The sequence below is a fragment of the Diospyros lotus genome, chromosome 3 (genome assembly GCF_014633365.1).
Source record: "Diospyros lotus cultivar Yz01 chromosome 3, ASM1463336v1, whole genome shotgun sequence".
NCBI classification, from domain to species: domain Eukaryota; kingdom Viridiplantae; phylum Streptophyta; class Magnoliopsida; order Ericales; family Ebenaceae; genus Diospyros; species Diospyros lotus.
In genome coordinates, this window is record NC_068340.1 from 18,963,178 (window position 1) to 19,035,266 (window position 72,089).

Sequence of the window (72,089 nt, forward strand, 5' to 3'; positions counted from 1 at the left end):
CTGTCTTCTACAATTAATTAGGGGCATAAATCGAAGACGTTGGATTACCCATTATTGTTGCTCAAAATCATGGGCCAACTATGGAGTCTAAAGGATGTTTCAAGTGCACTTGGCTCAACAATCAAATAGAATCCAACATAAGAAAGGCCCAAGCCCAAGCTCAAGCCCAACACAAGGAAGGCCCAAGCCCAAGCTCAAGCCCAAAATAAAGAAGGCCCATACCCAAAAATATGAAAAGCCCAAGTCCCACAAATAGGATGACATCATCGCTTACATCATAGTTGAGATGACATCATCGCTTACATCATGGTTGAGATGACATCATCGCTTACATCATGGGTTAGGATGACATCATCGCTTACATCATGGGTTGGAATGACATCATTGCTTACATCATCAATTAGATATTTTGTATTATTAAATTATATAATTAAGTGGTTTCCATTACATCTTTTAGCCTATAAATAGAGCACTTAGGTGCACTTGTAAGGGATGATTATTCTTAAATGAAATTTTAGTTGTTTTAATTGCTCTTGTTCTCTCTTATTTTCTCTTGCAAATCTTACTTCTTCTCTTTCTTATTTAAATTCTTATGTCATTTATTGTTACTTTATTATCCACCGCCTAAATGGTCGGTTAATTTCTGCCTTTAAATTCTTGCAATTTCAATTATTATCTTTCAATTATATACCGCCTATATGGTCGGTCAAAATAGTCTTTCAATTATTGTCTTTAAATTATATACCGCCTATATGGTCGGTTAAAAAAAAGTGTCTTTTAAATACTGTCTTTTAATTCTCGTCATTTAAATTCCTGCCAATTAACTTTTAAATGGAAATGAGTAGCTAAACCTAATATTGGGTTAAGGCGAGGACAGTGGCCAATGTTCTTGAATCTCAAAGATAAGCCAAACCTCAATGAATGCAAGATTTATCTGAGTTAAACTCGAGTTGAGTGTGTAAATGATTTTGTGAGTTTGGATTGGGTCATCATCCTAACTTAGAACTCTCATGCCATGTATGAGAGTTGCTAGAATTGGAGATGAGATATACCCAAGCTCAGACGATCAAATCATAGTCTGTAGTATAATACAATTTACAGTGACATCTTAACCTAGAACCATCATATCATGTATGAGGGTTGCTTAGCTAAGAATCATTCGTATCTTGAATTATAACTCCCAAACGATCCTCTGTTTATTTCAGATTAATGTTGCTGTTTAAATTACTATAAGAGATTTATTAGGCAATGGTTCTGAACTCGCCTCAACCCAAGACCTTTTTAATATTCCAAAAGACCTTTTCACAATCAAGAAAACTTAGCTCTCTTTGGATAAATCAACCCGAATGACCCATTCTTTTGTTAAATAAACCTCCCAGTGAATCGACCCGGACTTGTCCGGAATTTATATTTGTGCTACAACTACACTCACACACTGGTGAGTTTAAACCTCCTCACCATTTCAACACTGAACATCCAAACTGATTAAGGCTATTTAAATTGTAGGGTGAAGAGTGCAGCCACTTATTCATTCATATATTCCTTATTAAATACATACATATGAAACACTCATAAGTTAAATAGCTTACTTGCTACTTAATTAATTGAGACAAAACGTATAGAATATTGCAAATACGTTGAGCACAATATATGTTACTTCAACAATAATACACAACATATAACACAAAGATGCATTGAAGATCGTCAGGTATGCCTATCTTCTATCATTTTATTGCCGATTGAGGACAATGCGCAATTCAAGTTGGGGGATAAGGTGTACTTAGGAATTTATTGGTGTTTGAATTTGATCTATTGTGCAAATAATTTTGTTTGACTCGATAATAATGCTTTGTGTGGTATATATGATTTTATTAAGCACCTAAAAAAAAATTTAAAAATTAAAAAAATAATAAAAACTAAATAAATAAATAAATAAAACTAAAAAAAAACAAAATATATATATATAAAAAAAAATTGAATTGAGAGAGACAGAATTGGCGCTGGTGGTGGCCATTTTTCTCGGGCAGTGCAATCACACTGTCCTATAAAGGAAGAGGCACACTGCCAAATGTTGAAAAGGAGGCACCAAGCATTGAAAAAAGAGACGCGCCTGACCCTACAATTATGGCGTGCCTCGAGCCAAGTATAGAATAGTGACACCCATTGCTCTATAAGAGACTCTATATTTGTATGAGCTAAACCACACTTCTGCAAGCAAGCTCAGTCTTCTCTCCTTCGTGTTGTTCTTCGATCAGGTATTCTCGTTCATTTTGTAAGATTTATAGTTTCTACTTTTCTCTTATTATAGTTGTCTTTTAATTTAAAAAAAAATGGATCTTCAACTATCAAAAATTCACAAGTACTATCCATCTCTCCCAATGAATGATTTAAAAAAATTTATGCTGGTAGGTGTGAAAGACTTAGGCTTTTGATGCGTAATAACATCCCTAAAGATATTCGTTGGCTGATTGAAGCAAAAGTTCGATTAGCTGGCGAAACTTCACCTAGTTTTAAGCACTTCCCGGGCTTAGGGAAGAGTAGTTTTGCGAAGAAACGAAGAGCTAAAAGAGTGAATGGTTGTCACAAGTGTGCTCGTTGGACCTGTAACACTCGATGCAAATCTGTGGGGTTTACGTCCATAAATCGAGAAGATAAAATTAGTTTCATAAAGGATGGACTGAGTAAGGAGTCATTGGATGATATCCGATTGACTCTTGAGACGCATCCATGTGGAATAGTGCAAAGAGAACTTCTTGCTTTATGGACCCAGTTCATAAGTGACCACCAACGCTATAGTCTTGGGAATCTGACTAAAAACGACCCTGTTTGCCAATCTATAAGAAAATTGGATGGGAAGCTTATCCTCGCTTCATAGAAAGTGTTTAATCCGTTTCTGGACGTAAAACCAGAGGAAGATGTGAGCTACAATCACAACTACTTGTACATACGCATGATTTTTGTTTGTATTTATTTCTTGTCGAATTGTTGTATAGCTACTTTTGATTGCCAAACCTCTTTCCAGGGCATACAAAAGAAACAAACATGGAAGGCCAGTTAGTTCGTCGAATCAAAACCATATGTGTACTTTGTGGCTCTTGACTGCTACGCTACCCTGCACATTTATTTATCAAAACAACAACCAAATTCATCAAACATTAATCCTTTTGTTAAAGCAGGTATAGGGCGATTATACTCGCCAGTGTGCGAGTGTGCGTGTAGTACAATTTTAAATTTATAATTCGGTGAGTCCGAGTCGGTTCACAGGGAGATTATTTTGGATGAAAACAGAAATCACTGAATATTTGATTTTAAGAGGTGATTAAGATAATCTAAAGGAAATGATTAAAACTAAATTAACAACGAGTTTAAGTAGCTTGGGTCAAGACAATTTCAGTGTCAAAACCAATTAATTCCCAACTTAATAGAAAAGATCAATAATATTCATCTGAATTAAGTTTTGCAGATCTATGAGTAATTTTAGTTCAAGATAATGATAATTCTTGTTTAAGCAATCTCCATACATGGCATGGAAATTCTAAGTCAAGCAATTATCATAAATTGAATTATATCCCACAGATAGAATTTATAGGTACAGATTAATCATTTGGGCTTGGGTATGAAAACATTTCCAGGTCTAGCAATCTCCATACGTGGCATGGAAACTCTAAGTTAGGCTTATGCTCCAATCCAAACTCAAAGATACACTATACGCACACTGCTCAAATTAAATCAGATTAATATTACACAATTGAAGCGCAGCTTTCTTTGGGAATCATTGGCGTTGGACACTGTCCTTGCCTTAACCCAAGATCGGATTTAGCTACTCATCTTCATTTTTAAAATAAATTGGCAGGAATTTAAATGACGGGAATTAAAAGACAGTATTTAAAAGACTATTTTTTAACCGACCATATAGGCGGTTTATAATGAAAAGACAAGAATTGAAAGACTATTTTTTTAACCGACCATATAGGCGGTATATAATGAAAAGACAAGAATTGAAAGACTATTTTTTAACCGACCATATAGGCGGTTTATAATGAAAAGACAAGAATTGAAAGACTATTTTTTTAACCGACCATATAGGCGGTTTATAATGAAAAGACAAGAATTGAAAGACTATTTTTTTAACCGACCATATAGGCGGTTTATAATGAAAAGACAAGAATTGAAAGACTATTTTTTAACCGACCATATAGGCGGTATATAATGAAAAGACAAGAATTGAAAGACTATTTTTTTCACCGACCATATAGGCGGTTTATAATGAAAAGACAATATTTAAAGACAATATTCAACCGACCATATAGGCCGTATATAATAAAAAGATAATATGAATAACATAATACAACTATATGGAAACAAAGGTTGAAGATTTAAGAGAGAAATTCTAAGAACGAAATCATATTGAAACTAAAGTGAAAATTTTGAGAGAGAAATCTCAAGAACATAACTATACTTTCATTATAGGAAAATTGAATGGTTACAAATGCACCCCAAGTGCTCTATTTATAGGGTAAAAGATGTAATAGAGACCACTCAATTATATAATTTAATAATACAAAATATCTAAAGAAAAATAAAATAACTAATTTAAAAATACAAAGATAAATAAAATATCTAACACATGATGTAAGCGATGATGTCATTCCAACTCATGATGTAAGCAATGATGTCACTCCAACCCATGATGTAAGCGATGATGTCATCAATTTGTGGGACTTGGGCTTTTCATATTTTGGGCTTGGGCCTTCCTTGTGTTGGGCTTGGGCCTTCCTTGTTTTGGGCTTGGGCTTGGGCCTTCCTTGTGTTGGGCTTGGGCTTGGGCCTTCCTTGTGTTGGGCTTGGGCTTGGGCCTGGGCTTTCCATGTGTTGGGCTTGGGCTTGGGCCTGGGCTTTCCATATTTATATTATTATATATATTATATTTAATTTTTTTATATTTTATATATTTTTATATTAATATTTTTAAACATGCACAAAATTACAAAATGCATAATAATATTCAATTTAAACCATTTTAAGATCAAAATAAGGGTGAAATTATAATAAAATTTTTACAAAATTGATCACTAATCAGCTCTCAACTTGGGAGTGATATTTGTTACGCACTTGCAGCAAGCGAACTAGGCCAAATATTAGGAGAGAAAAAGATTAATTTGGTATATGGAGGGGGGAGTCGTGGGTTGAATGGTTATGTTTCACAAGCTGCACTTTTTGAAAAATCATATGTGGTAGGTGTAATGCCAATCCCTTTGGCTGAACCACGTATTTTTGGGATTACACGCGGTCAACTTGTAGAAACGACTTCTATGTCTGAGCACATGGCTTGTAAGATTTATCAGTCAGACGCTTTCATCGCTTTACCAGGAGGTTTTGGTACACTTGAAGAAATCTTCTGTATAATCTCTTGGGCCAAGAGCAATCTGCATACCAAACCCATTGGACTTTTAAATGTTAACCATTTTTTCGATAGGTTGCTCTCTTTTATTGATCAGGCTGTGGACCAACAGTTCATTTCTCCTTCAGCAAGAAAGATTCTTATTTCTGCATCCACCATCGAGGAGCTGCTAGAGAAATTACATACTTATGTTCCACAGCACGATCCTTATGAGCCTCGGATAGATTGGTCTAAGGCAATCAAAAACAAGCGGCAAAAAGGTTCGATTAATTTAGAATTATCCCTGTAAGGCAAGTCTATGATAAGATGGCTGAGTAAGGAGTACTTTTTGTACTCTTGAGACGCATCTCCTATGACTTGTACAAAATTTCTTTTCTTGTGTTCTTAAAAAAAAATATATATATATATATAAACTGTGGAATGTTGTTAAGCGAGTCTATGATAAGATGGCTGAGTAAGGAGTACTTTGTACTCTTGAGACGCATTTTGTTTATCTTATGACTTGCATGAAATTTTTATTTTGGTGTGAAAATATAAAAATATATATATATGGTATGCTCATTTGTTTGTTTGAGTTTTAGCAATTCACAGTAAATCTATGGACTTATGGAGTTACAGGTATTCCTAATAACCCTATTTTATTACTGCAATTCAAGTTGGGGGGAGTAAGGTATGTTTATGAATTATCTGGTCTATGTTTAACTATGAATTTGCAATTGCATGCTTGTAGTTTTGTGTGAATTAAAAAAAAAAAAGAAAAAAGAAAAAAAAAGAATGTTTGTGCTTTAAATAATGCTATCCCTAAAACTTTGGAATTATACACTGATAGCCAGTTGAATTTGCAATATGAATCATGAATACATTAATTTCTTATTTGAAAACGTATATGTATGGAATTAGAATAGATGATGTGCATGCATCGGGTGTTCAATAATTAGAAATTGGTTTATCGGTCATAAAGTCAAAGGCAATGGTAATTAGCTGATTAGCACACTGCATGATCCCTCAACAGAAGTAGAGACTATTACCCAAGTGAGTGTTTGAGCCTAATAATCGTTACTTCTGAGTGAAATAACACTTACTCTAAATATGCTTTATTGTTTATCTCATCTTTTCAATAGCTTCAAAACATCAATTTGCTTTGAATGTCTAGTATGATAGCGGATGAATTTGGCTGGTTTCAAACTCTGAATTAGTTGACTGAGTAACATTGTTTTGTAGAAGTATGATAGGGGGATCAATTACTTTCAATTTGGGCCTATTAACATTTTTTTCTTTCTTTACATTAGCCTAACTTGCTAGCCCATTTGAATTGTTCATAGCACAATTTCTTTCCTTACCTTCGTCTAAACCTGTAACCATATAAAGTTTATCCAACCTGGTGTGTTTCTAGGAATTAGTCTATCTCAGTATTTTCATATTAAAAAAAAAAAAGAGAGAGAAAAAAAAAGAAAAGAAAAGGGGAAGTTCTCTTAGTTATTCAGCATAAGTGTTTCAAAACAAATGCTGAAGAAAACATTATATCCAGTTTGAGATTAAAAAAAAAAAAAAACCTAACACACCATTTGCACACTTACCATTTTCTTTGACAACCCGTATTAACCTCATAGCCCCATTACAACCCAGTTTGGTCCCTCTTGATGCTATAAATCACGTGATCTCAGGATTCGAGTTCGGAGCAAGGAATTCTGTTTAAATTCAAAAGTTATTTATCTATGGCATTATTCCAGTCATGAAGCTATGTTAATTTCCCTGTTCTTTCATGAAAATACGTTCTTTGTATTTGGGATGACACCGAGTTTGAACTTGTTATACATTTACTCTTATAACGGTGCACCCCCTTGTGTGTACACCTGAGGAATCGTTTTATTAGAGGGAAAATCCACAGTAAGGCTTAAAGTCAAAACTTCGAGGGAGTAAATTTGTGTATTGATCATCTTGATTGCCATTCCTAAGATTGTATGACCTTTAACCATAAATCTAATTTTGAATGTTCGACTTATTTTGAATGTTCTACTCTACGCATTTTGGTTTCGAATTTGAAATTTTTATATTCATGCAAGTATTGCGATTAGATCATGGCTGGTGTATAATCTAATTGCTAAGGGACTAGCAATATTCAAGTTGGGGGTGTGATAAGGGTCAATATTTCCTATATCCTAATGAATTATATCCCTATTTTGGCTTTATAATTATGCTTAAAATAAATAATTGTTTGCATTATATATTATTACAGGATGAAGCAAGGAAGCTGTCTTCTACAATTAATTAGGGGCATAAATCGAAGACGTTGGATTACCCATTATTGTTGCTCAAAATCATGGGCCAACTATGGAGTCTAAAGGATGTTTCAAGTGCACTTGGCTCAACAATCAAATAGAATCCAACATAAGAAAGGGCCAAGCCCAAGCTCAAGCCCAACACAAGGAAGGCCTAAGCCCAAGCTCAAGCCCAACATAAAGAAGGCCCATACCCAAAAATATGAAAAGCCCAAGTCCCACAAATAGGATGACATCATCGCTTACATCATAGTTGAGATGACATCATCGCTTACATCATAGGATAGGATGACATCATCGCTTACATCATGGTTGAGATGACATCATCTCTTACATCATGGGTTAGGATGACATCATCGCTTACATCATGGGTTGGAATGACATCATTGCTTACATCATCAATTAGATATTTTGTATTATTAAATTATATAATTAAGTGGTTTCCATTACATCTTTTAGCCTATAAATAGAGCACTTAGGTGCACTTGTAAGGGATGATTATTCTTAAATGAAATTTTAGTTGTTTTAATTGCTCTTGTTCTCTCTTATTTTCTCTTGCAAATCTTACTTCTTCTCTTTCTTATTTAAATTCTTATGTCATTTATTGTTACTTTATTATCCACCGCCTAAATGGTCGGTTAATTTCTGCCTTTAAATTCTTGCAATTTCAATTATTATCTTTCAATTATATACTGTCTATATGGTCGGTCAAAATAGTCTTTCAATTATTGTCTTTAAATTATATACCGCCTATATGGTCGGTTAAAAAAAAGTGTCTTTTAAATACTGTCTTTTAATTCCCGTTATTTAAATTCCTGCCAATTAACTTTTAAATGGAAATGAGTAGCTAAACCTAATATTGGGTTAAGGCGAGGACAGTGGCCAATGTTCTTGAATCTCAAAGATAAGCCAAACCTCAATGAATGCAAGATTTATCTGAGTTAAACTCGAGTTGAGTGTGTAAATGATTTTGTGAGTTTGGATTGGGTCATCATCCTAACTTAGAACTCTCATGCCATGTATGAGAGTTGCTAGAATTGGAGATGAGATATATCCAAGCTCAGACGATCAAATCATAGTCTGTAGTATAATACAATTTACAGTGACATCTTAACCTAGAACCATCATATCATGTATGAGGGTTGCTTAGCTAAGAATCATTCGTATCTTGAATTATAACTCCCAAACGATCCTCTGTTTATTTCAAATTAATGTTGCTGTTTAAATTACTATAAGAGATTTATTAGGCAATGGTTCTGAACTCGCCTCAACCCAAGACCTTTTTAATATTCCAAAAGACCTTTTCACAATCAAGAAAACTTAGCTCTCTTTGGATAAATCAACCCGAATGACCCATTCTTTTGTTAAATAAACCTCCCAGTGAATCGACCCGGACTTGTCCGGAATTTATATTTGTGCTACAACTGCACTCACACACTGGTGAGTTTAAACTTCCTCACCATTTCAACACTGAACATCCAAACTGATTAAGACTATTTAAATTATAGGGTGAGGAGTGCAGCCACTTATTCATTCATATATTCCTTATTAAATACATACATATGAAACACTCATAAGTTAAATAGCTTACTTGCTACTTAATTAATTGAGACAAAACGTATAGAATATTGCAAATACGTTGAGCACAATATATGTTACTTCAACAATAATACACAACATATAACACAAAGATGCATTAGCTTGAACATCATGATATCTCATTTATATTTTACAAGAACACATATAAGTTGAACAAAACATTTATGATTTCTATTCTATAAGCTCTAAACCATCATACACAAATACTACTAATGCATATTTTAAGTAATTCATGGAAGATAGATTAGACTAGGCACATAAGACAACAACTTGAATATATTGCTTATCGAGCATCAAATATTCAACTTTATAAATTCTTTAATAGTTCCTTCTTAAATTTTAGGACTTGAGAACTTTAAGAATTTGATACTTAAATATCAAATAGCCAGTTTTAAACTCTATGAATCAAAACTTAGGATCACTACCTAAGAATATAAACATTTACTCAATAGCTTTAATGTTTGAAACTTAAACATCAAATAAAACACATTACTCTTAGAATATTGCAAATGATACAAATGATTTATAAACCCTTTTGAGATAAAATATGAAAGCACAAAAATGTGAATACAAATGTAAGCTCGAGATAATTTTCCTTGTAGTTCTATTAGCCTTCTCAAGAGCTTCATTTGGCTATATTTATAGGCATTCCAAACCATCAAAAGAAATTAACTATTATAGAGCCGTTGGAGCCTGCAAAACTAGCAGTTAGAGAGACCTGCGACAAAAAATGGTTGACAAGTTCTAAGAAACGGTTGACTGGTTATATTAAAAACTAAGGAGATGGTCAATAAAAAGCACAAAACAGTCGACAAGTTTTGATGTAGAGGCGGTTGACAGCAAACTCTCGAGAGCAAGCATTAAACCGATCAATTGGCTTGAAAATCCAATCGACAGTAGGCTAAAATCGGTCAACCAATCCTCATGGGCAGTCAATAGATTAGCCTCTACCATTGAAAAAAATTCTCCAAAAATACAAGGGTTCAAAACCATTTTTGATTCAAAATTTTTTAAACAAATTCTTTTAACACATGAACTTTGATTTTCCAAATGCCATAAAGGAATTCGATAACAAGATTTTTGACATTGGATTGCATGATGAAATTGATTTTCATTTTGGTGCTAATAGAACATATAAGAGGATTTAGGAGCACCCATATAAGAACCATTTACAAAATATTTTCATTATCAAAACCATAACAAAGGCAAAACATCAAATTTAACATATTCTAAAGGAGGATAAAATATTTTCCACAAATATAAAAGATTTAACAGATAAACATATCAAGATTTCTTGAGTTCATTCTCATAGTATACTTAACATAAAACATGCTCTACGTTAAAATTTTGTATAAAATGATCAGCATTAAAACATTCAAGAACAAACTCAAGACCTGGTAAATATAACTAAATAGCTTTATGGTGTGCTTCACTCCATGTTGGTGGTAGAAGATAATGAAGGCAACTAGGTAGGCTCATCCATTGGGATGAAGTTAAACTCGGATTAAGGTGCTCTCCCTCAAAAAGTTTATCCCAAAATCTAGGAGAAGAAATAGAAAACTAAAGACAAAGGAAGCCTTGTGAACTCCTATGCATTCATTATTAACACGGGTACTGCAGGTGTTCCTTTCCCCAGGGAGCCCCCCTTCATAATTTTTGGGAAAAGGAAATACAGAACAAATTATCACAAGATTAACCCTTGAAAAGTGAGATAGGGTACCTAAAATCACTTGTGCTTCCTGTCAAGAGACACATCTATGAGTCTATTATACCCTCATCAATGTGGGTGTTCCTCTCCCCAAGGATGACCCCTTCATAATTTTTGGGAAAAGGAAATAAATAACAAATTCTCACAAGATTAGCCTTTAGAAAGTGAGATATGGTACCTAATATCACTTGTGCTTCTTGTCAAGAGACACATCTACGAGTCTTTTTACCTCAGATAAAATATAATAAACTCACTAAAACAAAGGTTGTGAAACTACAAAGAAGAAGTTTGGCAGAGTAAACCAAGATTGAGCTAGTGGAAGAGGAGTTCGATAGAGTCTCAAGAGGGAATGAAGTCTACAAGAAATTCTAAGAGAGTCTCCCAAGGGAAAGAAGTCTATAAGTGAGTTTAAAAAAGTTGCAAAAGAGTCTTCTAAGAAGCTAGGTAAATCTACAATTCGTCTTGGAGAAAAAGCAAAAGAAAATAACTATGGTGCTCTCTTTTTATAAGGACACCCAAGGAGACGAAGTGGTAGGACACACGACACTTTAGATGGAAGCCAGTAGAAGACTTCGGTTGTTGGATCAAGAGACGAAGAGGTGAGACATGTGGCACTTCACATGGAAGCCCACAAACCTCAGTTGTTGGATCGAGAGAAAAAGGAATAAGACACACAACACTTCAAATGGAAGCTTGCAAAAGACCTCAATCATTGGATCAAAGGAAAAAGATCCAATGAGATAAGGATCATAGTAAAAACCAAAAAATCATTGCTGAGAGTAAAAAAAAATCAAAAATGGTCTCTTGAAAATGAGTCTCCTAGAGAGAATAATTATATAGAAGAACTATGCTTTCATTCAAGAGACTTGGAAGAAAAAATAGAGAACAATTAAAAAGGCCCACAAAAGGTAAATCCCAAAGCCAAAAGAAGAACAAGTTTGTCGAACAAAAGGACCCCGGAGGCCTTGTCGATCAAAGGGCTCTTGGGAAACACCCTCGGCAAACCCTCGAAGGATGTCCCGAGAGACTCTCTCAAGTAGTCTCCCATGGGGCATTCCCTTGACATTAATACAAATAGTTACCTTTGAAGTCTTCTTCTTGCAAGTTGAAATAGACGTTCCCAAGATCATTGGAGATTCTACCACCTATCAACTATGACATCTATGAATAGGAGGTGACCCTCTTCTCTCCAAGTATGCCAAAAACACTCAAGAAACTTTCTACAAGTTGTTCTGATTTTTAGCTAGTCTAACTTAAGCACTGAAGGGTTTGCGCAGGATATACACTATGCCCTCTAACTGCCTTCTTTTTAGGAGCATTCTAATGGCTTCAAGACAATTTTTCAACATTTAAATTCTATTGTTGTATTCTGACAATAACATAGTTAAATAACCAAAAAAAAATTGACTTGTATGGATGTACCCTTAAATTTAAATGATGTTTAAATTAAATCAATTGAAATTATAAGAAAATTGAATGAATTTTGAACCACTGATATAAATAAATAAGAGAAAATAAATCCACTATTGAAAAGAAAATAAAAATTTTAAGTTTTTTTTTAACAATTAGATAAAAGACTTGAATTGGATCCATCCAAGCCTTCACTTGAGATGGTTCAGGAAAGAAGATACATGTGTGTGTATGCAAGTATGTCAAATGTCATGAAATCCTTCCCCTCTATGGAAGCCCTAACCAAGGTATTGCAATCATCCCCTTGTTAATATGTCCAAACACCTTAGCCCAACGCACGGCCACATGGTCCTCGACCACACATGTTGACCCACAAGCTTGCCATAACCACAAATGTTATGATGCATGGAAAATAGAAAGGATATGCTCAGAACAAAGGAAACATGAGATGTAAGCCACAAACCACACACAAATGAAACCAAGAATGATCAAGATGGAGCAAGAAGCATGCAGGAACCACTCACCTTGATTGTTTACCTTTCAGGTGTACTGTTCACACTTGTCGATTTAGGTTTTCTGTAGAAAACACATATTTTCATAAAATAAAACTCAAATATTTTTATAGAAACTTGTTTTAAATAATTTATACTAATTTTCTAGAAATTGATAAGAAAAAAAAAGGTCCTAGGCACCCTCACATGCCCCAAGAAGATCGGTCATGCGCCTGCACACATAGCCCCCTTCGGCGCGTGTACTACACACACAACTCCTTTTCCAATGACAATGAACAACTGCCTCTATTTTTTGGCCATAATTTCCTCTTTTTAACTCTGATTTGACCTCTGTTTGAACCCCGATTTGACCTCTATTTGAACTTACGAGTCCCTCTCTTCCCCCTCTATAGGAATATAACAAAAACTAAACTTATCTCACTATTTTCCTGCAATTTTGGCCCAGATTTTGACAAAGTTTCAAACTTTTCGGTGAAGCCCATTTCTTCCTCGTTTCTTCCAAGAAAGAAATAACTGTGGACTCCAGTATAGAATTCGAATATGTTGTGGCATGCGATGCTATAAAAGAGACTATTTGGATTAGGAAGTCCATTGTTGAACTTGAAGTGGTCCCGTCCATTGAGTTGTTGATATCCTTATATTGCAACAACAATGGAGCCATTACACGGCTAAAGGAGCCTAGGTCTCACCAGAAGTCCAAACACATCGAGCGACACTTCCATTTAATCCAAGAGATCATAGCACGTAGAGACGTGCAGCTGTAGATGATCGCGTCATTAGAGAATGTCGCGGACCCACTGACCAAAGCACTACCACCAAGTTATCTTGAGAAAATGGGTATTAGATACTAGCAGACGATGCAATAAGGACCTATAGCTTGTAAATTAGTATTAGTGCAAGTGGGAGATTGTTTGTGTTGGTGCCCTAAAGCTAGATTTAGATAGCATCTGACATTTATATTTATGGGACTAATGATGTAATTCTTGCAATATGTAATAAAATATGTTTTCATATTTAAGGTCATATCTTCATTCATAGCTCTCCAATCATTACATATGAATGAGTTTTTAGATTTCCAATTGAAGGTCTTATTCTTAAAGTGTTAAGAATGTGTGAAAATTGACCTTTGTAATAAGGATATCTTAATGGTTATTTCCAGTCCTTAGACTTCTCATATGAGGACTATGATTAGTCAAGTATGGACTGGCGCATGTGATACTACCTTTGATTTGTATGAGATGCTAATGATAAAGGATGGTGAGTCACATACCATAATTCATGAGACGCACGTGATAGATCATATACTAATGATATAGTATACATGTGGGAAAGTGTTAGTAGAACACTTACTGAATGTGACGCACGTAATAGATCACATGGCTCAAATGATCTATGATCTATCACAGGTTTCGATTGTGTTACTAGTCCTTTGACCAGAGGCAACATAGTTGTCTTGTGTGTAGGTGTCAGGGATTTGTCTTTGCTAAGAACCATCCAGTTATCGGGTGGGAGATATACTATGTGGTCCCTATGTAGTGGCATTTGGAGGCAGATGATTGCTAATGGGATCCATCGACCTCCGGTATGAGGTAAACATCTTATGCAATTAGTGGTGATCTTCATTGTAGAAACCCCTGGCCATGGTACACTTGATTGGAAAGTGTTTCAATGTCAGAAAGAGTTCTGATGTGTCGTCTCAATCTCACTACACTGATTTTGGCATAGTCATCAAGTTAGGGAGTTTGATTAGTCCATGACTCTTGCTCGATCGGGATGATAACTGATGGAGGGAGTATAATACATGGGAATCGAAAGCCCAAATAGGTTTTATTTTGAAGTAAGACTTCATTAATGGTAGGATTGTCCTGATATAATGCTAGTTGTCACTCAGGGTCTTTTAGGATATCTCGAGGAGATGAAGAGATTCTCGTTGTAGACCAAAAGTGTTTGGTCAACATCAAGGTGGTTGACGTGTCCTAATTGCTTCTTATTAATTAATCATTTAAACCAATCTATTAACTCTTAATGGTAATGCCATTAACTCTTAATAATGGTTTCAACCTTAATCGCTTAGTCAACCATCACTTAATGGGGGATTTAGTGTCATTATGAGATAATGAAAGTGCTATTAAGAGTTAATAGTAGGTTTAGATGCAATTTCTAAAAGTTTTGGATAAAAGGCCAAAATGGTCAACAGCTTGGGGAACCGGTCAACTGATTTAAAGAGAAACGATCGATAGCTCCTTTTGAGCAATTAACCGTTCCTGTTGTAGAGGTGGCGAATGAATGATCTTTTTATCGTCTTTTACAATCGAAAGTGAGGACACGTGGCGAGGGCTGACGAAGGGAGGACAATATGTGTCCTTTTGGTCTCCTCCATGCCCCCAACTTGATTTGCATGTCCTTTGTCCGTTATGAGAAGATTTGGGTGGCTAGGGTTTTGTATATTTTTATATATAAGCTAAGAAGAAATTGCAACTGTTGCATCAATGTTTTCTCCTAACCCTAGCCTGAATTCCTCTCTATCTTCAAAGCTCGAAAGACTCTCTGAACGCCCTTATTCCATTGCTCCTCTTGCTTTCTCTTAACTATTGTAGCTTATTATTATTGATAGTGAGATTATCAAGTTTGAGAAGTTATTTGATTTGAACCCATTTTCGTTTTAGCCATAATCTCCTCCACTCTATCTGTCTAGCACAAAGAGATAGTAGTGGGATTCACTATCTCACTGGAGCGTGGACCTGATAGGCCCCTTGTAGCTTTGGGGGACGGTTTCGGTCTAATCGAAAAGGAGTTTGGGAGCTATCTTTCGGAGCAAGTGTTGCTGCCTTGTGTGGAGATCAACCTTTACATCAACCTTCAACACTTGAAAGGTATAACATCTAAATCCCCTATGGCATGGTTTAGTTTTGTATAGTATATGGATATCGAAACGAGTCTTGCAAGGACATTTTTTATTTATGTTTTCGTTGCCATTTCATTGTTTTTCGAAAAATTTTTGAAAAATCGATTAAACTCTTGCATTGATACTCCAATAAGTATGCCCTCTAAATGCCTTCTTTTTGGGAGCATTCTATTGGCTTTAAGACGATTTTTCAACATTTAAACTCTATTGTTGTATTATGAGAATAACAAAGTTAAATAACTAATTTTTTTTGACTTGTATGGATGCACTCTTAAATTTAATTGATGTTTAAATTAAATCAATTGAAATTATAAGAAAATTGAATGAATTTTGAACCACTGATATAAATAAATAAAAGCAAATAAATCCACTATTGAAAAGAAAATAAAAATTTTAAGGTTTATTTTTTTCAACTATTAGATAAAAGACTTGAATTGGATCCATCCAAGCCTTGACTGGAGAGTGATTCAGCCGTCTGTTTCCCACCCCTTTTTATCAAATAAGAAAGAAACCAATGAATATAAAGAGATAATATTACCTTTTTTTATGTGCAACTGGAAAGGCACCATTAAGAATTAAAAATTAGGTAAATGCAAGGTGGAGCATTATGATCGGATGCCAAAAAAAGAGAAAAAAAAAAAAAAAAAACAAATTTAGATAAGTACAAAATACAGCTCACAACGATGACCATGAGTATCATCGCGTGCAGTACACGCACTGCGCACCTTATTATCATCATCCGCCCCCTTTCCTGCACGAATCTGCTTTTTGTCTTTTTGCTCCTTCGTTCTCTTCTGTATCCCTACACCTTCCTCCATTTTCTCCATTTTACCCTTCCCAAATAAATTAACCAAGATAAAGTGTTTATTGGGTCATTGTTTTTGGATTTTAAAGTTAAATTAATTATTATCTTTTAATAAAAAATTAAATAAACTATTATATATTAAGAATGAGGATGAAATTGATTATTTTATTTTAAAAATAAATTATAACTTTGTAAAAATTTTTGAATTTAAATTTTTAATTATATCTAATTATTTTAATTAAAAATATAATTAATGATAACGTAAGAAGAAATCTTCTATAATAGTTAAAGATCTTGAATTTAAAAATATAATAAATGGTAAGATATTATAGAATTTCTTTTATTTATAAAATGCCCCTTCAATAATCTAAAAGATATATGTATAGAAAAACAAATAATAAAATACCTTATTTGCCACCCCAAAGTTAGGCAAGAGAGAAACAAAAATAAAGAAAGAAGATAAATAAATATAATAATAATCGCGAATTTGATTCGTTCTTTTATCCATCTTGTATCTTGTGCCTAATATATTATTCCCAATTCGTAATGGATTAGGATACCCTGTGAGGGTAGTTTCGTCATCCGAGGCTCTGCTACCGTGTATAAATACCTTACCCATGATGAGAATCCCAATCGATCTATCCGGATTACGGGAAGCCAATAACAAGTCACTGTCTTCTAGGGCTTTCGTTCCTTCTCGTTGATAGCTGCAGCTTTTCGTTTTCTCATTATTCTCGATTGTTATTGCTAGGGTTTGTCTCGAAGACTCACATTCGCGTGCATTCATCGCCTTTTGCGTTCTTTTCCCGTGTTTTGATTTTGCGAGTATGGTTCCTTTAACCTCTTCAATTTCTTCTGTTCTTGTATTGTTTTAATAATCGGTTTTCTGGCGTCGGGTTTGGGCTGTTTATCTGTTTATCTTTCGTGGATTGTGGGATTAGGGTTTTAGTTTGTTTTGCGAAGGTTTTAATTTCAGTAAGGATCGGCGCTTTAACTGTTGATGGAACTTGTACATTTTTTGGTCATTGCTTGCTGCTTGAGATTGTACGTGTTGTTATGTTAGGTGCATACGATTTGTCCGATCCTTTTTTGAATTTTGACTTTGTAAGTATGGTTTCTTTTAACATTTCTATATATTCTGTTCCTGTAGCATTGTAATAATCGGTGTTCTGACGTCAGTTTATGGATTCTGATCTGTTAATTAATCTCTCGGGGATTGTTGGATTAGAGTTGGGGTTTGTTTTGCGAATGTTTTAATTCCAAAGTTTAAACATTAACGCGTCAACTATTGATCAATCTTCCTCATTTTGGGTTCATTGCATGTTATTTGGCAGATGATAGAATTTGATCTTTTTTGTGTTTTTCATTAATTTTGTTGTTCATTTAGAGAGAACTATATCTACGGACATTTGATCTGGAGCTTCATCCTGACATAGAAAAACTAACAAATGTTGAAAATGCTTTGAACTGTTCTGTGTGGTTACATACTTTAGTTTTGCTATTAATTTTTTATGTAACGTCTTTTCCCCTATTTTTTGACAAGTTTTCTTATACGTATTTTCGTGGAGGGCACCCCTAGGTTGTGGGAAAACCCTAGGCCTGTCATCTCTGACAGGCAGAGCCTCCCAAAATGTATCAAGTCAAGATCTGGCTGGTTTGCTAAGTTTGACATAAACACAGCCAGTTTTTTTAACACATTCCTGGCTCTCGAAGATTTTGTTTGCTAACCAAATTTCTAATGTTGTCTATTTATTTGTTACTGGTTGCTAGGCCAATGCATAACGTTTTGCAATCTGTAGCAATATATTTTTAATATTTTGCCTTCAAACTCTGGAGCGTTCACTTAATTACTTGGAACAGATTTTGGTTGCTTATGCTAAATTCTTAGTGTTTTGAAGTATCTATGTTGGAGTTTCTTAAGATTAAAAAAAACGTGGGCATTTCAATTAGGAGATGCACGGACAACTTGTAATTTTTGTAATGTAGCATGTTGTGGACAACTCATGAAAACACCTCATCTTTGATGGTATGATATTCTGGCTGAGCCTACGTGGCTTTGAAGTAAGAGGCTTGCTTTCGGTAGTTGTGGTCTTGTACAAGGAAAAGATTGCCATGTGATGGTGCTTTTATAGGTCATTCGTGTTCCTTCATTTAGGTTATTCATCATGCTACTGTATTGTGCCTAGAAGTGTATATTGAATTGCATGAGTGTTATGTGAACAAAAAAAGAATTTTTTTTTTTAATTCTATTTGTGTCTTAGTTTATAGCATATCATAGACTTGGCTTACCACTCCTCATGGAATTGGTTGTGTGACTGCTGTTTATAGCATCTTTCATCAGGCTGTACAATGTTTAACTGCTGTCTGCGATTTTGAGTTACACTGTCATGTTATCTGGGGCTGCTCTGCTTTTATGACCCCCAAGTATCAGCTTTTATCAACTCAATTCCAGTTATGATTTGTTACTTTTTGTTAAATGTTCAATTAGGGAAGAGTGAATGGTCTAATGGAATCTAAGGGTGGCAAGAAGAAGTCTAGTAGTAAATCTCAATTCTACGAGGCTCCCCTTGGTTACATCACTGAAGACATTCGACCTAACGGTGGAATCAAGAAATTCAGATCTGCTGCATACTCCAACGTAAGTGGTCCAGTTGATAATATGCCAATGCATGCCTCTAATATCTCCTCTTGATTATTGTTGCCTGTGAGAATGATGGTTGAAGAATTAAGACTAATTTCATGCGTTTGTATCTTCCCTTCGCAGTTCTCTTGCAAACCATCCTGATATTCCCTAAGTCGGCTGTGTGGCTGCGTCATTTGACGCAGTGATAGTTAGTTATTGCTGCTTTAGGTTTTAATTGCCCTTGCCTCCTTTTCTTCTTCAACTGCTTTACAACTTCCCTCTCTGCGGCTGTGATCATTCGGCTGAGTAGACATGACCATGTCTGCAATTGGATTTGAGGGTTATGAAAAGAGGCTTGAGATTTCCTTTTTTGAGCCTAGCATATTTGCTGATCCTGATGGAAGGGGCCTTCGCTCACTTACCAAAGCTCAGTTGGATGAGATTGTTGAACCTGCTGAGTGTACTATTGTTGCATCACTATCAAATGACCAGGTTGACTCCTATGTCCTTTCTGAATCAAGCCTCTTCATATACCCTTACAAGATCATTATCAAAACATGTGGGACAACAAAGTTGCTTCTGGCAATCCCTCCAATCCTGAAGTTGGCTGATGCACTTTCCCTCACTGTACGGTCTGTGAGGTATACCCGTGGGAGCTTCATTTTCCCTGCTGCTCAGTCATATCCTCATCGCAACTTCTCGGAAGAAGTAGTTATGCTCGATAGTTATTTTGGGAAGCTTGGTTCTGGTGGCCATGCTTACGTAATGGGAAGCTCTAATGAACTGCGGAAATGGCACATCTACTCAGCTTCTGCGGACACCGTGCACAGCCGCGATGCTGTTTACACAATGGAGATGTGTATGACTGGTTTGGACAGGGAATTGTCTGCGGTGTTTTACAAAAGCCAATCCGGGTCTGCAGCTGTAATGACCCATAATTCTGGAATAAGAAAGATCCTTCCAGATTCTCGGATATGTGATTTTGATTTTGAACCCTGTGGTTATTCCATGAACTCCATTGAAGACGTAGCAATTTCAACCATTCATGTTACACCAGAGGATGGTTTCAGTTATGCAAGCTTTGAAACAGTCGGATATGATCTGAAAGATGTGAAGCTGGACTGGCTGGTCCAGAGGGTTCTGGCATGCTTTGGTCCAACTGAATTCTCCATTGCTGTGCATGCTGATGCCTATATTCCAGTCAGTTCACTGGAGCAGACAAGCTTGCTGTCTCTGGAAGGTTACAGTCTTGGAGAGAGAAGTTGTGAGGAGCTTGGAATGGGTGGATCCATCATCTACCAGAAATTTGTCAAGACCACTGGCAGTGGATCACCTAGATCTATTCTGGAAAGCTGGGGGGAAATGTGGAAGATGGGTGAACTAGAAAAGGAGCACGGCAAGGGCTGAATGTCTCTGTATAATAAGTTGGACATTGTATCCAGCACTGTTTTATGTTGGTTCCCTGTTAGGAGTTGGTGATTTTTGAACGTATTATAATGTTCCAATTATCATGTTTGTTCAGTATCTGGTGATTTAGTTTGATGATAATAAAAATTGATTTGAGTAAATTTATTAGCTTGAGTTAAAGTTGAGTTTGATTAAAGTATTAAATAATTAAAAATGTTATATAAATTTATTTTAGTGAGGATAAAATTTGATAATTAAAAAATAACACAACTAATTATTTATGGAAGCAATGCAACTTGGCTGAAATTAATGGTGAAGTTTAGTGGGCATCTGATGAACCTCAACCAGAATCATTTGACATGAAAAAGGCTATAGAAGTATAGATGGGTCTTATACTTTAAATTTCAAACACAGTAATCAAAATAACATCTTTATATATATAAAAATAGGATAGTTTGTAAAAGAATTTTTTTTTTTAAAATTTGCATTAATTACTAAAAGTAGTAGTAATTAAATATTTGGGTTTTTTAATAAATTAAAAATAATAATTAAATTAAAAAATTAAGCATGAGTTTTGAATACTATTTATAATATTTTTTTATAACTTAATTTTAAACTCAATTAATCTTCTCATCAATTAATTTCTCAATTAATTAAAAATAAGTATTATTTTTTATCAATATTATTAATTAAAAATATTTATAATATTATTTTTTATTAATTCCTCAATTAATCCCTCAATCAATCAAAAATAAATATTATTTCTAAAGAATATAAAAAGAAAACTTAAACTATTAATTAACTCATAAAAAATTGTTCATTTGTATAAAATAAAAATAATTTATATTTAGTACTTATTATTCTAAAGCAATTGGAGATCTCCTATAAAGTATTTTGGAATTTTTGATTATTAATTAAATAAATATTATTAATAAAAAATTTAAATAGATAATTTAAATTATTAATGAAGTCGTGTACAGATATATAATTTCTCAATGAATTAAGAATAAATATTTTTATAAATATTATTAATAAAAAATATTTATAATATTACTTTTGATTAATTCCTTAATTATTAAAAAATAAATATTAATGTATGAATTTTTCAATGTTAATTAAAATTTAATATATCACATTTGCAAGACTATGCAAGAAAATTAATATATGGTGAAAAAAAAATAAGTCAAAATTCATATTTTTAAAATTTTATTATCACTACAAAAATTAAATTTCAAGATCAGAAATTAAAAATTTTAAATAAATTTTTAATTAGCATTAAAAAATCCATATTTCCTCAAATTTTGAAGTTTTAATTTATATTTATATTTATAATTTATAAATAAATATATAATATAATAAATAATTTTATTTTAATAATTAATTAATCACTACCTTTAATTTAATGCAAGACTGATGCATGAATTTTTTAATACTAATTAAAATTTAATATATAAAGATCTGAGATGCTTTTGTTTTACATTTTAATATTTATCTAAAATCTTTTCAAAGTATTTTTAAATGTATTCTCCATACTCTAAGAATTCAAATTCAAATTTGAATTGGTGATCATTTATAATCATAGTGGGCATAAGACCTTGTCTCCTACTCATTGCTGTTTCAAGTCATTGTCCAGTTGTAAAAGACTATATGTTTCGAAACATGAGAAGTATGTTTTAAAACCTTAATGTAAATTTGTTATGTTTCGAAACCTATATGTTATGTTTCGAAACCTATTTTTCTGTCTTGTCTCTAATGGTTATAAAACGGCTAGAATTCTATCTCTTTATATAAATAGTAAGTGTTTGAAGACAAAAAGAAGTAACAACAAGAGACCACACACTAGAGACACATACACAATCACAAGTAGTGATCAAAAGATTTTTATTGAGCTCTCAAAGAAGATCTATCTACATCTTAATCTTGTGTATTGCAAGTGTGAAAGGAGAAATAAGTGCAAACAAGGAGTCTCATCTCTTCAACTCTCCTCACCTCAAATCAAGAGGTTTGTACAGCCATTTGGTAAGGCATTTTATTGTATTCAATCTATTGGGCTGTAAAGATAAAACTTTACTTATCTTGTTAATGTTGTAAGGTTTGAGTTTAGCCTTAAAACTCATTGTGGTGTAAGGTTTGAGTTGAGCCCGTAAAAACTCATTGTACAAGGTTTTGGAGTGAATCGTGATAAAACCCTTGTTATGATTGATCACTAGTAAAAGTGATTGGGATTGAAAAATCCTTCAAGTGGGTAAGCTAGAAGGTAATGGATTAGACAGGGTGCCAAACCACTATATATCTTGTGTGCAGTTACTCTTTCGTTTTTGCTTATCAATTATTGCTTGAGATTTCAAAAGAATTGTTTTCAAAGTCTAAAACATATTTTCCTTAAGCATAAGTCTATACTCATTCATATAAACATAAGTACCAATCTTTAATCAGAACACCTTTGGTATACTCTTACTTATGTAAATCATCTTTTCCAAAGATCATTATTTTGAAATACAAGTTAAAAGATTTCGAATCAAGTAAAACAGAAAAGTATATTTTGAAACACACAATCTATATTTCGAAACTTGCAAAACAGAAATGTTTATTTCGAAACATATGAAGTAGGTTTCGAAACTTACTAGAACAAAAAGTCTTATTTTGAAACATAATATTCTGTCATCAACCATTGTTTTAATTATCGAAAAATTTATACGAATCCCAATTCACCCACTCTTGGGATATATTTTCTATCATTAGGACCAACACTTATAACTGTAAGAAATTATACTTAAATCCCTAATCTTTTGATAATTTTATCTATGACCCAAGTTAAAATTACTCTTGAACCCTTTAGAAAATTTGGGATATTACAGATAGTGGTTCCACCCACAATTTTATTAGCAATAAGGTTGCTAGTTTGTTACAATTACCAGTAGTTCCAACTAGGCCATTCAACGTGAAAGTAGCCAATGGGAATCCATTGAAGTGCCAAGAGAGGTTTGAGCATGTGCCGATAATACTTCAAGGTATCCCCTTTTCCCTTACTCTCTGTTCTTTTCCATTGATCGGGTTAGACTTGGTATTGGGCATACAATGGTTAGAGCAATTGGGAACAATGGTTTGCAATTGGAAAGAGTTGAGAATGTAGTTCAAATGGAAAAATCACACTCACAAGTTACAAGGGTTAGATGCACAACCCATTCAATCTGCATTCTTGAAGGTAGTTCCCAAAGAATTGTGACAAAGACATTCTATGTTTGCTATTTGCCTGCACATCGCAACAGATGAACCACAATATGATGTACACCAGGATATGTATCACTTGATAAAATCTTTTGAGGACATTTCAAGAGCCTAATCATTTAACCCCAATAAGAGAGATTGAACATCGCATCACTCTGAAGGAAGGAACCGAGCCTATCAATGTGAGACCCTCCAAGTATGCCTATTTTCAAAAAGATGAAATTGAAAAACAAGTTCATGACATGTTAAAATTGGGGCATATACAATCCGATACTAGTCTTTATTCATCTCCTATTTTATTGGTAAAAAAGAAAGACGACAAATGGCGTTTTTGTACTAATTAACGCTACAACCATCAAAGATTGGTTTCCAATCCCAATAGTTGATGATATGCTAGGTGAACTCTATGGGGCCTCCTACTTTACTAAACTAAACCTCAAATCTGGCTACCATCATGTACGGGTACATCATTCTGACATTCCTAAAATTGCCTTTCGCACTCATAATGGTCATTACAAATATCTAGTCATGTTTTTTAGTCTTTGTAATGTACCATCCAGTTTTCAAGCCATTATGAATTCCATATTCCAACCTTATCATCATAAATTTGTGTTAGTTTTTTTTTTTTTTTATGACATTTTAATTTATAACCCCACTCGAATCATGCATCTTGAACATGTTAAACAAGCTTTTTGAAATATTAAGGCAACACCAATTCTTTGTTAAACTCAGCAAGTGTTCATTCGACAAGCAAGAGTTGGAGTACTTGGGTCATGTTGTTACTTCCCAAGGAGTAAAACTAGATCAAGGCAAAATTAAAGCAATGCTAAATTGGCCTAAACCTACTAATATTTTTGAGTTGCGTGGTTTCTTAGGCCTTATAGGATACTATCGAATGTTCGTTTGTAACTACGACATATTAGCTCAACCATTTACCAACTTGCTAAAAAAGGTACAGTTCAGATGGTCAAAAGAGGCTGAATCTACCTTTCAAGTTCTCAAAAAAGCCATGATCTCAGCTCCTACACTTGCTATTGTTGAGCTAACTTACTCATGTTAATTAAGTTTTGATCATTAACAAAAAGAGAATTTTTAATATACAAAATATAGTATTTTTAGTGATTAACAAAAAGAATATTTTTCTTGAAAATATTAATTGTAGTACCGAATTATTTTTGATTAATTTATAAAATATTTTTTTATAACATATGTATTACTAAAAATATTATTTTTTATATTAATTCATAAAATATTTTCATAGCATATGTATTACTAAAAATATTATTTACTATTAAACTATTTTTATATTAATTTTTAAAATATTTTTCATAGTTTATGTATTACCAAAAATATTATTTTCTATCAAAAATATTTTTTTAAGATTAATTTATTAAATTTTTTCATAGCTTATGTATTATCAAAAACATTATTTTCTATTAAAAATATTTTTTAAATATATTTTTAATATTAATTTATTAAATATTTTTATAGCATATGTATTATCAAAAATATTATTTTTTATTAAAAATATTTTAAATTAGTTTATAAAATATTTTTGTAGTTTTGTATTACAAAAAGAATATAACAAACCGCACTCCCCATATTTTGAATCCAAGACCTCTAGCCTTGCGAAAGCTTCCCTTACTAGTTGATCTATAAGGCCTATTGGTTATATAGGTGCACATATTAATTTTAAGTTATATTTCTAAGTTTTTCTACTATAACGGTCAGATTTTTGACCGTTAGAAAAGTGGCTAAAATGCCTATAAATACTCTCAAAACTCATTTTTTGAGTATTCAATTGCTTCCATTGCATATCCAAAGTAGGGGTGAGCATTCTGTTTAATTGCACCGAACCGGCTATTTTTTAACGAATCGAACTGAACCGTTTTAAAATGAAAAATCGAATCGAAATATTATACTAACCAATTGACCGAACCCGAACAAACTGACACTGAATTTTAGTTAACCGAACCGAAAAATCGAACCGATTATACACAAAATAACCGAAAAAAACCGAACCAATTATACCCAAAACCGACATAACCGAAATCCTACAAACAAAACCGAAATTGGTGAACAAATTCCTACAAACAAAACGAAAGTTTGCAACCAAAAGTTTTCCACAAAGAATTTAAACTCGCATTATACACATCCACATGATGTAACATGGAAACTGGAACCTAGAACCTAGAACCTAGAACCTAAATTAAGGCTAAATTAAGCCATGCAGGGGATATGCTAGCCAACAACATGATATCAACATAAGTCTAAATTAAGCCATGCAATGCAACTTGGAAACTGGAACCTGGAAACTAAATTAAGCCATCAACAACATAAGTCTAAGTTAAGCCATCCATCAACATAAGACCTTAACACAAATGTTCTGGTCACTATCAACCTAAACTAACTAAGCCATGGAACATGATATAAACATGCAACGTGAAAGACCAAAAGTTAAACCAACACAAATTTAAACAAAAAGAAAGAACATTAACATATAAACATAAAATCCGTTTATATAAACATCTAAACAAACAAATCTTCATTTTTTGTGTTGTCCTCAACATAAATTTCCTGGAAACTAAGGGCATTTATATAACAAAATCACACTCAACTACAACTCTACAAGCATTTTGATATGCCCCTTCCAAAATTGATTACAAGTAGTGAAGTTGATAAAAAAAAAAAAATGTACTTACTTTTGAGTACAGATTTTGACCTCTATTCATGGGTGTAATACTCACCTCCCTCTCCCTACATCTAACCTACAAAAGAAGTGGAGCCAGTGGTCACTGTCAACCTAAACTAACTAAGCCATGGAACATGATATAAACATATAAACATGCAACGTGAAATACCAAAAGTTAAACCAACACAAATCTAAACAAAAAGAAAGAACGTTAACATATAAACATAAAATCCGTTTATATAAACATCTAAGCAAATAAATCTTCATTTTTGTGTTGTCCTCAACATAAATTTGCTGGAAACTAAGGGCATTTATATAACAAAATCACACTCAACTACAACTCTACAAGCATTTTGACATGCCCCTTCCAAAATTGATTACAAGTAGTGAAGTTGGTAAAAAAAAATATGTACTTACTTTTGAGTACAAATTTTGACCTCTATTATGTGTGTAATACTCACCTCCCTCTCCCTGCATCTAACTTACAAAAGAAGTGGAGCCAATATATGTTGTTAGTCCATGAAGAAATTTTGTTCAAAGCAAATATAAAATATATACAATTAGAAAGTATAAAACATATATACTTACAAATGCACGAGATATTCAAAATCACTTGGTTCAAATCAGCATTCCATATTGGACGTTGAGCTATAGCTTATGATAACCTTTGACAATTCTAAAAACAATATGTAAAATGAATTAGTTAATATCAAAGTACCATGTATTGAACTAACTCTTTAGTTAAATACCACGGAGAGAGAGAGAGAGAGAGAGAGAGAGAGAGAGAGAGAGAAAGAGAGGCGATGGCCGATCAGAGACTCACCTGTGGCTGTGTGAGTATGTCGGTGTCTAACACAAAGGTGAGGCGACGGACGGGTCGGGACAACGGAGGCGACGAAGGAATCGACTACCGAGGGCGATAGATGACGGCAACGACGACCGTCGATGACGACCAGGGTTCGAAATAGGGTTTCTGGGTTAGGGTTAGGGTTTCGCTCTCTAGCTCTCTGAAATTGGGAAATTGATGTATGGCGCGCGGACGAACCGACTAAGGGTCTAAGGTTGGGTGGGGGATTAACGCAAAACGACGTCATTTCTAGATATACAAAACGACGTCGTTTAATATATCGGTCGGTTTGGTTTCTTCAGGTAAACAGTCGAGAAAACCGAACCTCTAAACCGAACCGCTCAACCTCTATCCCTTTAAACTGAACCGGTCACTGCCAACCTAAATAACCGAACCGAATCAGCCGGTTTGGTCGGTTCGGTTTAGCTGGTTTGGGTAAACCGAAATAATGCACACTCCTAATCCAAAGCACTCGAAAGCTCTCAAACAAAGCATCTAAGTAATCTGAGACTCTCGAAATATTATTACACATTCACTAAAGAGCCATAATGGAAGAAGGGAAAAGCACTTCAAAGTCTTCTACGACAAAGTCGAATTTCTCCATTTGAGATTATAAATTTATTTATTTATTTAAATATTATTGCTTTGTATAATTTGTTATTAATTGCTTATTTGTGTCCAAGTGTGAACAAATTATTTGCAAACATTTAAATTATTATTGAGGATTCTATAAGTTTCCTAGAACTGTCAAAATCTAGGTGAATCTTGTTTTTAAGGTAAGCTACTGTAGAAATCTTGGTATAGTGGTTGCATAGAACTCGTTGTAATCTAAGTGTGTATCTAATTTTTAAGGTAAACTAGTGTGAAAACCTTGATGAAATTGATTTAATGGAACTCCAATGGTGGTTAGATCTTGAGAGAGTGGATTAGATGTGTGTGAAGACACCGAACCACTATAATTAAATTGTCTTATACCTTATTTTATTTATTTTCCTATATCTTGTGGTTTATATTTATTATTAATCTCAAACATAATTTATTATATTTATCAAATATATATTTTTTAATAAAATCATTAATTAAGAATATTTATTACAATTAAAAAAAAATAATCACTCAATTCACCTCCCTCTTGAGTAGCCATATCTTAAGGGACCAACAATTGGTATCAGAGCAGATTTCTAAAATCATTAAACCCTTAGTTTATGATATTTTACTCTTGTAATCAAAATAGTTTTGATAATGATAAATAATGTAATTTTCATTGAATATGGAATTCATGTATTAAATGTATAATATCCTTTCAAAAATCAATTTCATGAAATATCTCAAAAAGAAATGAAGTTAGGTTATTTTAAATCCAAAGGGTTTATTTGAGTCAAAAACTCAAATTAAATTGGTTTAAGTTGTTTTTGAAATATCTCAAAATGTTTCAAACCTAAAGCAAAACAAGTCTATTAACTAGTCAAAAAGGTTTCAAGATTATTATGCATTTGTTGATAAAATATAAATTGGTCGACTAACAATATGCTAAATATTGTAAAATTAATTTTAAATCTTGACTTAGTCGACTAAGCTATAGGCTCTGTCAACCAATAGCATGCATGTTTTTGACTTGGTCGATTAAGCTATAAGTTTTGTCAACTAATAGTGCTTATGTGCTGACTTGGTCAACTAACTCCTTAAGTCTGTCGACAGAATGATAGCCTTGGTCGATTAAGTGTCATGCTTATTTATGTCTTGGTCGACTAAGTGTTCTATTGTTTTTATGACTTGATCGACCAACTTATTTTGTTTGTCGACCAAGCTTGTTATTTTGCTTGATTCTGTCGTCTAACCTTTTTTATCTATTGACTAAGTCTCTTTTACAGAAATCATAATGGCTAGTTTTTACCGCATTAAATGCTCGACCAACCACCCCAATGGCTCAATTTTTGGATTTTTCCACCATCAACTATATATAGGTGGTTGAAGACATGTTGAAGCTTTTAGAGAACATTTATTACTATCAACTACCGAGCATTCACTTTGTAATCGCGCTTTCAATTTGTACTCTCTCTTGTTTTTCATTTTGAGGCTTTGCATTTAACTGATTCATTCATTAACAGCCTCGCATTTACAGCAGTGCGAAGCTGGGAGTATTTTGCTAATTTTCCAGCAAAGAGATGCCCAAAACGACGTCGTTTCATATGAGGCAATGGGCAGCACTTGGCTGCCACGTGGTGCTCGCTGAGCTGCCTTTTTTTGCCTTTAAATTGTTGTTTTACAGCGTGTGTTCGGGCAGTAAATTGGTTATATAGAAAAGGAAAATCGGGGAGAAGAAGAAGTAGCGCACGGAAGGTGAAAATGAGGGGAAAATTCGGTTCGGTAGAAATCATGGATAAATTTAGTTTAATTTAAGTCTAAGTATACAGGTAAGTTGAGTAAATTATGTGGATAAATTTGTATGGTTAGAATTTAATTTAAAGTGTGATTTTATCAATTTTGGTTGATTATACTATCATTATGTAGCATGTATCAATTTAGCGGCATATGGGCATATAAATACTGAAATCTGCGAATTAAAGGTAAGCTCCTTACTTCCTTTGTGAATCTCCTTTGATTTGTCGATTCTATTTCCTTTCTTAGCCTGATTTGGTTTTAGAAATTATTTACGTGCGTTGTGGGTATCTGTTGTATAAATGAAATTTAATTAAATTAAATAAGAGACTCGTTGGGATTTTATTTGTTGAGTGCCCACAGGGTATTGTATCGCCCCTATTTTCTTGGGAATGATGTCGAACCTGGTTGGGGCTAGGTTCTTAGTGAGTCAGTTGTGGTTGTGGGTACCCTCTGGGGTAAGTTGTTGTAACTGAGAGTCTTGGGATATGTTTATGTGAGTTATAGGGTGTGGGGTATAGAGCTACTGACTGTCAACCGTTGGGTCGTGGCAGTCGATGGCTGGATGTATGGGCGCCAGTTATCAGTTGTTACTATAGACTATAGATGGGTCGGGCAAGCTAGTATCGCCGAACACCCACCATTTGTGTTGTGCCTATCATAATGTGGTTATGATTTCCTATAGGCGTGAGTGGTAATAACAGGCGATGAGAGCTGTCGTCTAGTGAGGTAACGTGTTGACTGTTTGGTGACACTGGGGTGAACCATCTTCGGGCCGAGGGCGGTTGTCAACCAATTGTTCCTAGTCATAGATTGTCAATTAGTACCTGGACACTATTGACCGGCTCTGCCATTATGTGACATATTGTATGACATTACGGTGCATGGGATTGGGCTTATATTCATTGGGGGTCATGCTTTATATGTATGGGGAAGTGTGCACATTGGCATAACCCGGTTGGCCTATTAAGTGCTGATTTGGGTATAATAGACGAGCATGTGCATTTAGAGCATTTGCCTGTGTGGGTTCCTTTGTGGGCGTAGCATGGCCTGATGCTTGGCTTATGGGGACCTTGTCATCACGTTAATGCTGCAAGAGTTACTGTATCTATTATCTGTTACATTGCATGGTTACTATTCGATATGTACTATGATATGGAGTTGACCCTCGATAGCTATGAGTGGGAGCTGGGCTCCAAATAGCTATGATTCAGGAACTCCGGTATGTGGTTATGCATCGTGGTATGGAGTTGACCCTCGATAGCTATGAGTGGAAGCTGGGCTCCAAATAGCTATGACTTGGGGACTTCGGTATGTGATTCTGATGGGAGTCTCAGGCTCATGTGGATCGTGTTGTGGGAGCCTTGGGCTCATGAGCTTTATGCCAGCCACTTCATGACTTTGGCAGGTTTGTATGCTGGGACTTGGGTGCCAGGATGTGCATTTCCTATGTGGGCCCCAAGGACCGCTATGTGCATTGTTATATTTATGCTGAGCACTAGTTATTCTGTTACACGGTATGTCATGGCATTTTCATATACAACATTGCACTTTGTGTGGGTGTATTCTGGGTGAGAAATGTATTCCTAGCATTATCATTATTATGTAGCGAGGCGTATGCTGGGTATGGTTTATTTCTATTTTATCTTTGTCTTGTCTACATTTGGTGGGATGTATTCTGGTGTGAGAGATCTATTCCAAGCTTTACCTATACTCTTTTGTCATGCTTGCTGAGCCTTGTGGCTCATCTTGTTTTACCATTATTCCAAGTGTGGGAGCTGACGCCATGGCTAGCCCGTTTGGCGTGCCAGTCGTAGATAGTTGTGTGTATAGGGCAATCTTGACTGAAAAGATCCGTGAGGTGCGAGATGTGATTAGGGGCTCGAATGTTGTGGTTTGTCTGATTTGATTAGTTGTGATGTTGCTATGTATGATTAAGCCTTGAGTGGTGTGTTTCATATATTCATTTGGCTTCTACTGTTGTATTATTTGGGCAGAACCCCAGTCCATGTATTTGGAAATCTTGGTTCGTCATAAATTTTGCTTATTGAAAAATGAGGATGGAGTCATATTTATTTTCAATAGACTATTATTTGTGGAAAATAGTTAGAGATGACTTTGTTACATCTAAAACTGAAGAAAATGATTGGAATGAATAAGACATTAAAAAACACCAAATGGATCATAAAGCTAAATACATAATCTTTTGTTCAATCCCACCTAGTGAATATGAAAAATTATTTGCTTGTTCTACATCACATTAAATTTGGAAAAAATTAGAAGTAATGTATGAAGGTACCGATCAAGTAAATGATACTAAAATTAATCTCTTAATGTCCCAATATAAAGAATTTAAACTACTTCAAAATGAAAATATTAGTGATATGAATGGTAGATTCCCAAAGATTATAAACAATATTAAAATGTTAGGAAAAATAATTTCAGAAGAAAATCAAATTAAGAAAATTTTTAGATCTCTAACAGTAGATTGACAGCCTTTAGTGACTACTATTTCTCAAAGTAAAAATTTAAAAGAATTAATTGGAACACTTCTAACTTATGAATTAATATTAAACAAGACTAATGAAAATACTAAAGGTAAGAAAACCTTAGTCTTAAGAGCAAATGAAGAAACTGAATCTAGTGAAGAAGAAGAAGAGAATAAAACAACTCTTTTATCAAAAGCATTTGCTAGAATAATGAGAAAGAGAGAAAAAGAGCATAGGAAAATACCTCCTACTTGTTTTAAATGTAAGAAGAGTGGGCACATGCAATTTGATTGTCCAAAAGATAAGAAAGAAAAGAAAAGATTTAAAAAATCAAAGAAACATGCTTTCACGGCATGGGATGCTGATGATTCATCTCAATCCGAAGAGGAACAAGCACAAATGTGCTTCGTGGCTATAAGAGAAGAAGAAGAAGAAGAAGAAGAAGAAGAAGAAGAAAAAGATATGGAGTTAGAAGAATTATAAAAGACATACAAAGAACTTTACATAAAATATTAACATATTAAGAAAGAAGTAGAAACCATCAAGAAAAATCACAAAGAAGAAAATGAAAAATTAAAGGGTGAAATAATGTCTTTAGAAGAAAAATCACAAGAACTCAACAAAAAGAATGAAGATAAATTAAAAGATCAATTAACTAATCTTCAAGAGGAAAACAAAATATTAAAAACTCAAAATAATAAACTATTAGTAGAAAAGAATGCAATAGAGAAAATTTTAGTAACATTAATTTCAAAGAAAAATTCAAAACTCAAACCAAGGTACAAAACACCTAAGAGAGAATGGAAACAACCTAGATGGAGACTCCAACCTAAGAGAAACAACATAGTACAAATGTGGATACCTAAAGGGGTGATACAAACAATAAATGAGTTAGATCACAAAATTGTAAATGTTGTTCTTCATCCACATTCATCAAAAATAATTAAATCATTTGATCCCAATGAAGAAAGATTCAAGGGACCTGTCTATAGATAGGTGTCCAAACCTAAAACATGATCTTATCAAATATGTAGATATGCATGAGGACCACAATGTGAAGCAAATGGTATATGGATAGTGGATGCTCACAGCACATGACTAATGAAAGAGATCTATAAATCCCATTCCCGAAGAAGGAATGTCTGTCACCTACTAGAAATAATGCCTAATAATAAAGAATGAGAATATTCTCTTATGGCATAGAAGATTATGTCATGTTAATCTGGACTTAATCAGAAAAATAACTAATAAAGATTTAGTTATAGGTCTCACTAAGATAAAGTTCAATGAAAAAATATCTTGTAATGTTTGTTGCCAAGGAAATCAAACTAGAGCTTCCTTTAAATCTAAGAGTGAAATATCAACTAGTAAACCTCTACAACTCTTACACATGGACTTATTTGGACCCACTCAAACTAGAAGTTACGGTAGAAAATTTTATGCATATGTTGTAGTAGATGACTTTTCTAGGTTTACATGGGTTATGTTCTTAGCATTAAAGGATGGAGCTTTTCAAAATTTTGTCAAACTAGGTAAAAGAGTTGAAAGAGAGCAAGATGATAGAATTGTCGCTATTAGAAGCGATCATGGTGGGAAATTTGAGAATAGACATTTTAAGGAGTTTTGTGAAGCAAATGGTATTATTCATCAATTTGCCACACTTAGAACCCCACAACAAAATAGTGTTGTTGAAAGAAGAAATAGGATTCTTCAAGAGATGGCTAGAACCATGCTTTTGTAGAATAACTTGCCAACGTATTTTTGTGCCGAAGCGATCAACACCGCTTGTTATATCCTAAATAGGTTTAATCTAAGACAAGGCATTAAGAAAACACCATTTGAATTATACTATGAGAAAAAGCCTAACGTATCCTATTTTAGAGCCTTTGGATATAAATGTTTTATCTCGAACACAAATGACAACGTAGGAAAATTTGAGGCTAAAACTAACCAAGGAATCTTTCTTGGATATTCAAATACTAGTAAGGCTTATAGAATCTACAATATTAGAACAAATACCTTGGAAGAATCCATACATGTAAAATTCAATGAGACTCCTAAGTCAAATATAAGAATCGAAGATGAAGAGGAAACGACAACAATAGATCCATCCAAGGAGATTGAGAAATTAAATATGCAAAAGGAATCTAAAAATGAACCATCAAGTTCTCAATCACAAAATCAAGAGAAACCATTAGATAAGGATGATTTAGGTAAACTTCTCAATAGTTATAAATTTGTGCAAGATCATCCAATAGATCAAATAATTGGAGAACTGAGTCAAGGTGTAAAGACTAGAGCATTCTTGCATCAATATTGCAACAATGTAGCCTTCATATCTAAAGTTGACCCAACTTGCATAGACCAAGCCTTAGAAGATGAATTTTGGATCAAAGCTATGCAAGAAGAATTAGATCAATTCAAAAGAAATGAAGTATGAGAATTAGTTCCTAGACCTAAGGATAAATCTATAATAGGAACCAAGTGGGTTTTCAAGAATAAATTAGATGAAAATGGAAATATAATAAGAAACAAGGCAAGGCTTGTAACCAAAGGATACTACCAAAAGGAAGGTATCGATTTTGAAGAATCATATGCCCTCGTAACTAGGTTAGAAGCAATTAGGATGCTTTTACCCTTTGCCTCTCACATGAATTTCATGTTATATCAAATGGATGTGAATAATGCATTTCTAAATGGTTATATAAATGAAGAAGTGTATGTAATTCAACCCCCTGGGTTTGAGGACCCTCTCCTAAGGGACCATGTTCAAAACCAAGAAATATCTCTCAAATTTATCCCAACCGATTTGCAATTAGTTGACATTTTTACAAAACCCCTTTCAGATGATCGATTTAATTAGGGATAATAAATCCCTTTGGGTAGTTTAGAATATTGAAATGGAAAAATTTCTTGTGCAAATTTCATTTTTGTTCTTAGAAAAAAATAAAAAAAGGGGCTGACCCAGATAAGGACGGTCGTCTTTGCCTCCTCACTTATCTCTCATTCGAACCCTTTCGACACCCATCTCCCTCAAATCTCTTCATCTCTGGCATCTCCCTCGTTCGCCGCCTCGTCTCCATCTTCGCCTCCTCACTTCTCTTCATTTGAACCCTCTCGACACCCCTCTCCCTCAAATATCTTCATCTCCGGCATCTTCCTCGTTCGTCGCCACCTCTCTGTTGTCTCACCGATCGGATCTGCGATGAGTTTTTATATTTTTTTTTTATTTTTTTCTTGTTATTTGTTGTTCCTTTGTGTATCTCGTATCTTACCCTCCTCTTTGAAACCCTCTTGTTCATTTGTTTGCTTTCTCAGTGTCCTGAGTCTCCCTCATTCGTCTTCATGGTGAGCTCCATTTCATTTGCATTTTTGTTTCTTTTTTTTTTTTTTTATGTTTGATCTTGTTTTTGTTTCTTTTCCATTGTGTCACCTTCAACCCCTGCCATTATCCTTGGCCCCCTATGAGCTTGCCAACTTCTTCCCTATCATGACCAGATCTGACCTTTAAATCTGTTGCCCTTCACCCTCACCCTCGCCTTCTCGCTTCTGTTAATCAAAACCTTGAAAATAACAATAAGTCACTGATTAGAAACATCTAAAACAATTGGAAGATCATGCTAGGATCTAGTTTTCCATGCGATGCCTGTAAGTTCTTGAGAAGAAAATGTACCAATGGTGTGTCTTTGCTCCTTGCTTCTGCCATGACGAAGGACCTACTCATTTTGTAGCTATCCATAAGGTTTTTGGTGCCAGTAATGCCTCCAACCTCTTGGCCCAGCTTCTGGTAAGTGACCGATATGGGGTTACTGTTACAGTATCGTATAAAGCTCAACTAGGCTTCAAGATCCCATTTAAGGCTATGTATCCTACATTTTTGCCCTCCAACAATAGGTTATTGATCTGTAAGTTCATCTAGCTTTATTGAAGGAATTACTATTTATAAACTCTTGTCCAAACCCTCAAGATGTTCAAAATTGGTTTCACCCAGAAACTAATTCAAACCCTATTCCAGAACTAGATTGAGCTTTGTCTAGAATTTTGGACACATCCCATATTATGAAAATGAATCATTACTCGTGGATGATCCAAACCTTATCTGAAGTTTTGAAAACCCAATCATTCTAGAAGAAAATATCTCGTTTCTTTATTTCCAAGAGGCTTATTCGCAACATTATCATGCCGAAACTAGCAGCAACCGGTGGCCATTCCGAGGTGATATCGATGAACTTGGATTTGTCGTGTTCGGCAACCATCATCAGCACTGAGTATCAGTGAAATCCAAAGCTATCAACGTGGGTGAATTAGATTATTGTTTTGTGGATTTTGTAATGATATTATACCCCTTAAATATTCTATGATTGTTTTCTTAGATGTGTAACCTTGGATTTGTGGTTGGAATGGTTAGAACTTAATTCTTTGACAGATGAGTTGTAATCATTGTTTGTTTATCATTCTAGCTAAAATGATCTTTCATATTTTCATTATATTTTTTATGTGGATTATACTTGGTAAATGTCTCTCACGGACTCTATTGTTTATATTTTTATTTTCTCCACTAACATGTCTTTTTTATTATGATAAAAATGAGAGAAGAATGAGATTTTAAGTATGAGAGTGAGTTGTAATTTTAATTTGTAAATATTTTTGTATGGGGAGAAGAATGTATGATAATTTTTATGATTGAGAGATTTTGTATGAGAGACAATTGTATATCTGAGAGATAGAAAATCAGTCTAAGCATTCAAGGTAAGCAGGTGCAATCAAGGCAATTAGATTTGACAATCAAGTTTGGTCCTTAAAACTCCTAAAAATTATTTTATCTAAGCTACATCTAAAACATTTTGATACTATTAATATTTTTGAAATGAGGAGCTTATAGTATAAAATTAAGAAGGAGTTCAAAAATATTTTTAAAATTAATCACCTCATAAATCATATTTTTGTCATTATAAAAAAGAGGGAGAATGTTGAGTCAACTTACTTATGTTAATTAAGTTTTGATGATTAACAAAAAGAGAATTCTTAATATACAAAATATAGTATTTTTAGTTATTAACAAAAACAGTATTTTTCTTGAAAATATTAATTGTAGTACCGAATTATTTTTGATTAATTTATAAAATATTTTTTTATAGCATATATATTACTAAAAATATTATTTTCTATTAAAAATATTTTTAAATAAGTTCTTCTGGCGACGGGTCCGCCCGGGGGGCGGCTGACACTTGCAAGCACTCCGACACTCGAGTGAGTAAGAGTAAGGAAATGAGCAGCGTATCAGTAAGTCAGAGGGCAGAACATACTTTAGTTCTGAAAAGAGCTAGTTGATATAGAAGGAGGAGACATCCTCCTGCATGCATGCGTCATGCGTCTGCAGGTGATGGGACTGACTATTCCGTGCCGGTGAAGATTCCCAGATTGTAGCATGGTGGCGACCGGACTCTCATTCATATAGATGAGATCCGCCATTAATGAAGATGAGATTTGAGACAGCCGCGCGGATACCCAGTGGAGGTTGCAATGATGTTGCGGCAGACTGGCGCAAGATCAAGAGATGGGCTGAGAGAGAAGGCCAAGATTGGGCCGAGAGAGAGGGCCAAGATTGGGCTCGAACGGTCCAAAATATTTTTTAGATTAATTCATAAAATATTTTCATAGTATATGTATTACTAAAAATATTATTTACTATTAAAAATATTTTTAGATTAATTTGTAAAATATTTTCTTAATTTATGCATTACCAAAAATATTAGTTTCTATTAAAAATATTTTTTAAAGATTAATTTATTAAATTTTTTCATAACATATGTATTATCAAAAATATTATTTTTATTATAAATCTTTTTTAAATATATTTTAAATTAATTTATAAAATATTTTTCTAACTATGAATCACACAAAAGAATATAGCAAACCAACAACACCTCCCATGTTCTGCCCAAGACTTCCAACCTTCCAAAGCTTTCCTTTACTAGTTGATCTACAAGGCTACTTGGTTATATTGGTGCAAATATTAATTTTAATTTATATTTTTAAGTTTTCCTATTATAACGGTTAGATTTTTTATTATTGAAAATGTGACTAAAATGCCTATAAATACCCCCATAAACTCATTTTTTTAGTATCCAAGTGTTTCCATTGATATTCAAAGCACTCGAAAGCTCTCAAGTAAAGCATCCAAACAATCCGAGGTTTTCGAAATATTATTGCACATCTACCAAAGAGCCATAGGGTAAGAAGGGAAAATTTTTTCAAAGTCATTTACGACAAATCCGAACTTCTCCGTTTGAGATTATAAATTTATTTATTTATTTAAATATTATTACCTTATATAATTTGTTCTTAATTGTTTATTTGTGTCCAAGTGTGGACAAATTATTTGTAAATATTTAAATTATTATTGAGAATTGTATATGTTTTCTAGAACCGTTAAAATTTAGGTAAATCTAGTTTTCAAGATAAGTTAGGATATAAATCTTGGTGTAGTTGTTGCTTAGAATTTATTGCAATCTAGGTGTATATCTAGTTTCTAAGGTAAATTAGTGTGAAAATATTGGTGAAATTGATTTAGTGGAACCCCAAAGATGGTTAGACTTTGGGAGAGTAGACTAAATGTGTGTGAAGACACCGAATCACTATAAATTATTTTATTCCTTATTTTATTTATTTTTTCTATATCTTGTCACTTACATTTATTATTAATCTCAAACATAATTTATTATATTTATCAAATATATATTTTTTAATAAAATTATTAATTAAAAATATTTATTGAAATTAAAAAAAATTAATTTTAGGCCCGTGGCTATACCTTAAGGACCAAGAGCTCTGCCTAACTTTAACGAGCCTTTTGTTATTGAGTTTGATGCTTCAGGGGAGGGAATTGGTGCGGTTCTAACCCAACAACGAAAGCCCATTGCCTTCATGTGTTGAGCCTTGGGGGTGTCCAAATAGTCATGGTCTACATATGCTAGAGAGATTTTGGCCATTGTTTAAGCCATTAGAACTTGGAGGCCATATTTGTAGGGACGAAAATTCTATATCCAGACGGATCAACGCAGCCTCAAATATTTATTGGAGCAACGCATAGCAATGCCAGAACAACAAAAATGGGTGGCCAAGTTGCTTGGATACAACTATAAAATCATTTACAAACCAGGTCAAGAGAATTCAGCAGCTGACGCCAAGAGTGGCAGACAACCCTAGTCTTGATGCTCTATTTGTTTTCCAGGCAAATATATGGAATGAGCTTAAAACAGAGGCTGTTGGCCATCCTTACATGAAGAAAATAGGCAAATCGGCAACTGAAAAACCAGGTGCCCCTTACACATGGCGAGATGGACTGGTGTACTATAAAAATCGAGTGGTGGTACCTCATAGTCAAGCGTCTCTTGCGAGAATTTCATGATTCTCCGATGGGTGGACACGTAGGACTGTTACGAACATACAAATGGCTTGCCCAACAATTCTACAGGCCATCTATGTATCGGGTAGTACATGACTATGTCTCTTCTTGTGATATATGTCAACTAGTCAAGTCAGAAACTCTAGCACTTGCAGGACTCTCACAACCATTGTCCATTCCATGTCAAGTAGGGGTGAGCATAAAATCGGTTAAACGATTAAACCAAATCGAATTGATCTGTTCGGTCGATTCGGTACGATTTTTCATAGTGGGCAGTTCGGGTTCGGTTAGTGGTTTGCAAAAAATTCGGATATTCGGTTCGGTTCGATTATTTGGGAAAAAAAACCCAAATAACCGAACCGACCCGTGTTGCTTCCTGCTGCCTTCTGTATTGTCGGCCCGGTCTATTCAACATTTGCCTTGCCTTGCCTTTCTTCTTTCTTGAGCATCACACCCGATAGCTTGCTTCGAGAGAGAGAGACACTGACAGCCTCACAGACCCCGTACCCGTCGCCGTTGTCAACCTTCACATTGCCGTCCAAGCCGAACACCTTCCGTCGTTATGGATATAACCATCTGGGATGACGTTACAATGGACTTCATCAAAGAACTACCATCATCCAATGGGAAGAACACCATCCTTGTGGTTGTGGATCGGCACACTTTTTATCCTTGGCTCATCTCTTTATTGCAAAAATGGTTGCTGAAAAATTTGTAGACGGCGTAGTGAAGCTTCATGGAATGTCCAAGTCCATCATTAGTGACCGAGATCTAGTATTCATTAGCCTTTTCTGGCGTGAGTTCTTCAAGATGTCAGGCACACAGCTAAAAATGAGTTCCGCCTACCACCCACAAACGGATGGACAGTTTGAAGTTGTCAATAGGTGTGTCGAACAATATCTACGCAAATAGAGCACTTTTCTTTTGCGGGCAGAATTCTGGTATAATATAGTATTCCACACGTCCACGGCCACGGGTATGACCCCCTTTCAAGCTTTATATGGGCGCCTTCCACAAAGCATCCCACACTATTTGAGTGGCATATCTCTTGTTAATGAAGTTGATTAGCAGCTCGCATCGCGAGATGAATTACTACGCCAGCTCAAGGAAAATGTACATGCTGCTAACAATCGAATGAAGCAGGTAGTTGACTCGAAACGGCGAGACGTTGAGTACCAAGTGGGCGATCTGGTTTTTCTTAAACTCCATCCTTATTGGCAACAAATAGTCTTTAGATGACCATCTCAGAAATTGGCAAGCCGATTCTATGGTCTTTATCAAATTGAGCAAATGATTGGTAAGGTGGCATATAAAATAAAGCTTTTAGAAGGCTCTCAAATTCATCCGATTTTCCATATGTTTCCTTGCTGAAAAAGAAATTAGGAGAGTCCATTGTTGCTACTACTAACTTGCCTCTTGTGGATGATGATGATGGCATTATTATGGAACCCGAAGCCATCTTGGATACACGTTGGGTTTTTGTTGAAGAAACTCTTGTCAAATGGAAAGGTTTACCTATGGACGATGCCACTTGGGAAAACACTCAGGACTCTCAAGATAAGTTCATTAACATGGACCTTGAGGACAAGGTTCCAGTGAAAGAAGGGGGTATTGATAAGCCAAGAAGATTGCTACGTGTTCCTATCAAGAATCCAAGGTTCGTGGCATGACACATGTAGGGGACGTGGTTCATGGAATGTCACATGCAGGGGATTTGCCGACATATAATCGCTGGAAGACTTGGTCCAATATTGCTAGAGCAACTCCAATGAGAGTTGCCATCCAAGGTGCCATCCTCGTAATTGTCGAAAAGGCATCCTAGAATACAAAATTTTTACTCCAACGGAAGTGACATATAGAGTTGTAAAATGGCATTCTCGCTTTTTCGGTGCCATTTTTACAATTCCTAGAGAGAGAAAAATAGAGGTTGCATTTGCCAATGGTTAAAAATATAATGGCTATATTTGACATTTTCTCTCTCTCTCTCTCTATATATATATATATATATATACCTGAAACCGGGGAGACGAGACAGAGTAAAAGAGAACCAGAGGTAGCGATCGACCAGTGAGGCAGCGAGCAACGAAGGGCCGAAGCCGGCGAGAGCGAGGCCTAGGCCGAGAAGGCGAGCGACGGACCAAGAAGAAGGCGAGAGCGAGCAATACTGAGTGAGAAGAAAACGAGGTAGAGGCAACAACCTGCGAAGGAGAGGCGACAACCTGCGAGGGCGAGCCGTGAGGGGTAGGAGCAAGAGAAGCACAAAGAAAAAGGTTCTAGAGGGGAGAGGTGGAGGTATGTATTATATATATATTAATTAATCAATTATAAATATTTAGGAGGTGTTTGGGGAGTTACAGTAACAATTATTTTAGTTTAATTGTTAGAATTTTAATTTTTAATTATATTTTTAATAAAAAATATTAAAATATTAAAATAACACCTTTATTTGTAACATGCCGTTGGAACAGATGTAGAATTTAAAAGTGTCATAACATTATTTAAGATTACAAATTGATAATTTAGCACCTCAAAATAACAACTTTCTTTGGAGATGCTCTTAACTATTATTTTTCTAGTAGTAGTTGAAGTCCTTATTTTCAGTAGTTAAGGTCAGAAGTTTAGGAAAAATTGTTTTTCCCTTGTGTATTTAAACTTTTCCAATATGCATTAATAAAGCAAGTTTTGGATTCAAATCAATTATGGTGGTTCATTCTCATCACCCTAGGAGAATTCACTTACAAGGCTATTAAATTAGCTTTGGCGGGACTTATCAGTGTTGAAAATTTGTTCCATAATTAAATATGTATAACCAGTTAATGGAGACGGTTTCTAATTTTATTCATATAAAAATATATATATATATTTTTTTTAATGCACCATCGCGAGCGCTCCCACTATTCAGCTCCACGATTTCAGCAGAAGAGATAAATTAGGGAATTTAACAGACAAGTCTCGACTCCTAGCACAACCGTAAACATGAGGGCCGCAAGTATTTTTTATTTTTTGGGTCGCTCCTTACCTGCTAAACTATCTTCTGGCCAGGTCTCGAATACGGAACCTGAGAACATATATATATATGTATATATATATAGTTTGTTTTGCTAAATATAATGATAAGCTAGAATTTTAAAAACACTAATGGTCTAATTGATCTTGCTTAACCGGCGATCTCACTCATAAGCTTAAGTATGATGAGGTTGACAACTTTGTTTAAATTTGCAAGGTCAAACACATTTAATTAAGCGTCAACCAAAATTTTTTTTAATAACTTGTTAAGTTTTCGTGACAACTTTACTAGTTTATTCTTTTTTAAACTTACCAAAATAAGGCAATAGTTTTGTGAGACTTAAATGAAGTCTATAACAATCAAACTCAAGATCTCAGAGATTTATTACCAGTGCAACTATTTACTATCATGAGAGGGTATAACTTCTTATGTAAAACTATACATCCGTGAATTATCCTATTGCTAATTAATCCAACTATATATCCGTGAATTATCTGATTGTTACGGGATTGTGAAAGTAGATTTTGTTTTTTGCTGTAGGGGAAAATAGACGTTGAAGTCAAATCTTAGTTTTTGTATTTTTCTTAATTTTATTTCAATAGTGTGTATTACATGCATGCACATATACATACATCCATATATATATGTGCGCGTGTGTGTGTGTTTATATGAATCCATGTCTGCAAATGATTTCCTCCATTATTGGTGCTTAACTCTTAACTCAAGTGAAACCATGTAAGCCAAAATTAATATATATATATATGTATATATATATAAAACGTCCGAGTCAAGACCCATTAACAAATCCATATGAGACAATGTTTGTGTTAAACATCAATATCGGCAATAGAAAGGGAGCCCAATATGTATGGATGGATGCCAGCCAACATCACTTTATATCGGCAATAATTTAGTGATTAACTTTCACTCAACAGTGCTCGAACTTAATTAGTGGCACATCAAGTTTGTCTGCTTATGTTTCTTTAATCTCCACTTTATTTCCAGGCAATCGGATTCCCCCACTTTCTTTCCCTAATGCTTCTAAAGGCGTTATATCAAACAACTGGTAAAGATTGTGCAAGTGTGAACATGATTGATTTGCTTTAAACAGTGAGAACTTCATTCATATATATACTCACAAGAGTCGGCCGAGATGAATCCACTGAGAAATTAAGAAAGAGAAGAAATTAAAGAAAGAAAAAAAGTAGACGAGGACACGATAAGAGGAGATCAAAAGGTAAGCAAAATTGCAAAGAGAGAGCAGCAGATTTTTGCTTCTTGGGGACAAAGCAGCAGAGGATCATTTTATGTGAATCAACAGTTGTAATGGGGAGCTTTCAAGGGTTCAAAATCCTGCATGTCAAGATGTGGGTAGGACCCCTTTGTCTCATAAAATTGTCCCTTTAACATAATGTTTGTATTTTGGAACATTGTGTACAAAGCTGTCCAAATTTCAATTACTGATCACCCTTTTTCTTTACCAGCAATTTCATCAGTTATATATATGTGTGTGTGTGTGTGCGCGCGCGTATATATATATATATATATACAGAGAGAGAGAGAGAGAGAGAGAGAGAGAGAGAGAGAGAGAGAGAGGACCGTGCATTCTAACTTTAACTGGGGGGATGAGAATATATATGCATTGCAATATAAAAAAGGGAAGGGGAAAAGCATAGGCTGTGAGTGAGAGGCATCCTAAGCTTTGGGGGTACCACTATGGAAAAGGAATATTTATATGCTCCGTCTTTGCTTGTTGAGAGATCGAGCTTAATTATTAATGCTTGTAACTGATACCATGCACCAAATTAGAATAAGAAACAAATAACGAAATTATGCCTTTTCATAGATCCATCCATTAGAAGTTGCATGGACTCCATTTATCCTCTCTGAATTTGTGTGTAAAGATGATCAGATGCCCATTTTGGCTATATAGTTGCATAATTTTTATCTTTACAATACATGTGTGTGTGTGTGTGAGAGAGAGAGAGAGGGAGAGAGAGAGAGAGAGAGAATTAATATAGAGACTCAACTCATAATCATTATCATCGAACGTGTGCTGAATAGAGACTCAGGGATATACGCTTAATAATCTTGTGGATTTGGTCACAGATTAGCTACTATATATGCACCGGAGGGGATGGGTTGATGATGGATGGTGGTGATGGAGGGAGACTTGGGGGGGCGGGGGGGAGAAGGGAAGTGTCTAGTATATTGGATGCTCAATAATGGGTTTGCCTTTCAAAGAGACAGATGTTAAACCATGCATCATTTCAGATCACTGGTACTAATCGTTCAATCTGCAGGAAGAAGCTGATCACCTCTTCCATCCATCCCAAGTCCAAATGGAAGAAAAACAACAATTATTTGCCACTCATTTGGCCACCCCCCCACCCACTTGAATGCTCATCTAATTTAATTCATTTGGATATATAGTCAATTTTGTCCCTACTCTCCACTTGTTTTGACCGTCTTTTGGTTCCATCTGCCCCTCCTTTTAAAAGACTTCATTAGTGGCGATTCCTAAATGGCTTGAAATGAAGTTTAAAAAGACCATAATAGACAAGGAAGTAATAATGCTAATAATAAGAAGTAGAAACTATAGTCCAACCGTATAGTTAAAAAAAAAAAAAAGAAACATTTGATTAGAGTATTAAAAAAATTCATATATCACCCTTGAAGTTTCTCTAAATTGCATTAACTACCTATAACCTTTAAAGAATGACACCAAACTTTCTTAATTTTTATGATTTTACGTCAATTTTCCTTCTCTATTTAAAAATTATAATTAATATTTTATAAATGATCAAATACCCTCATTTATATCTCCCCATCTATTTTTTCTCTCTCATTTCCATCTTACTTCATTTTTTCTCGTTTATTTATACTTCTAACAAAACAAATCAAATCTAGGTTGCCTATAACCATTCTTGCTAAAGGGAAACAAGCTCTTTCTCTCTCTCTCTCTCCCTCTCTCTCATTTGGGTTCAAGATGCTTCAAACCCAGATTGTTTCATTTATCATGAAGATGAATTTATGAGATGAAGATGAATTATCGAAAAAAAGTATGATTCTCTCTCTTTCTCTCTCATATTCAAACAAACTCAACTGATCAATTTGATTTCGAAGAGTGAATGAAATTTAGCTTTGTTTGTCTCGAATTTAAAAACTCTAAGTTTGTTCATCTTAAACCCAAATTCTTTGGGTTTGAGAATTTGAATTTTTTTTGATAGGATATGTTAAATGATTTTGCTTGATGAGGTGGCAAGATGATTGAGATAGCAAAACTGCACACTTTTGATTGATGTGTAAATTTCTTGCCATCTATTCAAGATTTGTGTAATTCTTAATCACTTTTAAGTGACAAATTCTTGCCATCTCACCCACTAGTCATCAGACATAACATGTCATGTTAACAACTAATAATAAAATGGAACACTAACAAGATTAAAATTAAATGAAAAGTTGGATGATAAATTAATAAAATTAAAAATAAAATAAAAGTTGAATTTTTAATACTTTATTTATTTATATTAAAAAAAAAAATCCATCTGATATCTGAAACAATCCCACCATCACCTGGCTGTGAAGGGGAAGGACAATAATAGTCACTCCTCTCAGTCCACTAGTAGTAATAGTATTACAACAAGAACCTGGCAATTCTGAGAAACATATATATATATATATATATATCCAATCCAATCCAATCACCTAAAATTGCTTTAATTGCTGACAATTCTTCCACCTTCTCTGCTACCTATTCTCTGCTTTGCTTGTAGTGGTTGGAACTGATACCTTGCATGCCTTTCCAAGATCCATATCCAGCTGCCTCATTATAAAATTCCTCTAAAATAAAATAATTCATTCTGCTTCTAATTAACATCTAAATTTTATAAATTATGCATAACAATGGATATTGATGTGAGATATACATGTGGGGGACCCTTGGAAGGAAGCCACACCCGCTCTGTCTTACTTAGGCTCCCTCTCTGTAAATGTAATGAATGGAACACGAAGGGCTCATCAGCCATGATGATGATGAACTTAAGTTGGTCTAATTGACAGCCATTTGATCCGTTTTGTTTGATTGATAATCATGATAATCATGGCTTTGGCCCCCAAAAAAGTGGCTTATGATGAAGGTCAAAGGCAATCATGTGGTTCACACTGCACGTGTATATGTATGCATGCACAAAGGCTATCTCCCTAACTGGGCTTCCTTCCTTTGGTTTGGATCTTATGATTCTTGTTCTAAATTGACCCCACCATCCCTTCCACTTCGCCTCTTTAATTTGTTTTAATTTTTTTTCTCTTGTCTCTCATCTAAAATTCAGAATTAACCTGTCAATATTTAGATCTTCTCATGCTATAAGTAAAGGAATTTAAGTACGAGTACGAAATCAGCTAAATGTATTAAATGGCAAAGTGCAAGATTTTTCGATCACTTTGTGTTGCTTAATTAGGTGGTGACGTAGATAAAACCATAGTAGAGGAGATTTGCCAATAGTCCCTTAAATAGGGTATTGGTACAGTATTATAGGACATAGGCGAATCACAACTGCATGACGTACGCCATGTGAATATAAATAAGCTCAAAATCAATTTTACAACACTATAAGCTGCTCAATTTATTTGTACTAATATTTATAATAGCGAGCACCGAGACTAATAACCTTCAACTTGTTTTTTTTTGCCCTTTTCTCTATCTCAACTTAAGAGTACCATAGACTTGTGTTACTTATACTAAATTCTAATCACTACAATCTCAATTATAAAAGAAATTAAGATGATGGGTATTGAATATTCTGTCCAAATATAACTTTATATATTGGCTATTGCGGAGTAACTTGTAACGGATGTACTATATATTGTGGGGTAGATGACATGAAACAATGGACCCAGCTTTGATGAAACAGCAGCAGCTTTTGCTTTAAAAAGCAGCAAGCAGCCTGCTTTCATGTTTCATTGGTTGGACTGTCTCTTCTCTTCTTGATGACTGTTTGACTGCAATTGTGAAGACTCACTCTCTCTCTCTCTCTCTCTCTGAATCAATCAATATATATAATAAATACAGCAAAAACTCTCCAACCCCAACACAAGGAAGGACTCTCTCATGCAATCAGCACAAAAGCAAAAGTAAGTTCATATGTACATACATTATTATTTCACCAACAAAGATGGATGGATGGATCGATCGAACGAACGAGGAGAGGGAGAGGAGCCAACCCCAAACCATCCAATTATATTATTTCCATCACCAATCTCGAGCCGACGTATCCTTCGAGATTCTCATCCTTCCCCCTTCCATATTATTGCATGCGCATCATACATAAACACACACACATGTTTGTGTATATATGCATGTAAGTATGTAACGACACATTTATGAAACATGGGTTTTGCTTCACAGGAGTTATCGTTTTGTAATAAGTATAAATAAGACAAGGGTTATTTTAATTATTCAAATGTGTGTGGCTTTCTAATATTTAAGAAGAGCCTTATTATTATTATTATTATTATTATTATTATTATTATTGTTATTATAAAAATTTATTTTGCTCACTTAGCAAATTAAAAACTCATTTTGATCAGTCAAAACACATGTTAATGATAAAAAATGACATAGTTAAGTATGGTTACATGGAAATGATGTATCAAAAAATAATAATATTTATTTCTAAAAAATTAGAAAACATCACTTTTTATATTTTCAATTCTTAGTATAAAGTTGAAAAAATAAAAAAAGAATTAAATTTCCTATTTTCTAATAAGAGATTCAACAATTCATTAGAAAATTAAAATTAAACAATTAAAAAATATATAATTTTTGAAACTGAAGAGGCCTTTAGAGTTCAAAAATGTCCGAAACAGAAACAATTCCATTTACGAGGATGCCGTGGTTCCTAGCATTCAAGATATATATATATATATATGTGTGTGTGTGTATGTATGTATGTATGTATGCATGCATGTAATAACACATCCATACTTTGGGAAAATGCAAATTTTAAGACTTGGAAGCTCAGGGAATAATGTTGTATTCCCTGAGGCAACACTAATTGCTAAAAAGAAGCTCTGAGCTCAGCAAAGCAAAGAGCAAGAAGAAAAAGTAAAGTGCGTGGATATAAGCAAAGCACATTTGATTCAATCACCTAATATATAAATTAATAATAATTAACTATTTTAACAACCAGCACTGAAGTTGCTTTTCATTTTAAATTCAAAGGAATTAATAGCATAGAAATTCTAAAGCTAGCTAGCCTAGACAGTAGGCACCCCGGCTGGCCCCTTGCTTCTTTTTCTAAGCCAATGCATGATTAAAGGAATTTAGTTGAATTTATCTAGATTGGGTTAATGTGGCTTAGCTTTCATATATATTCTCCCCTTCACTTTCCTAGACAAGTGGCAGGCATGCTAGTTCCTCACCTTGCCACCAAAACCCACCAGTTTTTCCTTTTTTGGTAGAGCTTGACTGAAGCTGTGAGTGAGTTTCTAGCTGCATGAAAAGCATGAGCAGATCACAGGCTTTATTCTTGTGATTGAACAAAACCCAGAAGAAGAAGAATTGAAGGAACCTTTTTGCAAAACTGCTTGGATTTGAATCCATTGAAGCTGCAATTAACTATCTCTCTCAATGGCAATGAGGAGAGAGGAGGCTATTTTCTTCTCTGTGGCCTTATTCAGCTTCTGGGCTTCTGCAAGTTCGCTCCTTTCCCCCAAAGGTGTCAACTTTGAAGGTATGTGAACTTCTTCTTCTTCTTCTTCTTCTCCTTCTATAAGCTCTATTCATCAAGTGCCTGGTTCTTGTTTTTGGTAATTCCAGTGCAAGCTTTGATCGGTATCAAAGGTTCTCTGAAAGATCCACTTGGTGTTCTGGATAATTGGGATGGTGATGCAGTTGATCCATGTAGCTGGACTATGGTCACTTGTTCACCTGACAAGCTTGTCATTGGCCTGTAAGTCTTACAAGGAAATAACTTGAATTTTCCTGCTGCCATGGCGTCAGCCAGAGAGACAAAAACAAAAATGAAAAGTTAGCTTTACCAGCGAAAGATGAACTGACAAAGATTGGTTTCTAAACTTGAATCTGTTGTTGCTGCAGAGGAACGCCAAGCCAGAATCTATCTGGGAGCCTTTCTCCCAGCATTGGGAACTTGACAAACCTCCAGATTGTGTAAGTGCCTGAAGAAGAAAAGAGAACATTAATTGGCTTGTTTGGTTATGGTTTTTGTTTTTTGTTTTTTTCACTTCATTTCCAAGGTCTTCAACATTAAAAAAAAAAAAAATGACAAATTTGACAATATTTTTATGTTTTATAGGCTGCTGCAGAACAACAACATATCAGGGCCAATTCCCCCTGAGATTGGGAGGCTTCCGAAACTGCAAACACTAGATCTTTCTAACAACTTCTTCAATGGTGAAATTTCCTCTGATCTATCCCATCTGAAGAGCCTTCAATACCTGTAAGCACAAAAACATCTACGCAAACACAAAAACACATAATGCTTTGTAACTGTTTCTAAAATTTCCGTCCTGAATTTTGATCAGGAGGCTAAACAACAACAGCCTTTCGGGACCAATTCCCTCGTCGTTGGCTAACATGACCCAGCTTGCCTTTCTGTAAATCTCCTTAAATTCTTTACTGATATTTGGACTTAAAAACCATCAAAAGTTAAAAAAAAGAAAATTGTGACAAGATTTCCTGTGCTTTGTTCATGTTCCAGGGACTTGTCTTTCAACAATTTGAGTGGTCCTGTACCAAGGCTTCTTCCTAAAACATACAAGTAAGTGTCTTGATTCTCTTCTCCCCTTCAAAATTTGTTTTGCCTTGAAGTTATGATGAGAATAGAACAAAAATGGCTGGCTCTTGTTGATTATTTTCTTTAATTGGCACAGCCTTCTCGGGAATCCAGTGATATGTGCAACTGGGAAAGAGCAAGACTGCAATGGAACAGCAGCAATGCCACTTTCCTACTCTTTCAGCAATGCAGAGAGTAAGAAACTGCAATAGCTACATCTCCACTTACTAGTTTCTTCAATTGGAGAATGCGAAATCTTCAGATTTAGGAGGCTATTTTTAGCATTTTTGGACATCATTTATCATATCCCTAATCCATAGTTTTCTTTGCTTCACTAGATTCTCAGCCTCCTCGAAGGCCTAAAGATCACAAAGTCGCGTTAGCCTTTGGATCAAGCCTCGGGTGTATCTGCCTACTAATTCTTGGATTCGGATTTCTTCTCTGGTGGAGGCAACGACACAATCAGCAGATATTCTTTGATCTCAGCGGTTAGTGAAAACAACTTCAACCGGATATACTCTTTGGCGATCTGTCTCATTCATGAACTAAAGTGATTGTTTCTTTAAAATTTCAGAGCACCATCATGAAGAACTATCCCTTGGAAACCTTAAGAGGTTCCAGTTCAGAGAACTACAGATTGCCACCAACAACTTCAGCAGCAAGAACATAATTGGGAAGGGTGGTTTTGGGAATGTCTACAAAGGGTACCTCCAAGACGGGACTGTTGTGGCCGTGAAAAGGCTCAAAGATAGCAATGCAAGTGGAGGGGAGATCCAGTTTCAGACTGAAGTCGAGATGATTAGCCTAGCAGTACACCGGAACCTCCTCAGGCTCTACGGTTTCTGTATGATAGGAACCGAAAGGCTTTTGGTTTACCCCTACATGTCCAATGGAAGCGTTGCTTCGCGCCTTAAAGGTAAAAGAACCATCGAGATTGCTATCCTATATATTCTATACCTTCCTTTTATCCGCCTCTTATCTTGCTCGTGAAAAAGATTCATAGTTCTAGTTTCGTTGCAGCCAAGCCAGCCTTGGATTGGGGTACTAGGAAGAGAATTGCTTTGGGGGCTGCAAGGGGATTGCTTTACCTGCATGAGCAGTGTGATCCCAAGATCATTCACAGGGATGTGAAGGCTGCAAATATATTGCTCGACGATTACTATGAGGCAGTGGTAGGAGATTTTGGGCTGGCGAAGCTTCTGGATCACCGCGATTCTCATGTCACCACGGCTGTTAGAGGAACTGTCGGGCATATAGCTCCCGAGTATCTCTCAACAGGCCAGTCATCAGAGAAAACAGACGTTTTCGGGTTTGGGATTCTTCTGCTAGAACTGATCACTGGCCAAAGAGCTCTTGAATTCGGGAAAACAGCAAACCAGAAAGGAGCTATGCTTGATTGGGTGAGAAACTCAGAAAATGTCCTACTTTGGGCATGTTAGAAGAAATTTTTTCTCAAATGTTCGATTGTTGCTTCCATTGCAGGTTAAGAAGATCCATCAGGAAAAGAGACTTGACACATTGGTTGATAAGGACCTGAAGAACAACTATGACAGGATTGAGCTTGAGGAAATGGTTCAAGTGGCTCTGCTATGTACCCAGTATCTCCCAAGCCATAGACCAAAGATGTCTGAGGTGGTTCGGATGCTCGAAGGAGATGGACTCGCAGAGAAATGGGAAGCTTCCCAGAGAGCCGAGGCAACTAGGTTCAGAGCCAATGAATTCTCTTCTTCAGAGCGATATTCTGATCTTACAGACGATTCCTCATTGCTCGTCCAAGCCATGGAGCTCTCAGGACCCCGGTGATTTCGGTGCAGTTCTCTCTGCGCAAGAAACAAGTCAGGGAAGTATGCATCAGGTCTTGGTGTTGGAATGATCAGTTTGTTGTATAACAGCATCATATTCAAGCTCTGGAAAGTGGTGGCATCTCTGACTGTATAGAAGCTGATCAAGAATACTGACATTTTTTACTGTCACATCTTACAAGTCTTTTCTTCTTCTTTGAGTGAAGATATCTGCTGATGGTCAAGGTTGTAAGAATAATCTTCTATGGCAAAACAGAAACGAGTTGAAGATTGACTTGCTTCTTTAGAATATATATATTTATATATAAAAAAACTGTGGAACATTCCTCACTGGCCATTATCTTCTGGAAGCTTAGTTTGTTTCCAAGGGTCTGTTAATTGTTATAAATTGGCTTCATAGCCAAGCATCGTGGATCTCTGTTTCTGTTTCCAGCTCCTGTTTGATATTTTAAGCATGGTGCAGGTTATATTTGGATTCAAATATGTTAAATCAGAAAAATGAACAGGTGATATTTGGATTAACATCATCCCCAAGCAACAAAAAGCTCACCCAAAAATCTTCTAACCCGTTAAAATAAACAGCTCAACCAACAAGTGCAATGCTGAATTTCCAAAATTGTTAGAACAGAGAGTCTGATAATAATGCTTCCACGAGAGTGTAATCTATTGCCACTTTCCTAAAGGTTAATTTGCTCTCTGACTCTGAATTGTGACGAGAATCCATAAATCTTTTGGGATACAATGAAGCTCCTGACTCTGCACCTTGCAACAGTGAAGTTAGAACTGAACAACCTTTGTATTTTCAAAACTAATAGAAAACCCTAGGTTTTTGTCTTTTGTAACAAACAAAAACCTAAATAATTTGTATTTATAGGGAGAGTGGAAATCATCTAATCAGTTTAAGTTTAGAATGATTTCAAATTTGATTAAAACTGATAGAATTAATCTCATCAGATAATGTGATGAGATAACCTGACTTAAATCGTTAAAATAGTTTAAAGATTATCTAATCAGATAAAGATAAACAAAATTGACACTTCATATTTTGAAAATGCCCAACAATCCCCCACCATTTTCAATATGTATATATATATATATACACACACAAAATTACAAATCGAACATCAATTCTGGTCATTACATGCATAAATAATGGTATCTTATGATTTGAAACATTACATTCATGAATGCTTAAGAATCAAGTCTTTTAGCTCCTTGAAGCCACACTTCGCACTCACATATGTTAGATTGTGTATGTGATGGCACCACACATCCAAGGGGGAGGGGGTTGAATTGAGTGATTTTAAAATTTTGATTAAACTTAAAGAATTTTAGACAATTGATGAGGTTTTAGTGCAAAAACGTTGGTGATTGAGAGTGATGCTTAAGAAGATTAATGAAGTGAAAAATAAATACGAAAAGGACATAAGCAATTTATAGTGGCTCAATACAAATGGCTCAATCTATTACCTTAGGTTCTCACTAAAAATTTTAAAGTAATCACTAAAGCCTCCAATTTGATCCCAAGTAGGCCTTCTAGTATCACAACTAGGAATACAATCTCTTACTTATCAAAGCAGGCTCTCTAGCAACCTTGCTAGGCAATGTACAATGATTTTACAATAAGAGATGATTAGAGAGATAATTATCTCAATTACTATTGTTTCTAAAAAAATAAATCATAGAGGTTTGAGCAATTGATAAGAATGATATGCAAAGACTTTTGAGAGAAAATTTAAAATCACAAAAGCACTTGAATGAGATTGTAGAACTTGAAGTTTGTAATGGTTTCTCTAACCCTCCAAATGCACCTATCAGGCTTGAATTTATAGGTTTCGCATACCCTTGAATTTAATAGCCCTTAATAGAGCCATTGGTCGCCATAAATGATCTGCAAAACTAGTCGTTAAAGACATTCGCAACGAAAACGATTAACATGGTAAATAAACCATCAATCGGTTAGAGAAAACTCTAAGGAAACGATCGATAGGCATAGAAAAATTAGTTGACTAGGTTGAAGTCGGTCGATCAAATTTCATGTAATAGCAATCGACCATACTTAGTCGAGAGTATGCATTTGACCAATCAACTAGCTAGGGTAGTTGGTCAACAATATTGCTCAAGCAGTTGACCGAATATCAATGTCAGTTGACAGCTTGGCCTTTGCATTTTAAAAACATTGTTTCATTTTTCAAGTGCTTCAAGACCATTTTCGATGAATCAATTATAAATGATTCTTTTAACATAAAAACTTGATTTTTCGAATGCAATCAAGAATTTTGTGAACAAGATTTTGGTATTGGATGAAATTGATTTTCATGATAAATTGATTTTCATTTTGGTGCTTATGAAATGAGATAGACACACCAAATAAAGAACCATTTAGACACTATTTTTCAACATAAAAACAATATCATTTTTCATCATCAAAACCATAACAAATAGCAAACCAACAATCTCCCCTTTTTTTATGATGACAAAACTCAACAAAATAAATCAATTTCTCAATTTCTCCCCCTTTTTGTCATAATTCAAAAAGGATTTTTGGAAAACAAAATTTTAACAAAAACACTCCCCCTTAAGATGATGTGACCTTAAATAGCCAATCAAGCAACCGTTAGTCATAAGAGAAATAAGCATATGAAATCCATAGATAAAGGCATTACATTCATTTATCATACAAGAGTTCAATACATAAGAGCCATATAAAACATACTCATTCAAAGAGAAAAACATACAAAAGTACAATAATGTGTGAACATAAGAAAATCTAGGACTCGGATGGCGGCGGTGGAGAAGAAGACAATGCAGGTGGCAACAAGCAAGATAGAACGATCTCCATAAGCAGCCTCATCTTCTCCGCTTGAAGGTTGTTGACCTCAGACTTGAGGTCAGCCAATCCATGTACTATGAGATCATCCTGTGACTGAAAGGACTTAGCCATGGTGTATGATGAGAGAACCGGTAATGGAAAAGAAGGAGGCTGGTGGTCCTCATCCTCAAAGATATGGACTTCTTTTCTCTTCTTAGATTTGGTCCATTTACCCTCATCATCTTCTTTGTAACCCGTGCGTACCAAGGAGGCTTAGTTTAAAAATTGAGAGGGGTTAATGGATACATATTTTGACATTTCTAAGGTTACTGACCTTAGAGTCTAATATGGTGCTCAAGGCCATGTGATAAGGGAGACACCTATTTTTACTAGAAAACACACCTATCATTTGGTTTAGGATGATAAATCAAAAGTCAACACGTTGGCGAGTGATAATGTTATACATGAGCCAAAGATCCTCTTTAGTGACTTTGGAAAAATTTCCCTTTCAAGGAATGAGAATATGAATGCAAATCAAGTGAAGGAGACGATTACACATAGATACTTGTGAGACACATAATCTATATAGTGAGTGAATGTTTTGTCTTCAAAAAATGACTTGGGTTGCTTCAAAAAAGTTAAATGACCAAGATTGATTTACTAAACCTCCATTTGGAATACCAAACATATTACGAATTAGAGAGGTGTTAACTTCAAAAGACTTGCCACAGACTTTTGTTTTAAAACGGATTTCAGATGCATGATTGTGAAAAATGTTGGAAGCATTCGAATAACATGCTCTAATGATATCAACATAGGCATCCCTATGTAAAGTGATGAAATCCATCCAACCAAAGTTGTGAAAATTTTCTAAGTATGGGAAACAAATGGACTCAAGGAAAGAAATGTTGAGAAACCTACCCAATAAGATGTCTTGTGACTCGAAAAGGGATGTGAATTGCTTCATGTGGCGCGGGTTATCCATAAGACATTGGATGTTAGATGGCTCATTCGAACTAGGGTTTCCCACGACTAATGGGTGTTTCGTTTTCATTATTGAGAGGTTTGAATGCAAAATCAACGATTGAAAACAGAGAAATCGATTGGACGAAGTGAGGGGATTAAAGGGGATTCGGCCAAATAAGAGAAATAGTAGAGGGTTGGGGCGAGAGTGGTAGATCATTGTGTTGAGCCAACTTGTATTATTATATTTATTTTAAGATTTTGATAATTAACAAAAAGACTAATTTTGATTTATGTACAAATCGTTAACCCCCAATTTTATTTACTAATAATTTTTTATGGCATTAATTCAAATAAAGTATGATTATTTATTTAAATCATTTTGCAAATATTTTTTAGTGGAGAAAACTTATTTTCAGCATTTTTAGTTCATTAGTCAACTATCCATATAGCATTAGTCGACTAAGCAAAGATCGAGCATCTCTGCATAAATGTTTTCTTTCTTGCAGCATTAGTCAATTGGGTTGAGAAGTGATTTTTCATTAGTCGACTAAACCTCAGGAAAGTCGACTATTGATTTTCATTAGTCGACTAATGATTCAACAATAGTTGACTAAAGGTTTTGAATAGTCAACTATCCAGGTCTAACGGATAGAAAAGTTTAAAAGGAAAGAAGGTCGCCCTAAGGAGTATAAAAACGCCTTAAACTCAGTTTGAAGACTTTTTATTCATGTTCAAAGCAATCACTGTAATACCCAATATTTAATATTAAGAGTATTTTCAGAAATTACGAGATCAAAATTGGTATTTACTATAGTTTCGGGCCTACGTGTAATATTCAAAATGCAACCGAAGGGTGAGGGACTATGTCAAGCAAGTCAATGAAGGTAAAATTGTCCAAACAAGAAATATTTGATAAAACCAAGAGATTCGCGAAGGTTTGAAGTCAAAAACACGCAATTAGGGACATCCGAACAAAAGTACAGATTTTGTAAACTATCCGAAAGAGGTCGAATTGACGAGTTTTTCAGAAATTTCTGAGGGAAATGAAAAATATGGAACTTGTGGGCAGTAGTGGAAGTGTTAGAAAATCTAGGGGTATCAAGGATTGGGAGAAAATGAAATTAGAAGTTGCTTGGGGTGTTAAAGTGTAAATTTTGGAAAATCAAGTGGAAAACCGACTGGCCGCTCTGTGGCCGTCGGCCAGCCACCTCGAGGCATCGGGAGGTCGCCTGGAGGTGCTAGGGTGGTCTCCAGGTGATGATGAGGCGGTTTCTGGTTGCCATTAGTCGGAAATAGCCTTGACGTGATCGGTTTTAATGGTGGATAAGATTTCTGATTTGGCCAAATTTTTTGAGGGCTTTAGCTCGCAATTTGGGGCTTTTTGGTTGGTTAGGAGGCTAATCTAGGGACAGGGGGATAAGATTAATTGAGTTTTGTTGAAAATTCGGGTCAAAGAATAGGTATAAATAGCCAACCGAGACCGAGGGTTTTTCAAAGAAATCGAGAGAAATTAAGGGCATTTTGGCTTGAATTGAGGCTCACGGATAAGGGGGTTTTGTTCTTTGAAGTTTGGGGAGAATTTCTGGAAAATTTGAGAGGATTTGGTATAGGTTTAGAGGGGTTTCGCAAAGCTCGCCGGAAAATCAGGCTCGGCCAGACCACGACTTGCAACTGGGTTTTAAACCCTCTTTCGACGACTTTTTTTGAGCTTTGAAGGCACCATCGAGGTTGCCTCATCAAGCTCTTCAAGCCCCTATAGTCGTTTGGAGCGTCGGAGATCGACGGAGAACTGCCATCGTCGGAGAAGACAACCTGGCCGGCTGCATGTGGGCTTCATTAGCCGAGGCCTTGGGTGGCGCGTGAGGGCGGGTGAGGTGAGCATTGCCTCTGAAATTAATTTTGTAATTTCGATAAAATTATTTTAGGTATTATCATGGAAAAATATTTGGTGAAATTTGATGTTAGGTATTTTTTATGAATTTTCAAAGGTAAGAAAGGTTTAAAAATGGAGAAAAATAGAGAAAATTGAGAATAAATAGAAATATTGATTTCTAAGATCTTAAATGGTGAATAGGAGACGATTGGGCTGTTGGAAGGAAGGATTGCACGATTTTCGAGGTGTGACACATTTTTCAAGGCAAAAATCGATCTTTTCCGAATTGAGATGAGTGGTCTGATTCCAATTTTAGCCTTGTTTGGAAGTGTTTTGGTATGCGTGTAGTGAGTTTAGGTGAGCGATTTTACTCTCCCGAGCTTAGGTTATATGTGATTGAACCAGTTCAAGTGAGCGATTATACCCTCCAGAACTTGGATTGTTTTGCAAAGGCGTTTCACTTATGTACTTATGGCATCATTGGCATATTGAACATATGGTATATTGCATCAACTGTTTTCACTTATAAAAGAGTCGGTGCATGCCGTATGAATTTTCATATCATTGGGATGTCAATTTTCGTGTCGTTGTTAGGTCCGTATGGGACGGGACGGGGTCTTCTTGAGAATGGGACAAGGTTAATTCTAGTGAACGAGTGACGCGGTAGGGCACTCGAGGGATTAAGTATGTTGCGGAAAGGTCAACCCCAACGGTGTGTGGAATGGATTTTCCACAAGAGATTGAGTATGTCAGGGACATTTCTCAAGTTAGACGAGTTTGCATGTTATCATTTTGTTTATATATGCCATGCTCATATGTCTTTCATAGATTATGTAAACTGTTTCATGCTATCACTTAGATGTTTTATCATCTAACCTGTGTTATGGCCCTTGAACATTCAACGTTCCAGCCAGGGACTGCTGGGAGATTGAGGACATGGTTGAGGAGGCCAACGGTGTTTAGTTGATAGTCGTTGTATCATTTTGGAGGTGTTAGTATTTGTTTGATATATGTATGAACGGTTGTATGATAATGTTGTTATCATTTGATAGTTTGTAATACATATTTCGGTGTGGGAACACCTTGTTAGGAACTCGTGTTAGGTCATGACATTTTGATATTATTTAATTCGTTGCGTTATATTATGTCTCGTTTAGTTTTAAGTGTATTGATCTTGTTAGTTAAACGAGCAAGACTAGGGTTCTTGGGATTGTTACCTGCATGTGAAGATTGTTCTCGAAATCACAGTGGGCGTCGGCCATTGTATACAATGGGTGTTTCATCTGCATGTGAAGATTGTACTCATGGCGCTGCGTGTGACAGACTTGGAAAAAAAAAAAAAAAGATTCCCAGGGATTCATGCGCCCGTGTAAGGCGGGGTGTTACAATCATAGAGCTTTCATCTAAAGTTCTCAAAGTCTCTATTGTTACATTCAAGATCCAAATGGCTTGTGTGCCCCATTGCACATTCAACATCAAGCCCAAGACATTTGGAAATTGAAGTGCTGGAAAGAGCCTCATTTTTATTTACATCAATTGAGGGTATAGTTGATTACTTATTCTCTTATTGCCTTGTAATATTTTTCTATGATTTACTTGTGTCCTTATGAGGACGGTTTTTGTAATCGTTAAACCTTTGTGTGGGTTGTTTTGATTTTCTAGATCCATTGAAAATCTAGGTGTTTGTGTGTAGTTTCCAAGGTAAGCTAAGGGAAAACCTTGGCGTTGATTGGATTAGTGGAACCCCAAGAGTGCTTGAGATCTTGGGATAGTGGATTAGGTGTTTGAGATACACCAAACCACTATATATCATCGTGTTTATCTCTTATTCTTTATTGCTTTCATATCTACATCGTTATTTGTGGTAAAATAGATATATTTCAATATAGGGTGAATAATCATCTAAATAATTGAATAAGAAAAAAGTTTTATTTAACCACTCAATTCACCCATCCCCTATATATTGAGTGGCCATTACCTAATGGATCAACAATTGGTATCAGAGCAGTCTTCTAAGGTAGTTGAATTTTTTGTTTAGTTCAACCTAGAAGAGATCTAGATGGCCTCATTCACAAATCAAACTATTCTCGAAGGACCTTCACCTTCTAGATTGCCATTCTTTAATGGCACGAACTTTGCCTATTGGAAGATGCGAATGAAATCTTGTTTTCTATAAATTATCAATTGTGAAAAATTGTTAGAGATGGTTTCGTAACTTCTAAACTTTAAAAGAAAGAATCAAATGAAGAAGACATTAGAAAACACCAAATGGATCATAAGACAAAATATATAATTTTTTGTTCAATACTTCCTAGCAAATATGAGAAATTATCTCCTTGTTCCACTTCTCGTGAAATATGGAGAAAATTAGAAGTGGCATATGAAGGAATTAATCAAGTCAAAGATACTAAGATCAATCTCTTAATGAAGAGTTTAAATTGCAGCAAAATGAAAATATAGTTGACATGAATGGTAGGTTCCAAAAGATTATAAATGTAACACCCCACTTTTTTCAAGCGCGACGTTAACCCGAGATTATGGGAATATATTGTTTTTAACGTACAATTAACATAAATCATTCCTCAACAATCCCATTCCACCTTCTCAGCATATCAAACTTAATAATCAATGAGATAAGACATGTAATATCATTACATATGCAGAAGTAAGATCAAAACCTCAAATGATACAGAACTGCAAATGCTTTAATTATAACATAGAAACCGTACCATCATTTTACATCATATATTCAAAAAAAAATACATGATAATTGAATATCTCACATAAAGTTAAAGACCTACTATAGATGTAATATGTAAATAACAGCTACATCTCGATAACCTCTTTTCTTTTGGTGTCGCTACTTTCACGTGGAATGTTTGAATATTCTAGGGATAAAGTCCAAATTAGATGTTAAATCATCTAAGTAAGAGTTCAAAAACACTTTCATGAATATATGCAATAGCATGAATAAACTGACATATCCCGACATGTCCCAACCCAAGAGAATGTCATATAACGCTTAACCCATATCACGAGAAAAGATCAATTTCTCTAAGGGCAACATAATCACATCGATGCATTGGCACAACACAATCCTAGCTTAAGAGGGGTAATATCAACGCATCTCTTCGACACATCGGGAACAATCGTTATTTCTCCCGGCATGGGAGGGTTAACATCAACATAAAAACTCGGCTCACCAAAATCACTTCAAAGATTATGTTCTCACTCAAAAGCCTCCCAGAAACACTACCCATGTCCCATACACATGCCAATGCCATAACCACAACATGAAATGATGCATTACATAAAACAACATTTCAATGCACATAATTTAATGTTCAAAATTCAATGCACATGTATAAAATATTTTGGGATGAACCTCCCACAAGAAAACAACCATTCACAGGTTAAACCATTCATATGTAACAAAACCAGTTTTTCGGTAGAACCACTCACCTTGAATACAATTTAAAATACCTCAAAATTCGTGCTCAACCTCAACTCTCGTGTTAGGCTTCTAAATGCTAAATTGTGAGCCCCAACATACCCTTGACTTAGCCTCTCAGGCTTCCTTAGTATGCACGTTCTAACATCAAAACACGTGCTTGTATAATTTCTTGGCTTCGGGCATGCTTCTCTAGCCCTGCATTAATTTTTAGAATTTTTCCCAATTTTCTAAGATTTTTTAATTTTTTTTCTCTCTTTTTCTTCCTTCCCTGTTCCTTCTCTTCCTTTTTCTCTTCTCCTTCTTCCTTCCTCTCTTCTTTCCCTGCTTTCTGCCCTTTGCGCCCAAACCTATTTATAGGCTTTCCTCCTTGGTGACCAAGCATCATATGCATTTTATATTATATCTATATATATATATATTATATTTCTTGCTAATCTTGGCGAGGAAGCTCTTTGGCCATCATGCCTATTTATACACATATATATTTATATATTATATTATGCTTCTTGTAGAAATCTTAACCACCAAGCACACTTGGCCTCCACTCATTCTCATGTATGTATTATACAATATATATATATAATTTATTATATTATATATCAAAATCATGGAAATTATATATAAATCCCTCAATTAAATTCTTAGTCCCACTTTAGGCATTGCATAATTACAATTATATCCTCAAATATCAATTTCAATTATATTAAAATATCAAAATTCTAAAATTAATAATTCAAAATTACTCAATAAGTACGTTTTTGCCCTGACGTCCTCACAAGATTATCGTTTCGTCCTATAACCACTTCAACATTGATTCTTACATAAAATCGGAGCCCCCTTAGGGTTTTGTTGGTTTTTCAGAAGTCCCTTACGATCATTTAGTTTTTCAGACTGTATTTTAGCTATACTGAAGGTTGTCTCCGTTTTAATTTCTTTCAATGTCATAAATCTCGTCTTGAGATGCTCGTCCATGTTATACCCTTTTCTTTATACATTGAAGTTCCAAGGTTGTCCCTTCCATTGATTTCGACTATTTAAAACTATTAAATTGACCTCTAGTTCTTCGAACCACTCAAGAGTCACTTGTAAAATCTCATTATCTAAATCTTTTCATCCTAAAAATTTCTAAAAACTTCTAGAATTAATTTCTTTTATTTTGGGGTATTACAATAAACAACCTCAAAATGCTAGGAAAAATAATCTCTAAAGAGGATCAAGTTAAGAAAATCCTTAGATCATTATCTCTAGAATAGCAACCATTAGTGACTGTAATATCTCAAGCTAAAAATCTAAAAGTTCTAAGAATTGAGGAGCTAATAGGTACTCTTTTAACTCATGAGTTGATTTTGAACAAATCAAATGGAGATAGCTCAAAAGGAAAGTAAACACTTTTTCTAAAGGCAAATGAAGAATCTTGTTGGTCCATTAGGGTATAGCCATTCAAAAGGGGGGTGAATTGAGTGATTAACATTTTTCTCAATTTTAATAAATATTATTGATTAAAGATTTTATTGGAAAATATATTTGATAAATATAATAAATTATGTTTAAGATTAATAATAAATGTAAGCCACAAAATATGAGAAAAATAAATAATATGAAGCACAACACGATTTATAGTGCTTCGGTGTTTCCACACACACCTAATTCACTCTTCCAAGATCTAACCATCCTTGGGGTTCCACTAAATCAAAATCACCAAGGTTTCCACACTAACTTACATTGGAAACTAGATACACACCTAGATTACAATGGGTTCTAGGCAACCACTACACCAAGGTTTTTTCCCTAGTTTACCTTGGAAACTAGATTCACATAGATTTTAATGGATCTAGGAAAACCTATACAATCCTCAATAATAATTTAAATGTTTACAAATAATTTGTCCACACTTGGACACAAATAAGCAATTAAGCACAAAATATACAATGCAATAATATTTAAATAAATAAATAAATGGTGACCTCAGTTTGAATGGAGAAGATCGAATTCGGCTTTGCTATCTCTTTTTCTCCTCTTGCTCAGTAGATTAACAATGAATCTTTGAGAGCCTTAGAATGCTTGGAAATTAGCTTGAGAGCTTTTGAGAGTTTTGAATGTGTAATATGTGCAAATGGACACTCAAAAAAATGAGTTTGGGGGGGGGTATTTATAAGCATTTTAGTCAGTTAAGAAAGAGTTAATATGAAGTTTAAAATTCAAAAAATGTTTAGGATTTCTCAAATAATAAGAAAACATATCTCACCTTTAATTCAAAATAAGTTTACTTTTTGCATGAGAAATCAAGATTTAAAAATTTAATTATAAGCTTTTGAGACATAAATGATTAAAACAAAAAAACATGTCTAAAAGCAATCTCCTTTAATTCAAAATAAATTTACTTTTTATATGAGTAATAGAAAATATGTTTAAAACCAATTCTCTTTAATTTAAAATAAATTTACTTTTTGTATGAGAAAGAGAAAACATGTCTAAAAGTAATTATCTTTTAATTCAAAATAAATATACTTTTTATATAAATAATAAAAGCATTTATCAATAAATGAAAATTCATACATAAACTTTTGAGACATAAATGATCAAAAAAAGGAAACATGTTTAAAGACAATCAACCTTTAATTCAAAATAAATTTACTCTTTGCACCCACTTTTAATTCAAAATAAATTTATTTTTTTATATGAGAAAGAAATATATTTATATTATAAAAATATTTTTTTAATCATCAAAACTTAATTAATATGAGTAAGTTAGCTCAACATTCTCTCCTTTTTTTATGATGACAAAAAAATGATTTATGAGGTGATTAATGTGATAATTTTTTTTTGAACTCCTTAATTTTATATTATAAGCTCCCTCTTTCAAAAATAGTAATAGCATAAAAATGTTTTGGATATACCTTAATAGATAAAATAATTCTTAAGAGTTTAAAGACCAAACCTAATTGCCAAATCTAATTGTCTTGATTGCACTTGCTTGATGTCTTATCTCTCAGATATACTATTCTCTCACATACACAAAAAATATCATAATACTTTTTTCTTCCTCCATACAAAAATAATATACAATTCACACTCTCATACATACAATCTATCATCTCATAACATCTTATTCTTCTCCCCCTTTTTGTCATAATAAAAAAAACATTGTTAACGAATAAAATAAAGATATATAAACAATATAGCTCATGAGAGAAATATATCAAGCATAATTCAAGATTACACAACATCAAAGAAAATAATCATAGTATAGTCAAGGGATATAGTAGCATTACAAAATTTACAAAGTAGTAATCTAAGGCACCCACGTTGATAGCTTTGGATTTTGCCGATGCTTAGTGCTGATGATGGTTGCCGAATATGACAAATCCAAGTTCATCGATATCATTTGGGAATGACCACTAGCTACTACTAGTTTTGACTGGGTAATGTTACAAACTAGACTCTTGAAAATAAGGAAATGACATATTTTCTTCTTGGATGACTGGGTTTTCAAAATTTCAAATAGGGTTTGGATCATCTATGAGGAAAGATTCATTGTCATAATATGGGTTTGAATTGGTTTCTAGGTGAAAGCAATTTTGAACATTGAGAGGGTTTGCAAATAGTAATTTCTCCAATAAAGCTAGATGCAATTGAAGATCGACGATTTGCTGTTGGAGGGAAAAAATGTAAGATACGCAGCTATAAATAGGATCTTGAAGCCTACCTTGAGTTTCATACAAGAGTGTAGCGACAGCTCCATAACGGTCACTAACTAGAAGCTGGGATAGAAGTTTTGAGGCATTACTGGCATAAAAAACCTTATGGATAGCTGCAAAATCAATAGGTCATTCTTCATGGCAAAAGAAAAGGGTAAACATGCATGATTGGGTACACTTTCTTCTTAATACTTTGCAAGCACCGTACGGAGAACCGAGTCCTAACATAATCTTCTATTTTTTTAATTTCATTTATTTATTTATTATTATTATTATATATTTTATTTTATTTTATTCTTTTAAGACTGGGCAAATCTGGGTGAATTTGGGTACTACGTAGATCTGGGTAGATTTAGTTAGATTTGGGTAATTGGTAGATCTGATCGGATCTAGGTAGATCTGGATGGATCTGGCTGGATGTTGGGTCTGGATAGATTTAGCTGGTCTGGGTAGAACGGGTCGGACAAATAGAAGGGCAAACTTGGAGGCCGGATTTAGATAAATCTGGCTGGAATAATGAATAATCGAGAAACCCTAACAAAAATAGTCACAAAGATAGAAAACAAAAACAAACAGAGACTCACTGAAGCTTGGCAGATCAAGTAACTGAGACGACCATGGATCTAGATGGCTGCAACAGAGGCCACGATCTGAAGCCCGAGACATCAGAGCGGCAGATCTGAAGGCCGTGATGATGGAGAAACGGTGAACGCGGTGGAGCTGAAGGTGTGGATTCGATCTAGCGGGAGCAACGGCTGACGCAGGTTTAGGCGACGATAATAGCGGTGGCGAATGCAGATCTTGAGGCCACAACGACGGCGAGTGCGGATCTGGGTGACGAACAAGAGGACGACGGCTACTGACTGAGAAAGAGGCAAGCGAGGGCGATGAGAGAGAGAGAGAGAGATATCAGTTCCGGGAGACAAAGAGAAAGAAAGAATAGAGAGAGGATTCGGGTGAGAGGATGAAGAGAGTAAGAGAGATAAGGGTTTGATTTTTTTAATTTTATTTATTTATTTTTAACAGAAATGAAATTTGCACAATTTTCTTTTTTCTTTTTTCTCTTTGTTGTTAAAGGCTATAGCATTTGTGTTAAGCACACAACATATTTCTTTCAAATACACTTAGCATAATAATAGATTAAATAAATATTCCTTACTAAAGCTTTTAAATATATAAATTATTTATTTATTTACATGTACGTAACACATGATATAACTCACACACACACACACACACACATATATATATATATATACTACAAGGCCTAATGTAACGCCCCGCTTTCTCAAGCACGTTATAAATTGGGACAATTCCGGGATAATAATTTTTTTTTTCTTCTAAGCACTAAAGCTAAACCACATCATACCTCGAATCCGTCCCGGAATTCCCAACTATTAATCTCGAAAGAGAATCACTATACACATCAAATGCGGAAGCAAAGATCGAAACCTGATATCTTAACATTAATCGTAAATAAACTCAACATTCCTCAAAACGTTCAGAATCTAAAGTAGCAAAACTTAAATACATGGGCTGCACAACATACATTTCACTCTTCATACACTCTCTCTGCTAAGTGTCGTTTCATGCCTCATTTATCCTCGAATTTGCTACAATCTCCACCTGGAACGTTTGAATATTCTAGGGGCAAAACCCAAGTTAGATGATGAATCATCTAAGTAAGGGTACATAATGCTACATCATGTGTGTATGCAATGTCTTACCTTGTAGGTGTCAACTGCACCCCTCATGCTACCTACCATTTTTGCTGCCCCCTTCTTTTGAAGCCGAGGTGTATGGGTGCACCCTTGGTAAAGTAGCGGTGCCAGTTCGTACTCCTTACGGCCTCAAATGCGAGTGATCAATGATATCAACGTGTATTTATGCATTTCATAGTCATGTCATTTATGCAGTCTACGTGATGGATACATATCAGGACATGTCAATATGATGAAAATATTTTCGAGGAACATAAATCACTTACTACTCAACCATTTTCCATAAAACTAACTTTAATTGGGGAGTACCACTTAGCTTCTCAAGCTTATCGGGCTACCTCGATATCCATGCCTTACCTCGATTTGCATGTCAACCTCAAAATTCGCACAAGCCACTTCAATTCAAGCTTCAAAGCATCCTAATCACCATATTATTTAAATAAATATTAAAACCTATCTTTCCATAATTTCTGGTATTTTCTATAATTTTCTCTCTATTTCTTCCTATTTTTCCTTAATAATTTCAAATCAAATATTTCTAAAAATATTTTCTCAAATATTTCACTACAAAAATTCATAAAATAATATTCTGGAATTTTTGAAATTTTCTAGAAAATTTTACTTACCTTGACTTAACATCTCCGATTTCTTCGATATGGGTGCCCTATCCTTGAAACGCGTGCCCGGGCTATTTTTCTCGCCAAAATCTCCAGAATATTATCGAAATATAATTTCTTATTTTTCAAAATTTTTCTAGAATTTTTCCCATCATTTTCCTATTTTCTTTTCTTTTCTTTCTCTTTTTTTTTTCTTTCTTTTCTTTTTCCTTTATTTCTTCATCTTCTTCCTTGCTGCACCCCGTGTCTTCTTCCTCCATGGCTTGCGTGAACCAGCCGTCCCAGCCGCCGCCTAGCCCAGCTTCGCCACACCCGGCCAGCCACCGCTGCGGCCATCGACGTCGCGCGCCCCCGCCCGTGCGACCACCCCCCGCGGTTGCTGCTTGTGAAAGCCTCCCCTGCTCGCGTTGACCTACTGGTGCTCGCGGCCATGGCTTCCATGGCCGCGACCGCTTCCTCTGCCGCTCCCCAAGCCTCCAATGACCCCGCTGACCGCCACGCCACCACCAGCAAGCCGTCCCTCGCCGCGAACCACCGCGACCCACTCCCCTGCCTTACTTGGACTTGCGGCTATGGCCGCTTATTGCCACCGATCGCCTCTCCCTCTCGCAATCTCATTCTCTCTCTCTTTCTCTCGACTTTCTTCTTCATGCTTTTCCATCCGCCAACACCCCCTGCCTATTTATAGGTAGCGATTGCATGCTCTCCACGAACGTGCATATATAAATGTATATACATCACATTAATTGCTCAGCCGGCTTAAATCTTGCTGCATATCCCCCTTAAATCCCGCTGCCATTCTTTTTCTCAATTCTTGCTGCCATAATCTCCCCATTTTGCAGCCGAAATCTCGCTCATTAAAGCTTCACAGAAGCTGGCCACTGCCCATTCGCGCCCACTGCCCACACACGCACACACATATGGCTATATATATATAATTATATATTACACTAATATTTATAAGAAATTATTCCATTAAATTCCAATTTTCATCTTATATCACTCGGGAAACTTTCTTATTACAATCATGCCCTCAAACATAGATTAAATTTGCATTTTAATACCGAAAATTCACAATTAATAATCCAAATCTTAGTTGAAAATGACGATTTCGCCCCAATGTCCTCACCGGACTATTGTTTCATCCCGAAACCACTGAAGGGTTGCTCATTACACAAAACCGGAGCCTCCCTAGGGTTCCGTTAATTTTTCGGGAGTCTCCTACAACGATTCGGTTTTACAGCCTAAATAACAGTTGTATTTTAGCTGTACCGAAAATTATTCACGATCCGATTTCTTTTGATACCATAAATCCTATCTCGATACGCTTGTCGAGACCATATAATTTTCCTTAGATAATTTCACTCCAAGGCATTCCCTACAGTCGATTCGGTACGTATAATTGCTATCAAACCAATTTTTCGGTATTCTAAACTTATTAAAATTGCGTGGCAACCTTATCTAAACATGGGGTATTACACCTAATACATTCATAAATGAAACATTTAAGCACACAACATATTTAGACCATTTCAAAAAAAAAATAATAATAATTCTTATAGAAAATAAGGACTAAATTGTCCAAAATCTCATTTTTCTTCCAAACGAACCAATTTTGCTTGCATTGAATGACTCAAAAAATATATCTATTGTTAGAGCGGGAGATGCTATGGCACACACCAAGAGGGGGGTGAATTGGTTATTTTAAAAACTTAATTGATAGAACTTGAAAAACTTTTTAATACAGGTTGAAGTTTTAATGATTTAAAACATGAAGCATATAAAATGACAAATGTGAATCAAGTGAGGAATTAAGGAATGCTTGGAAAGATAAAGATGATTTAAAGAACACAAGCACACAAGAACACCAAGATTTATAGTGGTTCGGCTTAACCCAAGCCTAATCCACTACCTTAGCTCCTCACTAAGGATTTTTCAAACCATCCACTAAAACCCCCTACTTAAAACCAAGTAGGTCCTCTAGTCCGAGACTAGGAATTACAAAACCTCCCACTTAAATGGGCCCTCTAGCTATACAAGCTAGGAAAACAAGAAATATATAGTTGGAGAGAATCTAAGAGATGAATCTCTTAGTTACAATGTCTCTCAAAAATGATACAAGGCTTAAATGAATGTAAACAAATTAAGATCACAGCCTTGAAGAGAGAAAATTGAAGCACAGTGAATGTAAATAGAAACGAGTTTAAAATGTAAGCTCAATTCAATTCATTCTAGTCCATTAGCCTTCTCTTGATCATCTATGACATGTATATATAAGTGTCCCACGAAGTTGAAGAGAAATATAGCCGTTTGGAGCCGTTGGGATTTGAAAAAATAGCCGTTGGAACTTTCTGCAAAAAGAAATAGTCGACAGAAGAAATATATAGTTGACTATTTTTACAACTAAAGCAAGAAATAGTCGACAGACAAAACGAATAGTCGACTATTTTATAACACAAAATTTCAATAGTCGACAGACACATTCCAATAGTCGACAGATGCTGAGATATGAAGAAATTTTTGAAACTTATGAACAAAAATAGTCGACAGATCAAAAGGCATAGTCGACTATTTTTACTCGATAGTCGACAGATGCTAAAATAGTCGACAGATGCTTAAATAGTCGACAGAACATCAAAAATAGTCGACTATTTTGAAGCATAGTCGATAGAATGATCCTGATAGTCGACTATTCTATAGAAAATCTTGAATTTTCAATACATCCTTATTCGATTCTTTAAAAACTCATTTTGATTATCTTTAAAGAAAGTTGAGATTATCAAAAGTATATTTTGAAACAAATCACTCTCAACAAGCAAGTTTTTCAAAACACTTTCAACCATACTCAATATTTCTTCTATAAGTTTTCATATCTTACTTCAAAACTTATATACTAAAAATTCATTTTCTCATTCATATAATCCACATGATAGAAACTGATTTTTATATAGACATTCATCAAAACCATTTCATTACTAAGAGATATTAGATATCAAAATACTAGGAGATAGTTTTCTAAAATGAACACTTTCTAAAATGAACACACTTTCAAAAACATGTTCTAGTTGGTCTTTTGCCTTAGAACAATTTTAGCTCTATGTTGACCAACAACTTCAAAGCTAATTTGAAAATCATTTTAGGAGATTCTTTTAAGACTAAAAACTTGACTTTGCAAATCTCTAACTAAAATAGAAAATCATAAATCTTTTTGGTTTTCATTTTAACAATGCACTTGAAATTGATTTTGTTGAAAACCACCACCTTGATTCATGACTTAGGGATTTAATAACATATGTTTTTCATCATCAAAACTAAGCACAAGGGTAGAACATCAATCTCCCCCTTTTTGAGGATGACAAAACTTAAAATCAATTTCACAAATCTCTCCCCCTTTTTGTCATAAATCAAAAAGGCAATACTTAAAAAAAATAATAGAAACCTCCTTAAACCAAAAGATAATATCTCTCCCCCTTTTTTAACGTTCCCCCAACGATAGTTTGAAAAACTTCATTTTGAAATAAAAACATTTCAAACGATTTCACAAATCTTAAAATAGATAATCTCCCCCTTAAACCAAAATCTTTTCAATAGAAAGGAATTGGAGATAAACATAATCAAGTAAAGATAGTTTTCAAAACTAGAGATAGCTCCCTCTTAAGATGACATTGTTAATATCAAACATATATAATTTTTCAGCACGTGTCATATATATAAAAAAAAACATTTTTCATGAGATGCCAAAAAAAATTTTCATACCATATTGCAAACTCATGATCATATCAGAGCCAATCTATATCTTTCAAAGTAATCACTCATATTTAAACAATCAAAGCACTAGATCAAATGCATAGCCATTCATCATATAAGAGGCATATACATTAAATGATCAATATAGGAGTGAAATAAATCATTTCGAGCAAATAGAAAGACTCTCTTTGAAAAAGACTCCCCCTTAAACTTATACGGGAGGTTTTAAGATATAAAGACATTTTTCATATAAAAATAGAATAGTAATTTGTCTCAATTCAAATGATTTTTACAAGAGTAAAATATAACAATGATCATAAATTTGAGGAATGAACCACATGCACTCACATATATATTCAAAGAATAAGTGGTCATCCAAAAACATAAATCTAAACAAGTTATGGCAAATTTAATGCAAGACATATTAAGGATAGGCTTTAAGAACATACATTTGTCTTTTGATAATATTAGCCATACTTGTAATCACATAGGATCATTACATATAGATAACTTCAAGAAGCAAGATGATCCTTTAGCAAATAAAGCATGATTTTATACTCAAGTATTCATTTGTCACACAAAGATAATCAAGCTATTTCATACAAGAAAAATAGCATTATAAATGATTCAAGACATGAATACTATATGCCATCAAGAATATATCATTCATCAATTTTTTGAGATCTAAGAGATTGACGGCAAAGCCCTTTGATTTAACCAATGATAGATTTGAGAGACATGAAGGATCGAAACTTCTTTAGATAAAATCACTTGAACTCAAGGATTGATGGGGATTTATCTAGAGTTTGATTTCCAATAGATTTGGACATGATACCATTTGATATTTTCTTTTTCAGCAAGATTCCTTGAATTTTTGCTAGGGCTATAGCATTTGTATTTGCAC

General features: G+C 34.7%; 2 protein-coding genes across 4 annotated transcripts; both read left to right on the forward strand.

Annotated features, from left to right (window-relative positions):
• Positions 1–17,233: 17,233 nt before the first annotated feature.
• LOC127798093 (S-adenosylmethionine decarboxylase proenzyme-like) lies at positions 17,234–20,810 on the forward strand. 2 transcript variants are annotated; one of them, XM_052331407.1, is made up of 3 exons: positions 17,234–17,444; positions 19,113–19,257; positions 19,384–20,810. In XM_052331407.1, the coding sequence occupies exon 3, from the start codon at positions 19,555–19,557 to the stop codon at positions 20,647–20,649; it is 1,095 nt and encodes a 364-aa protein (XP_052187367.1). In that variant the 5' UTR covers positions 17,234–17,444; positions 19,113–19,257; positions 19,384–19,554; the 3' UTR covers positions 20,650–20,810. The 2 variants fall into 2 exon arrangements, with proteins under 2 accessions (XP_052187367.1, XP_052187366.1); XM_052331406.1 differs by having other exon boundaries at positions 17,236–17,444; positions 19,108–19,257.
• A 28,270-nt stretch (positions 20,811–49,080) lies between these two features.
• LOC127798400 (protein NSP-INTERACTING KINASE 1-like) lies at positions 49,081–52,634 on the forward strand. 2 transcript variants are annotated; one of them, XM_052331934.1, is made up of 11 exons: positions 49,081–49,433; positions 49,520–49,652; positions 49,799–49,870; positions 50,016–50,159; positions 50,245–50,316; positions 50,421–50,480; positions 50,593–50,690; positions 50,834–50,983; positions 51,070–51,411; positions 51,516–51,895; positions 51,978–52,634. In XM_052331934.1, exons 1-11 carry the CDS (start codon positions 49,331–49,333, stop codon positions 52,296–52,298), a joined length of 1,875 nt encoding a protein of 624 aa, XP_052187894.1. In that variant the 5' UTR covers positions 49,081–49,330; the 3' UTR covers positions 52,299–52,634. The 2 variants fall into 2 exon arrangements, with proteins under 2 accessions (XP_052187894.1, XP_052187895.1); XM_052331935.1 differs by having other exon boundaries at positions 49,544–49,652.
• Positions 52,635–72,089: the final 19,455 nt, after the last annotated feature.

Excerpts from the sequence above, each read along its gene's own strand:
- LOC127798093 (XM_052331407.1), top strand. The coding sequence starts at position 19,555 with ATGACCATGTCTGCAATTGGATTTGAGGGTTATGAAAAGAGGCTTGAG.
- LOC127798400 (XM_052331934.1), top strand. The coding sequence starts at position 49,331 with ATGGCAATGAGGAGAGAGGAGGCTATTTTCTTCTCTGTGGCCTTATTC. Across the intron at positions 49,434-49,519 it reads CAAAGGTGTCAACTTTGAAG|TGCAAGCTTTGATCGGTATC; the intron begins GTATGTGAACTT and ends TGGTAATTCCAG. Across the intron at positions 50,691-50,833 it reads CTCTTTCAGCAATGCAGAGA|ATTCTCAGCCTCCTCGAAGG; the intron begins GTAAGAAACTGC and ends TTGCTTCACTAG.